The following is a 72,089-nucleotide window of genomic DNA, read 5'->3' on the forward strand; positions in this document are numbered from 1 at the left end:
AGTGAGCCGAGATTGCACCACTGCACTCCAGACTGGGCAACAAGAGCGAAACTCTGCTTAAAAGAAAAAAAAAAAACACATGCTGAAATGTGGATGAACTTTAAAAACATGCTAAGTGAAAAAAGCTGGACAAAAAAGGCTGCATGTTGTTTGATTTCCTTTGCATGGTATTTTCTGAATAGTGGAGCAAATAGTATTTTGGGAGTTATTTTGGAGGGCGATGGAAATATTTTGAATCTAGATGGGGGTGATGATTACACAACACTGTAAATGTACTAAATGTCACTGAATTTTATACTTTAAAATGGTTAAAATGGTGAGTTTAAGTTATGTACATTTTTGATGTAAATTTTCGTAAATTTTTCGTAAATTTACGTACATTTTCCTACAATAAAAAAAGGCAGAAGAGGCTGGGCACAGTGTCTCATACCTGTAATCCCAGCACTTTGGGAGCCTGAGGTGGGAAGGTCACGAGGTCAGGAGTTCGAGACGAACCTGGCCAACATGGTGAAACCCTGTCTCCACTAAAAATACAAAAATTAGCTGGGCGCAGTGGTGGGCTCCTGCAATCCTAGCTACTTGGGAGGCTGAGGGAGGAGAATTGCTGGAATCTGGGAGGCGAAGGTTGCAGTGAGCCACGATCGTGCCACTACACTCCAGCCTGGGTGATAGAGCAAGACTCAGTCTCAGAAAAAGAAAAAAAAAAGGCAGAAGAAAGGTTTTAAAGAATAACATAATAGATTCAGTATTATACAATCTTTCACATAGTAGTGTTTAATTAAGTTTAGCCAAAAACCACCTCTTTACATATTTTAAAGGTTTCTCTATACATAGTGAACTATAACCTAACTTGATGTGTAAACAGACTGTAACCTACTCTTGTGCCAGTCCCTGAGTTTTAGCCAATCAAAGACAGCCAACTGTTCAAACCATGTTCAAATAAGACAAACACCAAGCTGTAGCCAATCTGGCTGTTTCTGTACCTCACTTCCATTTCTGTACTTCACTTTCCTTTTTCTGTCCACAAATCTTCTTCCACCATAAGGCAGGCTAGATGATCCTCTCTGAACCTATTTTGGTTCAGAGGCTTCCCAATTCATGAATCATTCTTTGCTCAATTAAACTCTGCTAAATTTAATTTGTCTGAGGTTTTTCTTTTAACGGTAGGTTCAATAAATTTTGCTTAATACAGTGAGTTGCTCTCTTCATGGTAAAGTCCTGGTTATTCACAAGCTTGCATCTCTTCTCCTAAGTCCTCTAAAAAAATGAAGAGAATGGAATATTTACTACTACTGTAAATAATGATAACATTTCTGTGGCAATTTATAACATATAAAGCTTTTTAAAATCAATTATTTTATTTCATTTGTTAAACACCCCAAGTATGCAGGCAAAGGACAATTATTATCATTATATGTATATTATTATTACTTTATAAATACTAATATTATAGATACTGTATTTTATATTTTTCATATTTTTATTAAAATATCAGGTTCATATAAATTACATATCTCCCAATTTTATTTTTATTTTTATTTTTATTTTTTGAGACTGAGTTTCGCTTTTTCACCCAGGCTGGAGTGCAGTGGCTCAATCTCGGCTCACTGCAAGCTCCGCCTCCTGGGTTCACGCCATTCTCCTGCCTCAGCCTCTCCGAGTAGCTGGGACTACAGGCGCCCGCCACCACGCCCGGCTAATTTTTTGTATTTTTAGTAGAGACGGGGTTTCACCGTGGTCTCGATCTGACCTCGTGATCCGCCCGCCTCGGCCTCCCAAAGTGCTGGGATTACAAGCGTGAGCCACCGCGCCCGGCCATATATCCCAATTTTAAACGAATTATTGGTGCTACCTTTGTGAATCAATCTTCAGTGTTCTGTCTCAAATCCTTGGCTCTTAAAACAAGGGCAAGAAAAAGATGGGAGTTGAAATACAGTCCAGGAAATTGTTACTTGGAAATATTACCTGACCTTGGGTTGCTTCATATGAACTGTATTTCTTTGTAGTTTCTGTATCTGGATCAGCTATGATGGAACATGCGGAATGCCTCAACTCCACTAAAGAAGGCTGAAATTAAAATTAATCTTATCTTGTTAACTTGCAGTTTACACATAGCTAAAAAAACAAAATATTTTCATGTCATAGTTTCTGATCTCTCTACTAGGTATATAATCTTTCAACATAGTCACTTAATATATTTTGTTAGTTTTCACAGTGTACTTCCTACAGGATTCCTACACAGAAAAATGCAAGGCATTTTGATGGAAGGTTTTTCCAAGTGTTGTTTGCTAAGATAACAGTTCAGTTTCACCAACAAACAAATAAATCATTTAAATTTGGGAAAAATATAGATACAATATCCAAATGCAAAAACTCAGGGCAGTTAAATTATGTGCACTGTTGACAAAAAGAGTCAAATTCTGCACAATATTTGAAGAGATTTATTCTGAGCCAAATATGAGTGACCAATGGCCCATGACACAGCCCTCAGGAGAGCCTGAGAAGCTGTGCCCAAGGTGGTCGGGCTACAGTTTGGTTTTATACATTTTAGGGAGACATAATACATCAATCAATATATGTAAGATGTACATTGGTTCTATCAGAGGCATTTGAACCAGAGCGACTCCATCTTGAATAGAGGCTGGGTAAAATGAGGTTGAGGCCTACTGGGCCACATTCCCAGGAGGTTAGGCATTCTCAGTCACAGGATATTTACAGTTAAGGAAACAAGTTAATAATGTTGATAAAATAGACCCAAAACTTAACAGACCCAGGAAATAACAAAGGAAATGTCCTGATGTCCCGATATCTTAAGAACAAAAGCATCCTTATTTTAAGAATAAGTTTCACTTTAATGATAAAAAAATGTATTCATGCAGAAGACAGTAGTCACACAAAGATTAACAATCCTTTGTCGCAGCGCCTGTAGTAGAGCACATCTCTCCCATGATTTTTTGCTTTGTTTTCTTATAAATAAACAAGCATTGTACCTAAGGTGAGCGTGTTCCTCCTCTTGCTTTTGGGAATGCCCTGCTCTGTAGCTATTCTTCCATTCCTTTACTTTCTTAATAAACTTGTTTTCACTTTACTCTGTGGACTTGCCCCAAATTCTTTCTTGTGCAAGATCCAAGAACCACCTCTTGAAATCTGTATCAGGACCCTCTTCCTGCAACAGTTCAGTCCAGAAAGGTGGGACAACTCAGAGCAATGGGGGACTTCCAGGTCATGAGTAGGTTCAAGGATTTTCTGATTGGCAATTGGTTGAAAGAGTTAAGTTATTGTCTAAAGACCCAGAATCAATAGAAGGGGATGTCTGGGTTAAGATAATGGGTTGTGGAGACCAAGGTTCCTGTTAAGTAGGGGAAGCCTCCAGGTAGCAAGCTTCAGAGAAAATAGATTGTAAATGTTTCTTATCAGAGTTGATTCTCTCCTGGACAAGGAAAAAGTCCTGGAAAAGGAAGATGATTCTTTCATGTGCGTCCCTGTGAAGAGACCACCAAACAGGCTTTGTGTGAGCAATAAAGCTTTTAATCACCTGGGTGCAGGCGGGCTGAGTCCAAAAAGAGAGTCAGTGAAGGGAGATAGGGGTGGGGCCGTTTTACAGGATTTGGGTAGGTAAAGGAAAAAGGGGCGTTGTTCTCTGGCGGGCAGGAGTGGGGGTCACAAGGTACTCAGTGGGGGAGCTTTTGAGCCAGGATGAGCCAGGAGAAGGAATTTCACAAGACAATGTCGTCAGTTAAGGCAGGAACCAGCGATCTGAATGTGTACGTGCAGGTCACAGGGGATATGATGGCTTAGCTTGGGCTCAGAGGCCTGACATTCCTGTCTTCTTATATTAATAAGAAAAATACAACGAAATAGTGGTAAGGTGTTGGGACAGCGAAAATTTGGGGGGATGGTATGGAGCGATAATGGGCGATGTTTCTCAGGGCTGCTTCGAGTGGGATTAGGGGCAGCGTGGGAACTTAGAGTGGGAGAGATTAAGCTGAAGGAAGATTTTGTGGTAAGGGGTGATACTGTGGAGTTGTTAGAAGGAACATTTGTCATTTAGAATTATTGGTGATGGCCTGGATACAGTTTTGTATGAATTGAAAAACTAAATGGAATAAGAGGAGAAAAACAGGTATAAAAGGTCTCAGAATTGGGACGACTCAGGACATCTGATTAGAGAGTGCCTAAGGAGATTCAGCATAGTCCTGCCAGCAAAGATTATTTATTTACTTCAAGAGTCAAGAGTGGCAGTTTGGCGATAGCACCAGGAGATATCAGCTGTGATGGTTTGGAGAGACAGTGTAAACCGGCAGTGTAAACAAGAGCAGGGCATGTATGAGTAGTTGAGAATGGTGAATAGGAGTATGACTAGACAGAAGATAATAGGGAGGACAAGTTTTTTGGGGGCACAGTCTAAATTGGTCTGGTGTCTGGAATGAGACTGGGGCCTAATAAAAAGGAGCTCAAATGGGCTGTACCTTGTAGCATTCCGAGGACAGGCCTGAATTCTGAGAAGTGAAAGTGGTAAAAGTATTGTCCAGTCCTTTTCAAATTGGTAGCTGAGCTTGGTGAGGTGTGTTTTTAAAAGACCTTTAGTCCGTTCTACTTTTCCTGAAGACGGAGGACTATAAGGGATATAAAGGTTTCACTGAATACTAAGAGCCTGAAAAACTGCTTGGCTGCTTTGGCTAATAAAGGCTGGTCTGTTATCAGACTGTATAGAGGTGGGAAGGCTAAACTGAGGAATTATGTCTGACAGAAGGGAAGAAATGACTGCGGTGGCCTTCTCAGACCCTGTAGGAAAGGCCTCTACTTATTCAGTGAAAGTGTCTACTTAGACTAAGAGGTATTTTAGTTTTCTGACTCAGGGCATGTTGAGTAAAGCTAATTTGCCAGTCCTGGGCGGGGGCAAATCTTCAAGCTTGATGTGTAGGGAAGGGAGGGGGCCTGAATAATCCCTGAGGAGTAGTAGAATAGCAGATGGAACACTGAGAAGTTATTTCCTTGAGGATAGATTTCCATGATGGAAAGGAAATGAGAGGTTCTAAGAGGCGGGCTAGTGGCTTGTACTATAGCATAGCCAGCCTTTGCTGGTGTGTGGCGATTAGGCCTGGTGGAACTGCCGTCAACAAATCAAGCATGATCAGGGTGAGGAACAGGAAAGAAGGAAATATGGGGAAATGGGGGGAATGTCAGGTGGATCAGAGAGATACAGTCATGGGGGTCAGGTGTGGTATCAGGAATAATGTGGGAGGCCGGATTGAAGTCCGGGCCAGGAACAATGGTAATTGTGGGACTTAACAAAGAGTGAGTACAGCTGAAGGAGCCAGGGAGCAGAAAGTATATGCGTCAGGTATGAGGAAGAAAAGAGATTTTGGAAGTTATGAGAAATGTAGAGAGTGAGTTGAGCATAGTTTGTGATTTTTAGGGCCTCTAAAAGTATTAAAGCAGCAGCAGCCGCTGCATGCAGACATGAGGGCTAGGCTAAAACAGCAAGGTCAAGTTGTTTGCACAGAAAGGCTACAGGGTGCGGTCCTGGCTCTTGTGTAAGAATTCTGACCACACTAACCATGGCTAGGAAGGAAAGGAGTTGTTGTTTTGTAAGGGATTGAGATTTGGGAGATTAATCGGACAGGATCAGCAGGGAAAGCACGTGTGTTTTTATGAGAATTATGCTGAGATAGGTAACAGATGAGGATGAAATTTGGGCTTGACTGAAGTAATGGGGGCTGTCTGTGAAGCCTTGTGGCAGTACAGCCCAGGTAATTTGCTGAGCCTAATGGGTGTCAGGGTCAGTCCAAGTGAAAGCGAAGAGAGGCTGGGATGACGGGTGCAAAGGAATAGTAAAGAAAACATGTTTGAGATCCAGAACAGAATAATGGATTGTGGAGGGAGGTGTTGAGGATAGGAGAGTATATGGGTTTGACACCATGGGGTGGATAGGCAAAACAATTTGGTTGATAAGGCGCAGATCCTGAACTAACTTGTAAGGCTTGCTGGTTTTAGGACAGGTAAAATGAGGGAATTGTAAGGAGAGTTTATAGGCTTTAAAAGGCCATGCTGTAGCAGGCGAGTGATAACAGGCTTTAACCCTTTCAAAGCACGCTGTGGGATGGGATATTGGCATTGATTGGGGTAAGGGTGATTAGGTTTTAATGAGATGGTAAGGGATGCATGATCGGTCGCCAAGGAGGGAGTAGAGTTATCTTATTCTTGCGGGTTAAGGCGGGGGAATACAAGAGGAGGACGCAAAGGAGGCTTTGGATTGGGAAGAAGGGCAGCAATGAGATGTAGCTGTAATCCAGGAATAGTCAGGGAAGCAGATAATTTAGTTAAAGTGTCTCAGCCTAATAAAGGAACTGGGCAGGTGGGGATAACTAAAAGGAGTGCTTAAAAGAGTATTGTCTAAGTTGCCACTAGAGTTGGGGAGTTTTAAGAGGTTTAGAAGCCTGGCTGTCAACACCTACAACAGTTATGGAGGCAAGGGAAACAGGCCCTTGAAAAGAAGGTAATGTGGAGTGGGTAGCCTCCCTATTGATTAAGAAGGGGACGGGCTTGCCTTCCACTGTGAGAGTTACGCGAAGCTCGGCGTCTGTGGTGGTCTAGGGGTCTTCCGAGGCGACTGGGCAACGTCAGTCTTCAGCCGCTAAGCCAAGAAGATCTGGGAAGCAGTCAGAGAGCCTTGGGCCAGAGTTCCAGGGGCTGTGGGAGTGGCTGCCAGGTGAGTTGGACAGTCCGATTTCCAGTGGGGTCCCGCACAGATGGGACATGGCTTAGGAGGAATCCCAGGCTTCGGGCATTCCTTGGCCTGGTGGCCAGATTTCTGGCACTTGTAGCAAGCTCTTCGGGGAGGAGGTTCTGGAGGAACGCCTGGCCGCTGTGGTTCAGGCATTTGGAAGTTCTTGTGTGCTGGAGATGTGGCTGGGGTTTGTCTCACAGTGGAGGCAAGGAATTGCAACATTTTTCTATTATTGTACACCTTGAAGGCGAGGTTAATTAAATCCTGTTGTGGGGTTTGAGGGCCGGAATTTAATTTTTGGAGTTTTATTTAATGTCGGGAGCAGATTGGGTAATAAAATGTATTTTGAGAATAAGACGGACTTTTGACATTTTAGGGTCTAGGGCTTTAAAGTGTCTCAGGGTTGCTGCCAAAGGAGTCATGAACTGGGCTGGATTTTTATATTTGATGAAAAAGAGCCTAAACGCTATCTGATTTGGGATAAAGAAAAAGGAGCATTAACCTTGACTATGCATTTAGCTCCAGCCACCTTTTTAAGAGGAAATTGCTGGGCAGGTGGGGAAGGGCTAGTAAGCCGGACCAGGTGTGAGGAGGGGAGGTGATAAAAGGATTATAGGGGGGAGGAGCGGAGGCTGAGGAAGAATTGGGACCTAGCTCGGCCTGGCGAGGAGCAGCCTGGGGAGGAGGGGAGAGGTCAGATGGGTCTGTAGAAAAGGAAGATTAGAAAGACTCAGCGATGCTTGGGGTTGGGACTGAGAGGACAGGTCAGAGGGAAAGAAGGAAGATTTGGGATGAGTTGCATTGGGAACAGAGACTAGACAGGGACCGATGTGTAAAAGAATGCCTGGACGTCAGGCACCTCAGACCATTTGCCCATTTTACAACAAGAATTATTTAGATCTTGTAGGATGGAAAAATTGAAAGTGCTGTTTTCTGGCTATTTGGAACCACTGTGGAGTTTGTATTGGGGTCAAGCGGCATTGCAGAAGAAAACAAGATGCTTAGATTTTAGGTCAGGTGAGAGTTGAAGAGGTTTTAAGTTCTTAAGAACACAGGCTAAGGGAGAAGGAGGAATGGAGGGTGGAAAGTTGCCCAGAGAAAAGAGAGTAGAGACACGGAGGGAAGGGGTTCAGGGGTTCTTACCCTCCAGAAAAGCGGGAAAGGGGTCAGGGCACAGAGATATGAGGTCAGGGCATGGAAATAAGGGATTGGGGCGCAGAGATATAAGAGGTTGGGGCCCAGAAATAAGGGATCCGGTGCAGAGATACGAGGTTGGGGTACTTGTCCCTCCTCTAGAAAAGCGGGACTTGCCGCTCTGGGTGACGGAGAAGGGGTTGGGGGTTTCTTGCCCCCCAGAAAGGCGGAGAAGGGGTAGAGACACGGAGAGAAGGGGTTGGGGTACTTGGCCCTTCCCCAGAAAAGCGGGACTTGCCGCTAAGGGTGAAGGACCAAGGCAGGCATCCCTGAGTGGTCTGACACCTCTGAAACCTGGGTGAATAATCAGAGAGGCATCCCCGCAATGATTAAACACCAAGAGAAGGCTGCCTTCCCTAGTCCGTGACCAGTGCCAGAGTTTTGGGTCCACGGATAAAACGTGTCTCCTTTGTCTCTACCAGGAAATGAAAGGAATTGAAATTAAGAGAAGGGAGAGATTGAAGAGTGGAAAGGAGAAAGTGGTTGAGGGATAGTGAGAGAGGTTGGAGAAGAGAGTAAGAAGAGGCCGCTTACCCGATTTAAAATTGGTGAGACGTTCCTTGGGCTGGTCGGTCTGAGGACCTGAGGTCGTAGGTGGATCTTTCTCACGGAGCAAAGAACAGCAGGACAGGGGATTGATCTCCCAAGGGAGGTCCCCCGATCTGAGTCACGGCACCAAATTTCATGCGTGTCCCTGTGAAGAGACCACCAAACAGGCTTTGTGTGAGCAATAAAGCTTTTAATCACCTGGGTGCAGGTGGGCTGGGTCCGAAAAGAGAGTCAGTGAAGGGAGATAGGGGTGGGGCCGTTTTACAGGATTTGGGTAGGTAAAGGAAAAAGGGGGGTTCTGTGGCGGGCAGGAGTGGGGGTCACAAGGTACTCAGTGGGGGAGCTTTTGAGCCAGGATGAGCCAGGAGAAGGAATTTCACAAGACAATGTCATCAGTTAAGGCAGGAACAGGCCATTTTCACTTCTTTTGTGGTGGAATGTCATCAGTTAAGGCAGGAACCCGCAATCTGGATGTGTACCTGCAGGTCACAGGGGATATGATGGCTTAGCTTGGGCTCAGAGGCCTGACAGATTCTCTTCAGAGTGTATATTTTCCCCTCAAGAGATGGCTTTGCAGGACTATTTCAAGATATGACAAACATATTTGGGGTAAAATACTTATTTCAGGGTCTTGTATCTTTCATGTGATGCTAATCTAGAGTCAGGCTGGAATTTGGTGTCTTATTGCTATAAAGAGTCTGCTTTGTCGGTCTTAAGATCTGTTTTAATGTTAACGCTGGTCAGCTGTGCCTGAATTCAAAAAGGGAGGAGGGAATAATGAGGCATGTCCAAGCCCAGCTTCTCATCATGGCCTGATGTAGTTTTTCAGGTTAACTTTGGAATTCCCTTGGCCAAGAGAAGAGGTCAATTCAGATGGTTGAGGGGCTTAGAATTTTAGTTTTGGTTTACAGCAACCAAGTTAAAAGTGTGTGCTCCAGTGAGAAATAGGCCACAAAAATATCAGAAGTCTATCTCAACGTGTACAATTGAGGCAGGAGAATACGGTCTGGAACTTAAGGCCGATTTGTGCTAACTTCCTAAAAGAGGTAACACCAAGGTCTGGGGGCAGGAAATCTAAGGCCAATTCGCACTGACTTCCCAAAGCTGGATCAAAAGGAAAACACCTGGGTCTGGGGGCAGGAAATCTAAGGCCAATTAACACAAACTTCTTAAAGCTAAACCAAAATAGAAAAACCCAATCTCCCCATGCCTAGTAACAAAGGATCAAAGGCTACTCTCTCTAAAATCCTTCCCCTTCCATCACATCTCAGATGGAAAAGGAGAGTGCCTTAGATTGGCCATACGCCAACCAGGGACTATCCCTTTATCTGCATAGGGCACCGATTCACCTCAGCCTTTAGCCACAGACCAAATCCTTCATCCAGATAAGGGGTAGCTGATAAGAACCTCAAAGGGGGTACTTAAAGCCTGGGAAAGTTTGTAACTGGGCTCTTGAGCCACTTGCTGGGGCCCACTGCCACCCTGCGGAGTGCTTTCTCGCTTTCATAAATTCCTGCGTTCGCTGCTTCATTCCCGCGTTTCATGCCTCTGCTACTTTGTGCATTTTGTTCAATTATTTGTTTAAAATGTGAAGGACTTGGACAACTCATAGTCAAGACCCTCCACTGGCAACACAATAAATAAACTGAATATTTAGGATATTTCTATTCTTTCACAAAGGTCTTTTTTAAAAAATTATAATGAATGGTCCTGCAATAGGTGGTTAATATTCAGTAACTGAACAATGTTGGGGCCAAGGGAAAACTTCTTCACCCTCTGAAAGTTCTCTGAAAATAACTGACAAGAGGCAGATTAGTAGGAGAAAAGACATACAAATGTATTTAACATGTACATGGGAGCCTTCAAAATGAAGACCCACCCCCAATGGGATGCAGAAATTTATATACCATCTTGAGGTTACTGAAAGAATGGGGGCTTGGATTCTGGCACAGCAGGTTATGGGAGTGGGAGAAAAATTCTGTTGGTGGGGGGCAATAGATGATTACTAGGGAGAATGAATGAATTGAGGAACAGATTAACTTGTAAGTAGTTCTTTTTGGAATTTAAATTATTCTGAGAGACAGACATCTTGTGAAGGGATATTTTCAGGTGTGGTTACATTCTTGGTCTTTTTTTCTGCATTGATAATGAGATAACGGGGAAGGAAAGAAAAGACAATTGTTCACCTTAGTAGGTCCAGCCTTTAGTCAAATAAAGGAACTTCAGAGAACAACTTCATTCTAGTCTAAGGGAGAGAGGCATGGGGTTGGGGGATCGGGGGCGATCAGAAAGACCTTGAGGATTCTTTTTCAGTTCAGCATGTACAAAGTGCCATATTTTGGGGTATTGATTTCTGAGCCCCAACAACACCTTATCAATTATATAAGAATAAAAATCTGTCTTGTGTATTGTCCAGCCATTGCCAATTACTGTGTAGGTCGACAACAGGGAATATTTTGCAGTTTTGTTAGGCATAAATTTGAATTGTGTTTGTCCTTCATTGTATGCATGAGGGAGTGAGTAACTTAGTGAGTGAGCCTAGTTATTACCTACACAGAGAAATTACAGTGAGATGTTATTTTCAGTTTGCACCTTGCTCTTCATAAGTCTTTTTGTTGTTTTGAATTTGGAGATTGTCAAGAATGTCACTGGTCTGCTCTACAGTTACATACCTGTAACATGAAAACCTGCTGACTCAGTAGATACTTTTTGATCTTGGATCTTTAAGTGCATTAGAGTGAGTCATGATAATACTAGAGATGATGCAGGTAGAGTGGATACTGATCCTGTTTTGGGATGTTTGGGGGCATTGATCGATCTGTCAAAAGTTTTAATAAGTCCTCACTGTCGACAAAAAGAGTCAAACTATGTAAAATATTTGGAGAAATTTATTCTGAGCCAAATATGAGTGACCATGGCCCATGACACGGCCCTCAGATGGTCCTGAGAACATGTGCCCAAGGTGGTCAGGGTGCAGCGTGGTTTTATACATTTTAGGGAGGCATGAGACATCAATCAAATATATTTAAGAAATACATTAGTTTGGTCCAGAAAGGTGGGACAATTCGAAGCAGGAGGTGGTGTGTTGGTGGGGCGGGGGAGTGGGGGAGCTATTTACTAGGCTATAGGTAAATTTAAACTTTCTCTGGTTCACAGTTGGTTGAGTTTATCTGTAGACCTGGGATCACAGAAAGGAAATGTTCAGGTTAAGAGAAAGGATTGTGGAGACCAAGGTTCTTTTTAAGTCCTATAGTGGCTACCCTTAGAGATAATAGATGACAAATGTTTTCTATTTAGTTCTTTAAAAGGTGCTAGACTTTTAATCTCTTTGGGATTGGGAGGGTCTAGAAGAAAAAAGTGTAGCTACGTTAACAGAGATTCTTTACAGATGCAAATTTTCCTTCACAAAGGACAGCTTTGCAGGGCCATTTCAAGATATAGCAAACAAACATGTTTTGGGATAAAATATTTTAATTTTCTTCCTTGTCTCCTAATGTTATGCCAGAGTCAGGTTGGAAAGTAAGTCACGATATATAGGGTTAAATAAAACCCATCTGATGAGAATTTATGATTTGTAGGGCATGACTCCCCAGACTCCTTAGATAGGAATTTGGACAAGATAAGAATATCAGAGTTTAGTCCTCATCAGTAAAGCCTTCACTTAACCTTTCGTGCTCTTTCTCATGCAAGCAGAACATAATAGATATAAATGTGCAATTACTTGAAACATTCTGGTTACGTTAGCTTTTCAGTAGTCTTAACTTGAATAATATATGAATTAATCCCAGGAGGAAAACTTAAATGTGATTTTAGATACTCAGTGTGGACCAGTTAAAAAACAAAAACAAAAGTAGGAATTCAAAACCCATTGAAATTCTAATAACACGTTATTCCCTGTTTGATTCTCTTTACCTAAAGTGACTCACAAGGCATTTGTTTATTTCAAAAATTATTCTTGTTCTTGTTTTAGAAATTTTGGAAATATAAAAATCTATAAAGAAAAAACTACAAATTAGCTATAATCTCACTTTATTTTCCTATGTTCTTTTACAGAATTGACATTGAACTCCATATGAAATGTTGTGTCTTGTTTTTTTATATGTTAATTTTTTAAAAAATGACAGATCAAATAAATTGTTAGCATTTAGAGAATTGTTATTAAACTACATGGGATATTGCAATATAAGGGAGGGAACTCATAAAGCAAGAGCACGGATGAGGAAATAAGATGTCAGAGCTTTGGATTTAGAACTTACTTTTAGGAGTTTAGAAAACATGTAATTGTTTTATATTTCATTGTCAGAGGAGCTATAGGATTAGAAGAGAACCTGAGTTTATCTAGACCAAAGTGTCTCAACTTTTCTTATAAATAAAGACCCTTATTTTTAAATTCTATTTCATTCTATTTGATTCCATTCTATTTGTAGAGCAAAAGATTAGAATTTGCCCCTGGCTTCATAGATGACTTATAATAACTTCTCAGTTGCCTAGAAATCTACCATTTACAGGTTTATAACCAAATGTCTAGGATTTTCTCCCTGTACCAGCAAGCAGAACTTCCCTTTATCTAACCTACAAAAAAAGGCAAGTAAATAGGTATTATTAATATTATTAAGGAAAAAATTCAGGCTAAATTATCAAGTGACCTATTTTCCAGCATCATTAGATTTGTCTTTCTGATTAGACATGGATCTCACTGAACAACAAATATGAAACAAAAACTCCATGAATAAGGAGCAGTTTGTTCAGTCATCTATTTGCACATTTAGAAGACAAAGTAACCATTAGAAATGTGTTGTTATGCATTTACTATATGCTTAGAACTCTTCTAAATGCTACATGAGAAGAAAAAAAAAACAAAGATAATGTTCTTCATTTATTGACTTCCTAACTCTAAATCCCTAAATCAATTAAAGTAACATTACTCATTTTACAAAAAAGTGATAATGGTGCCTTGCATACATTTACTTTTTTTTTTTTTTTTTTGAAAATGCCAGACTGCACCTGTCCTAGGGTAAAGTAAAATGCAAAGTGTATCTAACCTAGATATGGCCAACCAGGGAAAATCTTATTCAGGGGCAGAAGGTCAGGAGGGCATTTCCTTGTAACCACCATATCCCCTAGCTGCTATATAAGGGACACTAAGAAATGGATGTCATTAAATCACAAATGCTTCCAGGGGAAGAGACACAGTTATTCCTCATATTTGTTTGTTAAGTTTTTTTTTTGTTTTTTTTTTCAACGTCGGTTTCATAAAGGGAATGAAGACTTTGATTTCCAGAGCTGGAGATATTCACCCGCTTTAGAAGTGTGCTGTTACCATTGCAGTTCTAACTAATGCTTCCTGAAACTTCCTGGAAATAGCTACAGGGACTGATCACATTTTCCAAAATTTAATTTTGTTTGTACTTTTGGCTGGTAGGTTTCAAACTGAAAGGGGAAGCCCAGTCATGAGACTAATTTTAAAAAGGCCTAATGAAATGCTAGTTTTCCAATACATCGTCTGTAAGAATATATTATTTTTTAAATTAAAATGTTAAGAGTTTTTTCTTATTCAAAGCGGTTAATTATTCCAAGGTAAAATGCATCAATTACAATATAGTGGTAGAGAAAAATAACAAAACAATCCTGAATTTATAAATTGAGTTAGGGATTAATAGATTGATTATTTCTAACACCTATTATTGAGTTTTTATATTCATTGCATGGGCCCATTGCTCATTAGGGTCTGTGAGAATGTATACTAAAAAGACAAAGAGACGGCTCCTGCATTTTATAACAGGTTTTTTTTCTCACTTGATCTCATTCTTACAATGCACATTTTCCTATGTCTAAATAAAACGCTGATTTCTATTTAAATCTGTGTTTGTACATTATCCACCTGCTATCATGCTCTTTCAAGTCATTCACCTCCTGTCTCACAGGCTCCTTAGGAACATTTTGGGAAGTGGTATTTAAACTCCCCTTTCTTGCTCTCTTTTTACTTTACTACCATTAATTCTCACAACTCACAAATTTAGTCTTCGAAGAAGATAATGTAGCCTTTGAATTTGACTCATTTGACCATCATTTCACCCCATAATCCATATTTACTCATGTAGCTTGTACTTCTTCCAACCAGGCTTTCCTGAAGGGACAGCTGGTTGGCATTCATCAGCGCTTATTGGTTACCTAATGAAAAGTTGTATTTAATTATCGATTTACCAGGTTGATGAGGGAGGGATTCTTGTCCTAGGTTTATGAGTATGTACAAATACACCGCACCTAACACTGAAAAAATGAGATTGACAGCAGTTATTAGTCACATATACTCACAGCCCAGGGAAGGAGGACACTGCATACCACAGGGCCACACAGCGGTTGTGCTCAAGAATAGAGTGAACCACCATGGGTTGTGGAAATCAGGTTTTGCAGTATTAAGAGGGAGGATCCTCCCACAGGAGGATGTTCTTGGCTTATTTGAATAACTTTGCAGGCTGACAGGGAACCGAAACACACTACTCAGGGATCAGAGGAACAGTGCCTAGTCTCCTTGATAAGGGAGAAAGGGTTGCTTGGCTAAAGGACCTTATCTGAGAAAACAGTGAAAAGAGGAACATGTGGTTAAGCATATGAGGCCCTCCCAGTTTTGCTAGATGTCAAGGCAGCACATACTGGTGAACCATAATTTTAGGTCTTATACCACAATTGACCCCTCAATGCCTTGACATCAATTTAAACCTTAGTAATGACTGGGGCCCCTAGGGAGTAGGACAAATATCTTCTGAGGAAGAAAAGTAGGCCCTTGACAAAGAGGTAGAAGTGGTAGTAAAAACCTTGAACCTTATTGGTGTATTCTTTAGTAGACAATAAAGGCAATTGAGGAAGCTGTGGCATTGGCGTAGGGAGTGCACGTTCCCATGTATTTAGGCTAATCAATGCCTGTGGCAATAGTGACACCCAGAAGTGGATACATTTGTCACTTTGTAACTTAAATAAGTGTTGTTGCAGAAGCTGATTATTCTTCAGTTAAGCTAGTTTCCTGGGGCCTATAGGGAAGGTAGATGTTCCATTGAATGTGTTTTTCTAGATCCCAGCATGTGTGTTATAAGAAGTAAAATGAGTGCCTTGGTAACTATTAACAATGCCTGGGCCGGGCGCAGTGGCTCATGCCTGTAATCCCAGCACTTTGGGAGGCCGAGACGGGTGGATCATGAGGTCAGGAGATCGAGACCATCCTGGCTAACACAGTGAAACCCCATCTCTACTAAAAACACAAAAAAATTAGCCGGGAGTGGTGGCGGGCACCTGTAGTCCCAGCTACTCGGGAGGCTGAGGCAGGAGAATGGCGTGAACCGGGGAGGCGGAGCTTACAGTGAACCCAGATCCCACCACCACACTCCAGCCTGGGTGACAGAGCAAGACTCCGTCTCAAAAAAAAAAAAAAAATGTCTGGAGCTCTGATGTATATACAGAGTTTTCTGCTAAGGCTTTGCATTGTGGCCTTAGTATATGTAGAGATATCAATTACTTTGAGTTATATTTTGGGCATCTGTGAGGCAAGAGCTTCTTTATTCCAAAGGGGAAAACTCTTAGGCAATGGCCCAAGAGTATATAAAAAATTACAGGTGGGCCCATTTGCTGAACAGAGCATCCAGTTCTAAGGTGACTGAAGTGTGGCCAATTGTGCTGATCATTGGGTTTGGTCCTTCATCTGAAATGGCCTGGTTAAGAGACGAAAAGGCAGAAACTCTCTATTAAGATTTGTCATCTATATGGTGGCAATATTGTCCATAAAGTGTATGAACTTCCATTGTTGTTCACTCAGTTGATCCCAAGGGAGTCTCCAAGCATTAAGGGGGCTTGGGAGAGAAATGACCTCTTTTAGCACCATGACATTTGGCAAAGGACTTATCAGTCCCCCTGCGGGGGAGGCCACCTTCTCCTGCAAGTGGGACATACCATAGGGCCCAGGTTTTGCTCCATTCTGTAGCAAGGAGGCCTTGGTAACCAAGTCAAGCTTTCATGATATTGCTTTTATAGCCCAAGCTATAATTGATAGCTTAGTATGAAGGGTCATAAGTTCAGGGTCTGTGAAAGTCTCTGTTTCTAAAAGAGATCAGCAGGTGGCCAGCAATTGTTTTACTAGTAATGGCTTTTCAGAGAAATAAAACCAATATATATAATCTCCTATTATGTATCAAGAAATAGATTTATTATAAGACATTGCCTCATGAAATTATAGGCTCTGAAAAGTCCCAAAATTTGCTGTCTTCAAATTGAAGGGCCAGGAAAGCCAGTGATATAGTTTGAAGCCTTAAGAGCCAGACAGACAATGGTGTAGATTCCAGTTAAGATCTGCAAACCACAGAACCAGGAGTGCCAAGGGCAGGAGAAAATCAATATTCAACTCATGCAATCAGAGAGGGGGTGAAGTTTTTTTTTTTTTTCTGTTCAGGTCCTTGACAGTTTGGATGATGTCCACCTACATTGGAGAGAGCCATCTGCTTTACTCAGTCCACTAATTCTAATACTAGTCTCTTCCCAGAAATGTCCTTACACCCAGAAATAATGGGCCAGGCACCGTGGATCACGCCTATAGGCCCAGCAATTTGCGAGGCTGAGGGGGGCGGATCACCTGAGATCGGGAGTTCAAGACCAGCCTGACCAACATGGAGAAACCCCGTCTCTATTAAAAATAAAAAATTAGCCGGGTGTGGTGGTGAATGCCTGTAATCCCAGCTACTCGGGAGGCTGAGGCAGGAGAGTTGCTTGAACCAGGAGGCGGAGGTTGCAGTGAGCTGAGATCACGCCATTGCACTCCAGCCTGGGCAACAAGACTGAAACTCCGTCTCAAAAAAAAAAAAAAACCAAAAAACAACAAAAAACTAATTATTATACTGTTCTAGTGTAGTGTGTGGTCGTGGAGGGCAATTTCTTGCATCAGAAGTCTATGGGCAACTTATGGTTATCATGGTTAGTCCAGAGACTTTAGAAGACATGAGAGGAGGCTGTTTAAGCCTCTAAAATGAGAGAATCACAGGGCCATTAATAGAAATGTCTGTTGTATGAGGAATTGGACAGATTCTAGAGCCTTTATTGGAGAGGGTATCATTCATATTGGGCTGATTGCAAGTAACAGCGTAAGTGAGATTAAATGCGATTTTTAAATGAGGAATATGTTGCCTGCAGAACTTCAAAGGCCTAAAAAATATTGGTCTTGTTTGAACATTGAAGGTATTGAAAGGGTCAATAGTTGTTTCCTGACAGTGTCAGGGATGGAGCAGCCCTTGGTTTACCAAATAATGTTTAGTTATTTAACTAAGGCAGTGTGGCCCTTGCACTATGTACAGGACAATGGCCCATCTCTTTTTTGTGGACTTATTTGTAAGCCCTGAATAAGTATGTCAAATACATTTTTTCTTCACAGGATGTTATGTATGTAATGTTATACCTGTGTCATTGGAGGAAGGTGGATGTAGTTAAGATATTTCCTGTAAAGGCAGTGGGTGGTGGTAAAGCTACTGAGGTATCCCATGGACATTTAAGTATCATTTCCCTTTGGATATGAAGGAAAATTATGAGCAAAAGACTGTTGAAAGAGGTAGTAATCAGAACATATTGGCCAAATATAATCACAAAATATATACCAGTTGATGACTGGACGGATTTAGCAATTTTGGTAATATTAAGTATTACATATGGAGGCATTAGTGAATGTGACCACAGCTTGAAGGTTTTGGTAATCCACTGTAAAGAACCACTCATTTTAAGAATAGGCAATTGGGAAGTTAAGAAGAGAAATAGTCGGGATAATCATTCCTTCACTAAATACAATAGGTCTCGTATAGTAGGTTTTGATCCTTGAAGGCCCTGTTTTTATTGGGCCATATTAACTATTGTAATTGAGGATATTGTCAATGGAGTCCCATTTTTTAAGCCAATTTGTGCCAAAGACTTAATTTAGTTTTAGTTTATTACTCATTGTGTCAGAGTATCTGTGCCCACTATGAATTTGTCGAAAAATGAGGCCAATGGGTGCTATGACGATGGGGAACTTAGGCAAATCACTAGCTTCAATGGTTAAGGAGAAGCATATCTATTTGTTTTCTGTTTTATATTCCATAATTTCCCTAAGATTATGGGTGGGGTGGCATATTCAAATTTAGTGAGATTTGTGGGTATAACTAATCTGGACCCCAGTATTGATTAAGGCCATTAAGCCTTGGCAATTGGTATACTTCAGCAGATATTACAGTTAATTCAGAACCTATGTTGCATAGGTGTAAAAGCCAATTAGCACTCTTATTTTCACTGTATAAATTTTTGTAGTAAATTTTGAGCTTCTAATTGGGTCAACTTGTGGACTTTTATTTCAGTTCTTTATTTTCTCCCCCGTATTCTGGTTTCTTTCTTTATTTCCTATTCCTTGCATCATCCCCTCACCCTCACCCCGCACCACCTATACACATTGATTATACTTCAGGAAGTGTCTCCTCTATTCTGCCTTTATAAGTTTCTTTCTCCAGAGAGCCTCAAATCAATATTGTCAGGGTTAGGGGTCTTCCCCATGTCAATAGTTGTTTTATGGGGTTCAAGAGGCCCACACTTGAGTCAGGTTTGAGTTAAACTATTCAAACCTGACTCACCTTGGGATATTTAAGCCCCATAAAGCAACTATTAACATGGGGAAGGTTTGAGCTAAGCTCTTTCCAGTGGTGCAGTGGGTATTTTCTCCTATAAACCCTGAGTATCAGGAACTTTGTTATAGAGCCATAGGTGGCAGCAGCAGAGGTATTTAAAGATCCTGGTGAGTTGTCTGCTATTAAGAGTGTGGACTTCAGCATACTAATTTACATCCTTTTCTCTCTGTAAAAATTTCCTCAGACTGTTTTGGACTTTTAGCCACATGAAGTGACAGCTTTCAGTTTCTGTATCCATCTAATCACCCATAATTCAGACTTTCTGGTTGGTTACAAGGAAAAGTTTGAGTGCAGTGGCTCACATCATAGGCTGCCTCCTCATTCTTCTTCAAGGAGTGTCTGTCAGTCTTCCCAAGGTGAGGGTCCATATCCAGTAATTTTATCTATGGCCTAGGTGGGAGTGATCAAGCCTTGTGATCACAATATTAATGCTTTAGCATGCTGGTAAGCAGCAGTGCTAAGCAAAGTCCAGCCATATTGGCTAGGAGTTTTTCATTGGGAGAGTAATTAAGTTACCTTGCTTAGTGTTTTTGAAGGCGCTGGTACCAAATACTTCTCCTTTACTTTTGTCATCAATGCCTGGGCAATGAACTGCCATGAATGTTCACCATGATATCTTTGAGGATCAGGAGAGCAGCAAGAGAAGCAGCAGCACAGGATATGGGTAAGGCTGCCTGTTTGCTTGAGCAACAAAAACTGTTGTTAGGCAACTGGGATGCCATAATTAATTGTACCCTGGGATGGTAGTCTTCTTCTTTTCCACTAACCTCACAAAGGGCCATTCTCAGGTCCATTGTAAGGATGCACAATGACCAACAATGTCTATATATTGGTGGTCATGGGGCTAGACACAGTGCTCAGAAAGCTCTAACCTGTCTATTGGTAAGCAGGACTCAAGCACTGACTGGTTGAGACATGGAGCTGTCAATGATTTTACATGCAAGGGCCTCAGAGACCACGTGTAAAACACAGGCTAAATCCCATAACACATCATGTTGGGATATAGTCAACTAATACTAATTTTTATCTTGGGGACACAAGGGCATTGTAGGGTAGAAAGAAAGAGCAACATCCAACAAATACAACAAAGTGCTGCTTAGGCAAAAGTGCAAGCCCACCAGCAGTTGGCAATTTCATCCCAGGTGGTCTTTACCATGTCATGGAGCCAGTTAGACAGACAAACTTTGGTAAAGCTGACCAGGTGTCCCTGGTCATAGTTGGGCCATTCTGTTGATGATGACAATTGTTTTGGTTGTTTTCTATTCACCCCTTTGATGACAGAGGGCTACTTGTCTTATAGTTCAGAGAATTGCCAAACACATAACAACAGAAGCAGGGCAGATGAGATTAACAGGAGTTTAATAATGACATATACGCCCTGCCCCAGGGAGGAGGGCATAGCATGCTGTGCAGGGTTACAGTGGGGGTTGTACTTAGGAAGAGTGAAAAAGCATGGGCTATGGGAGGCAGGCTTTGTAAAATAGCATCAAGATTGTGACATGATCCTTAGTACCCTCAGGAAAATGTGATTCTCATGTTTGAATAGTTACATAAGCTGTCAGTGAACTGAAACTGACTATTCAGAGATAAGTAGAAACTGTACCTGGTCCATTTGATAAGGAGGGTTGTTTAGCTTGGAGGCCTTAACTGTGGGAGAAGAGTTGGGAGAGGAAGTTGCATTTGAGTCATTTGAAGCTGTCAAGTTTCACCAGATGTCAAGGCAGCACATAATACCAGGCCTCAGTGTTAGGCCTTACACTATGTGGTGTAAGCAACCAAAGTTGGCAATGGAAAAAGAAAAGGTGAACTAAGGAACTGTGAAAGGAGACTATTGACCTGAGAATTGACTTGGTGGGCAGTTAAAGGCCTGTGCTCAACAATACTCTTGTGGGTATTAACTAAACTTCATTTGTCCTATCCAGACAGGAATTTGGGCTGGTTGTAGAGTTAGATACAACTGTCTTCCTTTCACTGGACCAACTGTGGGCATTAAATTAAGTGGGCTCAGAAATACAGCATTCAGTCATGAAATTGAAATTGATAGCCCAGCACCTAATCTAATAGGGACACTGAATTAAATGAATTGGTCTTTTAAGGAATTAAGTTTTGGTACCCACTCATTTGGGTACCACTTTTTTTTTTGCAACTTGCTCTCCCAGGCATAATGTCCATAATCTGTAACTCATATCTAAATTGAATAAGGGGTAAGTGGAGTTCATCATATCTACCAGCTTTAGACATGAGTTATCCTTTAGATATGAGTTACTCATTAGCTATGAGTTACTCTTTAGCTATGAGTTACTCTTTAGCTATGAGTTACTCTTTAGATATGAGTTACTCTGTAATATTAAAGCTGGTAGATATGATTAATTCCACTTACTCCTTATTCTATGTTACAGTCCCATGTCTTTTCTCCTCTGAGCAGTCTCTCTGGGCCTCCTGAAGTGACAATTGGCTAAATTTAGGGGCCAATTTGGGCTGATGTGTTAATAAGAAAAGGCAATAGGTCCTATCTCCCTTCCCAAAGGGCATATATGCATGTAAATGGTGCTTGGAAGAGCACTTTCTCTAACTCTGCTAATTAGATAAAAAATGAGCTCTACTACTCAGTGGTTAAATACCCAGACTACGGTCTTAAGCTATTGGATTCAGATCTGGATCTATAATTGCTCTTATGACCTTAGATGCACTACTTACTACTTTGTGTGCCCTGGTTTCCACATATGCAAAGTGAGAGTAATAATAGCTAACATTTATTAAGCACTTAGTATGTGCAGAGGCTATACATGTATAATCTCATTTAATCCTTGCAATACTTCTATGAGATAGGTATCCTTATTTTCACATATGAGAAAAGTATTATTATTTTATCTATTCTCAAGATCTTATAGTTAGAATAATTATACCTAGCATTTATTTATTTTTTCTTTTTCCCAGATCTTGGAGATTGATTGATTGATTGATTGATTGATTTACTTTTTGTTTTAGGTTCAGGGGTACATGTGAAGGTTTGTTATATAGGTAAACTCATGTCATAGGGGTTTGGTGTACAGATTATTTCATCACCCAAGTATTAAGCCTAATACCCAATAGTTATTTTTTCTAATCCTCTCCATCCTGTCACCCTCTACCCTCAAATAGACCTCAGTGTCTTTTGTTCCCTTCTTTGTGTTCATGAGTTCTCATCATTCAGTTCTCACTTATAAGCAAGAACCTGTGATATTTGATTTTCTGTTCCTGTGTTAGTTTAAGGATAATAGCCTCTAACTCCATCCATGTTCCTTCAAAATCCACTAAGTAGCATTTATTAAACACTTATTATGTTCTAATAATTATGCTAAGTGCTTTATACACATCTTCTCATTTAATCTTCATAACTGCTGAATATATTTTCTCAATTATATAACAAGTGAATTATTCTAGTCTCAGTTTCTCCATTAGCAGATCAGGGATAATAGTAATACTCACCTTATAAAGTTGGGATAGAAATTTTACAACCTCAAAAAGCTGTTGTGAAGGTAAAATGAAGTAATATGGGTAAAGTATAGCTTAAGCACATAGTATGTGCTGCATAAATAGTAGTTACTATTTTAATTTTATGTTTACTTTCTCTGGGCATCTTAGTCAGTTCAGGTTGCTGTAGCAGAATAGCATATATTGGGTGGCTTATAAACAACAAACATTTATTTTTCACAGTTCTGGAGGCTGGGAAGACCAAGATAAAGGCACCAGCAAATTTGGTGTCTGATGAGGGCCCACATCCTCATCCATTGCTATTGTCTAACTGTAACCTTACATAAGAAATAGCAAGGGAACTCTTTGGCACCTTTTTAATAGGGGCACTAAATCCCACACATGAGGGCTCCACCCTCATGGCCTAATCACTTCGCAAAGGTGCCATCTCCTAACACCATCACCTTGGGGTTTAGGATTTCAACATATGAATTTTGAGGGGACACAAACATTCAGAATGTAGCACTGGGTGCAAACTGAATGTGACAATGATTACTTACTCACCTCCACTTCTTGCACAGGACATTTTATTTTTCCACTGCCTACCTCTGTACAGACAAGCATTCCTCTGGAATGCTTATTAATCTGAAAGAGGGGCCAGACCTCACAACATCCACATGAACCCTTCACTTGTACAGTAGTTGCTGCATTTTCAGTAATAGATGTAATTTTTATTTAGTAGTAAACTTTATATAAAATGACTGAAGGTAAACATCTTCTGAGTATTCTAAGAATGAGTTATGGCCCTAGGACAATGTTGATGCAAACATTTATTTGACCTACTGTAAGATATTACTCATGGAGTCAAATATGCTTGCTGTGTGTCAGATACCACAGTAAGATGTAGGACATAATAAGATGTATTTCTCTTCTATTCCTTTCACCCATCCTTTGAACTAGGTATTCACTTTCTACTTTACAGAGCATAAAATGTAGACTTAGCTAGATTAAGTCACTTCCCTGACATCATAAAGTTTGTAAGTGGCTAGTAATTATATCAGACTCCAAAAGCTCAAGGGACCACTTTTCTTCCTGTCCTTCCAGTCTTTACGTGATTTAAATCTACTTTCCTATATATAGCACGTGCCAGTATAAACTCATAAATAAAATAAAACTTTTATCTTCTTTACAAAATAATAGTAGTAAAAAAGTTTCATTCTCAAACACTGACAGAGAATACTGTCAGGATTCATTTTCAGGACTATGAATTATGTATCACAAAATAACAGGTTTTTGTTGTTATTCTATAATATTAAGATTTAATTTACTATGTCTTAAAGAGTCTTCTAAGTGGACCCTTAGGCTTATGAAATAATCTTTGCAAAGATAGTTATATGTTTAAATATGTTTGGAAAATTCTTCATACTATATTTCTTATTGAAGTTTACTAGTCTATATTAATGTTTTAAAATATTTAAGAAATCTTTCAGTAAAAGAATGTGTTTTACTGTATGTGATTTGAAATCTACTTAGACATGGAAACATTTTTTTCACATAATACCTTTAATATCCCAAAGAATGTGTGTTATGAATAACATATTTTGGAAAGGATTTACCTAATGTCATAGAAACAGTAAGGTATTTCTTAGCAACAGTAAGGTATTTCTTGGGAAGAAAGAAGACTGATGCAGAACATAACTATAGGATGTGATTCCTATAGGGAGATTTTGATAGGAATAAGTTGAACATATACTGTTTTCCTAATGTAGCTGTGCTCTCTTTACTGGCACCAATTTCTCCTAGTATGAAGAGGAGTAATTATAAGTTATCTTCCATTGTGGCTAGAGAACATATTTTGTATAATTTTAATTCATTTAAATTCATTTTATTGTGTTTTATTGTCTCACATATGATCTATCTGGGAGAATGCTCCTTGTGTACTTGAGAAGAATGTGTATTCTGCTGTTGTTGGGTGAAATGTTCTATAGATGTCTGTTAAGTCTGATTAGTTTTAGTGTTGTTCAAATATTTTATTTCCTTGTTGATCTTCTTTCTAGTTATTCTACCCATTATTAAAAGTGAGATATTTAAATCTCCAACTAGTTTTCTCTCATTCTCCCTTCAATTATGTTAAGTTTTGCTTCATCTATTTTGGACTCTGTTGTTTGGTGCATATGTGCTTATAATTTTTATGTCTTCTTGGTGGAGTAACCCTTTCATCATGATAAAATATCCTTCTTTATGTCTATTAACAAGTTGTATCTTAAAATGGATTTTGTCTGTTATTAGTATCGCAGCTCCAACTATTTTCTGGTTACTGTTTTCCTGGTACATTGTTTTCCATCCTTTTACCTTCAAACTATTTGTCTTTGAATTTAAATTGTATGTCTTGTAGACAGCAAATAGTTAAATAATGTATTTTTTTTAAAATCCTTTCTGCCAAGCCCTACCTTTTAATTAGACTGTTTAATCCATTTTCATTTAATGCAATTACTGATAAATGAGGATTTATGTCTACCATTTGACTACTTTTAAAAATTTTATGTCTTTTCCCCCTTTCTCAATTTCTGTCTTCTTTTGTGTTAAATAGGTATTTTCTGTTGTACTGTTTTAAATTTCCTTTTCATTTCTTTTGCTATATGTAATTTTTTATTAATTTTTTTAATTTTGAAAATTTTCTTTAAAATCAGCAAATTAGCGTATTCCTACCCTGTTCCCCACTGCTACTGTGATTTGATTTTCTATTCCCTCCCATGCCTGCTACACCTATGTCACAGAGAGAAAGACAAAAATTCTTCATTCCAGGTTGGGCCACTACAAAACTTGCAACATTTCCCACAACTTGGTGTGTAGTTGGACAAGTGTTGATATTAAGTCCAATGTCTGGGCTTCCTCAATGACAGTTTCTATTGAATGCTTTTTTTCATTTTCCTGAGTCATATTTTCTTGTTTCTTTGCATGTCATTTTTTAAAATAAAAAACTAGAAATTTGAAATATTATAATGCAGCAGCTCTGGATATCAGATTTTCCACAGTTCCCAGGTTTTTTACTTTTTGCTGTTAGTCATTGTTCTTTGCTTGCTTAGATACTTTTATGAACTAATTTTCAAAAGTCTACATCTTGTTGTATGTGGCCACTAAAGTCTCTGCCCAGTTAGATTAGTGGTCAGTTATTGTACCAAGAGCTTCTTAAATGCCTGCAACATATACGTTTCTCAGTCTTTGCCAAGGAGCTCTGTATGTTTGTTGAGTTATGTCTTCAACACTCAGCTAAGCAGTTGAAAAGTCTGCTTTAATCTCCATTTCCTACTTGTACAGAGCCTCAACATCAACCAGTGGTGAGAAATAGGATCTTTTCAGATGTTTCTTGAGTATGCACACAGCCCTGAGCATGCACACAACCCTACACACATGGACTTCTAGAGCCTCAGAAATGTGTCATAACTTTTCAAAGTTCCTATGCACATCTCATTCAAAAGATTTTTCTTTAAACCTTTTTGGATAATCTATTATTTACCCCAACTGTTATCCTCTGTTCTTGACAACCCCAATGTTAAACAATTTCTGTAATTGTTTTTGACCAAGTCACCTAAGGAAATTGATTTCACATTTTGTAAGCTCCTAAAAGGAAGACATCTTGTGAGTAGGAACTTTGAAAGATTAAACAACAGGTAGAATAATAATAAGTCTCTTGGAATGGGGCTTAAAGTGATCTCCAATTCCATGTACCTCTTCCAGTGCCTGCCAAGGTGCTGGGTTTTACTATCATTGTGAGGTGGCGGTTTTCAATAGCAGTGCTGATCTGGGAAGGGGCAGATTAGACTAGAGTAAGTTAAAATACCATGAAACTTGCTGTTCTTACTGTTTTATTGAATATATGCGACAAGAATTGCTATAAGCTGTTGGTTAATTCCCAGAGTTGTGAAAAAGTTGGTTTGACAACATTTTGTCAGTGTTCTCACTTCTTTATGGAGGTGATTTCATTGGAGGTTTGTGCACTGTAATTTTCAGTAATATCACCAGACTATATGATCTTTACCTTTTAGACCTGTTAGTATATACAACTGAGACAACTGGCAATACATTGTATAAGAATGTTTTGTGGCCTTTTAAATTTGCCTAATATTCTATGACATGAGTATGAAATGTAGAATTGTCATTGGGCTGTTTGTTAACTCTAGAATAAATAATCATTTACTTTAGCTTTGCAAGTAAGTATCAAACACTGAAGGTCTTTTATAAACTAAAATTAAAGTGACAGAATTTTCATTACCATGATATCTTACCATAATGCTAGGTTCTCAAGACTAGATAGCTACATCTGCAGAATTTAGATTTCTAAGGCTTAAAACATGAAATCACAAGAACTAATTTAGAGAACATTATGCTGTAATTACCTCAAGATGATTTGTTAGGAGTTAGCAATGTCCACATATAGTATCTATAAATAAACAGATAATTGATTGGTTAAAATATGTTCTGTATTTGTAATCTATAAAAAGGAAGGAGAAGTTTTTTTTTTACATTACAATACAAAAAGATCTTGGCATCACTCCTACACTGGTAATTTTATTATAAATTCAACTATGATTTTATGAATTATTAGAAAAAATAAAATAAAATTCCATAGTTGGATGATATTATTGAAAATATTGAATTTGAATGTGAATAAGAAAGACAATTTTAGAGATGTTAATAATTGTTTGTAGGAACTAATGGATCAGATCTCTCTCGTAGAAAGTAAAACAAAAATATAGGTAGTCAGACGTCTAGAATTTACTTAGAGTAAATAATCGGACTTGACACCTCATCTTATTTGATGTGCACAGTAAAACAAAGGCATTGTTCTCCAGCGAAACCGATACTTAAGCTATATATATACAATTTTTTAAAAGATTAGACCATTATTGTTTACCAAAAGCAATGTCATTAAAAATGAATACAACCTTAAAAGAGATGTGGCCATATTTCTTACCTAGCTGAAGACTTAAAGGAAAAAAAAGCTTACCATCAATATATTTTTTCCTGTTCTAACACCACACATTGCTGTGTTACAAATAGGATTAAAGTATCCTGTATTGATTGCTTTTGTTTTCGAGACAAATGTTGAGTGAATGATATACAGGTTACCCATTCCTTCCATTATGCTCCTGGAATCAAATAAAGTGAGTATATGAGTTATGAAAGTAAAACTATGTGAATAAAAAATGATTAAATGCATGAGAGTTGTAGTAATTATCTATATGTCAAAATTGGAGTTTTAACAATATAAAGGAAAAAAATTGCCTTTATTAGAGAAGTTTGTAGAGAAACATTCACATTCATTCTTAAATAATCAGTACTGGTAAGTATTCTGCAGTCCGTAAAAGTTTTTTCCCCCCCCCTCCATGGGCCAACAGTCTCCTTTCTAGATCCCTTCATCTCCCTGTTATCTATTTCTCCAGGGTTTTCAAATGGATTCCTCATTCTTCTTGATGCAGAAAAATAAATAGATGAATATTCTTACCTCTAAGACATTGGGAAATTTTAGTTCTCCCTTCCCAGGATGCTTGCATCTTAAGCATATGGATATTTAACAGTGGGACTTCTGATATTCGTAGCCAACAAGCAGAGGAAAATGATTTTTTCAGGTGGTTTCTTTCCCAACCCCTTCAAATTTCAGTGCACAGTATCACCTCCTACCCCAATTTATAAGAATCTACAGGTTTCAAAGAGAATATCTTTTACAAAAGATATATGGATAGGGGCCCCAGGAAATTATGGAACACATGTTGAACTAAAATAGACAAATTTGTGGGAAGTCATTTCTAAAGTCTGATAATTATACAACAAAATAACAGGTGTTCTAACAACATGAGCAGAGTTTATCCCTAGAATATTCTGGAAGAGATTTCAAAAGCAATTAATAGGTTGTGACATTTGTCAAATAATTTTCCAAAACAGTAAGGAGAAAAAGAATATTAAAAATAATCACTTGCCTTTAGGACTAGTATTAAAGATTCTATAGTTTTAGCTTTTAAGCAAAGGAATAAAGATAATATTTATGATTTTACTATAAATGTGATTAACCCAAAACATTGTAATAAAAGTGTGAATACTATTTCTACTTAAACAGTTGACAGTGTCTTTTGCTTAGAAGAATGTTTTGTAAACTCTGGTCCATATACTTGAATATTTCCCAAAAAGTAGTTTTTCCAAATTCTGTCAGACAACTAATTCAAATTGCCACAATTTATACATTTTTACACTTTCTACTTTGCTAAAGTTAGATTTATTAAAGTATAATTTACTTGCAGTAAAAGTCTACCCATTTAAATGTATAATTCAATTTGTTTGAGTAACAGGTAGCCATGCTTGTTGGTCACGTAACCATGATCATCATGTAACCACCACTGAAATTAAGTTATAGAATATTTTCATCACTCTAAAAGTTTTCTTCATTCCCCTTTGTAAGTAATAACCTCACCTACTTGAGCCCCTGATCTGATTTCTGTCTCTATAATTTTACATCTTCCAGAAGGTAATATCAATGGAATGATACCTTGTGTAGATTTTTGTTTCTGGCTTCTTTCTTTTAGCATAATGCTTTTGAGATTCATCATTGTCATTGCATGAATCAGTAGTTTGTTTGATTTTTTTAAGTAGTATCCTGTTTTATTAATGCATCACAGTTTGTGCATCCATTCAACAACTGAACAACACTGGGTTATTCCCAGTTCTTAAGAGGCTATGTAGAGATTCAAACATAAGTCTTTGTGTGGGCATATGGATAAATACACAGGACAAGGATTGCTGGGCAGTATGGTGAATATGACTATGTTTTACTTTGTAAGACTATTCCAAGCTCTTTTCCAAAATATTTTTACTATAACATATTTCCACCAACAATACATGAGAGTTTCAGTTGCTTTACATTCTCACCGGCACTTGGTATTGTCAGTTTTTATAAAAATAAGCTAATATGTTCTTGAGGGTTATATTTGTACTTAACCAATGACTAATGATGGTGAACATGTTTTCATATGGATTTTGGCCATCTATATCTTTTCTTCGATGAAGTGTCTATTCAAATATTTTGCCTATTTTTATTGGGCTTTTTGAAAATCATTGAAGTGCACAAATTAGTAATCTATTTCAGATCTAAGTCCTTTATCAGAACCGTATTTCCAAGTATTTTATCCCAGTATGTGGCTTGTCATTTTGCTTTTTATTGTCATCTTTCAAAGAGTAGACGTTTAAAATTCAACAAATCACACACCGGGGCCTGTTGGGGGTGGGGGGAGGGGGGAAGGATAGCATTAGGAGATATACCTAATGTTAAATGAAGAGTTAATGGGTGCAGCACACCAACATGGGACATGTATACATATGTAACAAACCTGCACTTTGTGCACATGTACCCTAAAACTTAAAGTATAATAAAAATAAAAAAGAAAAAGAAAATCTTATGTCCATAAAAAGACTTGTCAAAAAATGACCATAGGAGGCTTATTTGTAATAACCTAATACTGTAAATATTCCAGGTGTACATCAAGAGTAGGATAGATAAACCCACCGTGTTACTCTATATAATGGGATATGATCCAACAATAAAAAAAAATAAAATTCAACAAATATTTCTTCCAGCAATTGTACTTTTTGGGACTTTTCTGAGAGATCATTACCTAACTTAAGGTCACGAATATTTTTTTCTATGTTTACACTAAAGGTTTTGTAGTTTTTGGCCTCATATTTAGGTTTATGAACCATATTGAGTTAAATTTCATAGATGGTACAAAGTAAGGAAGTAAGGGCTGAGGTTTTTTTTAATATGAACATTCAATTCTTCTAGAATAATTTGTTCATAAGCCTATCTATTCTCCATTGAATATTTTGTAAACTTTATTGATAAGCAATTGACCATATATATGTGAGTCTATTTCTGGACTTTATTCTATTCCATTGATTTATATGTCTGTCCTCATGCCAACACCACACTATCTTGATTACTATACTTTCATCGGAAGTTTTAAATCAGGTACTATGAAGCCCTCCACTTTGTTTTTCTTTATAATTTCTGTTTTGGCTATTCTAGGTTCTTTACTTTTCCATATAAATTTTAGAATCAGCTTTTTCATTTCTACCAAAAAAACCTACTGAGATTTTGTTAGGGATTACATTAGATATATACATCATTTGGGGAAGAATTGACATCTTAAACATATTGAGTTTTAAGATATACTAACATGATATATATCTCCATTTCTATAGATCTTTAATTCTCTCACCTATGTTTCCTTAGTTTTCAGCACGAAAATATTTCACATATTTCTTACACATATCTTTCCTAAAGTATAACATAAGTTTATTCCATAAAACATGACGTTTTTCATGTTTTTAGCGTTATTATAAAAGGTACTTTTTATTTCATAAATTTGTATTATGTATTTTCCATTGTTTGTGTATAGAAATACAGTACTTTTTGTGTATTGATCCTGTGTCTTGTGATCTTACTATTATATTATTTTTAGTTTCTTTAATGTATATCTTTGATCTTTTCTAATTTATGCAATTATGTCATCTTCAAATAAAGAGATTCTTATTTTTTTCTTCTCAATCTACATGTGTTTCATTTATTTTCCTTCCCTATTGCAGTGGCTAGGCCTCATAGTATAATATTGAATAAGAGTGGTGAGAGTGTACAACCTTGACTTGTTCCCACATTTATGGGGAAATCATTAAGCCTTTCACGATGAAGGATGATTTCAGCTGTTAAGTAATATCTCTTGGCAAATATGTGAAACTATCATAGCTCTCATCCAAGGTTGGCCAGAGTGTAAAATTGTGCAAACCTTTGGAAAAGCATCTGGCAGTTTCATAGAAAGCCAAACTTATAGTCCAGCAATCCTAATCCTAGATGTTTACATAAGAGAAATGAAAGAAGCATGTTCATGGAAAGACTTAGATAAGGAAACACTCCAAATGTCTGCCAATAAGTGAATGGATAAACAAACTATGGCATAGTTATATAATGGAATGCTACTCAAAAACAGAAAGAATGAACTTCTCATATAAGCAACAACATGGATGATTCCATGTACATAAAATTTGAGAACAAGCAATCTAATAGTTGTCTTTTTTGGTTTTGGGGTTAAGAACTGAGTGGTAAGGGTTATTAGGAAATGTTCCAATATGTTTTTATAGGGGTTTGAGTTATGCAACTGTATGCATTTTTCAAAACTCAGAAAATATGCATTTAATATTTGTGCATGTCATTGCTTATAAATTTTACCTTATAGGAAATAAAATACAGTTGATGCTTGTGCAACCTGCATTAGAACTGTGGACATCCACTTATACATGGATTTTTTCCCACCTCTGCCACCCCTGAGATAACAAGACCAACTTCTACTTTTCCTCCTCCTTCTCTTCCTTATGTGAAGAAGATGAGGATGAGGACCTTTATAATCATCCACTTCCACTTAAAGAATAGTAAATATATTTTCTCTCTCTTATGATTTTCTCAACAACATATTGATGTTTTAAATTTAACTTTAAATATGTAAATACATAAGATGTGTTTATGATTGATTAGAAGGATAGGTATGTAATACAACAAGCATAATTAAATGTTAATGGTAAAATCTGAGTGGATGATATACAGGTGTTCATTGTATAATTTTGTCAACCCTTTCGTATGTCGGAAAATTTACATAATAAAACATTTTACAAACCAAGAAAAATAGGTATTTAAAACAACATAGAAAATATCTTGCCAGAATTTAAACTGTGGCACATCTGCACCTGGAATCCTGTGTTATGTTCTGATTACTCCATATTCATTAGGATATTTGGAACTAGAAAAGGTCAATGAGAGTGACGCTAAAATGGTGTGAATTGATGTGGACTGCCATATGAATAAATAGCAAACCAAGACTATCCAACTTGGAGCAGCAAAAGAAGAAATGATATGTAGTTCACAGCTATAAAATAATGAACATATGGATAAAGTTAATACAGATCTTGATGTGCTAATATATTTTAACAAATAAATTTGGAAAAATATAATTAATCCACAGATAATAGGTAAATACATGTAATACACCAAGAATTAACACTGTAAGAAATAGTGTACTCAAACACAGTTCAGATAAATCTATGAATGATAGAGCTAGATAAGGCTACTTTAAAAATATGGGAGATATATATATCTACTTAAACTTGAAATTTGACATCAGGTAAGACAACCAGAATGCAAACAGTGCTGATTTATTTGGTTGGTTGGGTTTTTTTTAATCTACAGTTTTCACTGACATCTCTTCAGTGCCTTGAAAAATAATGAGCATATGGTAAATGCTAATTTTGTTGAATGAATGAATGAATATATTCTTAGTAATAGAATATTTAGAAGTATAAACCAGGGTTACGACCTAGTATAGCAAATTCTATTTCAGTATATATTTTTTTCTTTTGGGTCATCATCAGGTAAATTTCTGGGCACAGACAGAGAGAAATCATAGATAACCACTGTGGCATTATTTGAAGAGTGCCAGAAGAAACACATCTACAAAAAAGTCTCAGCTGCAGAACTTATATTAAAATTTATATCCCAACAAATCCTTTTGTTTAATATTCTGAAGGTTGTTTTAAAAATACACTCTTTGAAAAAAGTAGTTTTACATGTACTATCTCATTTAAACTTGATGACTCTACAAGCTAGATACTATTTTATAGATAATGTATATGATAGCACTTCAGATTAGTTACCAGATTGTCCTAGGGAAAGCACAATCCTCCCAAAATAAAACTGAGAAAATCAAAGAGGAGGAGATAGATAGAAGAAAAATAGCCAGTGTATTTGGAAATGCAGTGAAATAAATGCTCATTTGAAATAATTAAGTGAAAATTCCTGAATAGCTGGCTTTCAGAATGGGAGTATTTAGGTAAAAACAGGAGGAATATATTCATTAATACTTTTTAATCAGGTTGTTGTCTTCTAGCACTTTTCCTTGAACATAAAGGCAGCTCAGATAATTTCATAAGTCTTTTCATCAATTTTTTTCTAGCAAATATGCATTCATATGGCTAAAATTCACAATATTTATAGATAAGTCAGATGTGGCACCTTATTTACAATAATTGAAGATATACTATGTGTATAAACAACATTTCCCGGTAAACCTAATGATAGCTGGAAAAAAACCAAATTGTCATAAGACGGTGCGGAAAATAATTTCCTATGGTCACTAAAACTATGTGTGAGTAATTACAGAAATTTAAAAAAATTACAGAAGAAAACAAAACAAAACACCTGAATGTGCTTAACAACAACAAAAACCCCAGTACTTAAGAAGATTATTGTGTCAGAACAGTTCTCCCCACTTTAAAAAAAATATCCTCATGAAAATCATAAGAATCTTCAATCTTCCTATATGTTATTTATAATTTAAAAACGAGTTAAATGTCAAGTTAAAAAAATTGCAGACTTCCACTTATGGGAAGGTGGAGTAGACATACTGTTCCCTATTCTTCCTGCTAAGACAAATAAAAACTAAATATTATGTATAAAACAAACAAGAGGACTCTGAAAGGTGACAAGAAGGCAGTTCAGCTAAGGAATTCAGAACCCAAGGAATGACATAATGGCAAGTTCACTGGACTTTCTTATTTCTTTGTATATCTCGCACTAGGATCAGTAGAAGCTAGCAAAGAAGAAATATCAAAGGACACAGACAAAAAGAGTCGCATCAAAAGTTGACTCTCTCCACTCAAAGGATCAGGAAAGGGACAATCTAACAAGACTAAACTTTTAGGAAAAAAAAGCCACACACACACACACACACAAAACTTCTTTATTCTATCCAAATTCCACAGGAAAAACTGTAGTCCTACTCCTACCCAAACCAGCAGAGGATGAGTGGGGGCCTAAACTTCTACCCTCACAAGGCTGTAATGAGGCACCAGAACACCCCTGCTGGGGTAATTGATGTCAGAGAAGGTCAAATAGCAAGCTAGGACTTTCCTTACTTTTGGGAACTGATAGGCTTCTCTCCATGGTGTCAGTGGCAACCATGTGAGAAAGCTGACTTCTAAACCCACCAAAAGTAACTAGGTATCATAGCCTCTTTCCATTGTCATGGTATCAGTAAAGGTCTAGGACATTTACCATTGGTTAGCAGTAACGAGGTCACCTCTGCTGTTCAGTGGAGGTCATATGAGACTAGAACTCTCACCTCTGCTCAGCAGAATGAGGAGCCTTAAATGGTAATGGAAGCCAAGGAAAGAACTTGGACTTCTACCTCCAGTTGGCAGTAATGAGGTGGTGGCCTTCATGCCCCCTGATGGAGCAGTATCACAAGAAGCCAATTAAAACTAAAGGCCTAAAAAGGATATGTATCAAAATGAGATACATTAAAATAACCAAATTACAACAAAAAATTATTTGTCATATAAATAATCTGAACGATAACAATATTAATGAAAAAAGTCAATCAAGTGATATGAACATCAAGATAACAGAGATGTTAGAAATATCTGACAAAGATTTCAAGCAACAGTCATCAAAAAGCTTCAGTGAGTAATTATAAATGTTCCTGAAATCAATGGAAAAATAAAAAGCCTTATCAAAGAAATAGTCTCTGAAAAGAAAGAGAAGAAATAAAGAAGCAAATAGAGAATTTAGAACTAAAAATTCAGTAACTGAAATTAAAAGCTCAGTGGATGGATTCAATAGCAGAATAAATGGAATTGGAGAAAGAATCAGTGAAATGGGACACAGAACAGTAGAAATTACCCAATCTGAACAATAAAGAGAAACAAATTACACACATGAAGAAAACAGAACCTTAGGTACCTGAGGAACTATAACAAATGGTCTAATGTTCACATAATTTGAGTTTTGAAAGGAGATGAGGAAGAGAGTAGAGCTAAAAAAGGAATTGAAGAAATAGTGCCTGAAAATTTCTCAAATTTGACAAACGACAGAAACTTGCATATTTGAAAAGGCAAGTGAATTTCAAAGAGAATAAAACTCAGGAAATCCACCCGAAGGCACATCATAATTGAATTGAAATGAATAAAAACAGCCTGTAATGGAAATGCAATTTGAACAACGTGGAGAAACCATGGAGGCCAAAAAGAATTGCTAAAACATTTTTTCAGATGCCAAAAGAAAAGCACTGTAACTCCCGAATCTTATACCCCCCCAAATATTCTTCAAGATGAAAACATTTTCACATGTGTGTGTGTGTGTGTGTGTGTGTGTGTATAATTTAATACCTGGGGAAACCATTAAAAAGTTTTACAAAAAGACACTCAAAAACACTATAGATAAATAAAATGGAATGCTAAAAAATATTCAAGTAACTCATAAGGCAAGAACAAATAAAATAATATTGGAACAGAGAGAATGAAGAGGACACAAAAGTATAATGGCAGCTTATAATCAGGTCATGTTAAAAATATGTTTTGCCAGTCTCTGCCTTTTAATTGGTGTGTTTAGGCCACTTAATGAAGTTTACACATTAGAAAAGTGGAAAGGTCTCAAATCAGTAATCTGAGCTCCTACCTCAAGAACCCAAAAACAGCAGAGCAAACCAAACCCATGGAAAGCAGAAGGAAAGAAACAATAAAGATAAGAGCAGAAATCAATAAAACAAAACAGAAAAACAACACAGTAAATTAATAAAACAAAAGCTGTTTTTCTGGGAAAAAATCATTAAAATTGACATATTAAGTTTTTTACAAAACTAAACCTAGGATCCAGCAATCATGCTCCTTGGTATTTATCCAAAAGAGTTGAAAACTTACATTCACACAAAACACATATACACAGATGTTTATAGCAGCCTTATTCATAATAACTAAAACTTGGAAGCAACTAAGATGTGTTTAGGTAGGTGAATGGATAAACTGTGGGACATTCAGACAATGGAAAATCAGTCACTGCTAAAAGGAAATGAGCTATGGAGTCATGAGAAGACAGAGAAAACTTAAACACATATTACTAAGTGAAAGAAGCCAATCTTAAGAGGCTACATACTGTATGATTCCAACTATATAACATTCTGGATAAAGCAAAACTATGGAGACAGCAAAAAGATCAGAGGTTGCCAAGGGTTAGGGAGGAGGGAAGAATGAATTGGCCAAGTGCAGAGTATTCTTCATAGCCGTGAAACTGCTGTGTGATACTACAATGGTGGATACAGGTCATTATACATTTGTCCAAACCAATGAAATGTACAACATCAAGGGTGAACTCTAATGTAAACTACTGATGTTGTGTGATAATGTGACAATGTGAGTCCATGGACTGTAACAAACATACCACTCTGCTGCACTATGTTGATAGTGGGGAGGCTATGCATGTGGTGGGAACAGATAACATATGGGTAATCTCTGTACTTTCAACTCAATATTGCTGTGAATCTACAACTTCTGTAAAAATAAAGTATATTAAAAACATTATCACAACAATCTGACCCTTTTTCTTTGAGATTTGGAATATTTGCAGTGAATAACTTTCTCCTTTTAAGAATGTTTACTTAATGCAGAGTTCTGATCTAAAATCTTACCTTAATAAGATTATTTCTAACTTTATCTTATTTTGCTGCTAGAGGTATATAAGCACAGAGCTACAACATAACTAATAATCAATGACAAAATCCTTCACTCATGCAAATTATTTCACTGGTAACTGAAAATGGGCCTTGGCCCTCTCCTTCTAGTCTTCTTTCAGCCATTGCTTACAATTTCTCTGCTGCCTACTACATTTCTGGGCATTAGCTCTCTTGCCCTATCTAAACAATGCCTCAACTGCTGAAAATGCAGCGTTACAGGATACTGTTTTACATTTGGACTTAATGAGGCCTTTATTTGCCTAATACTTATATACTCGGTCCCAGACTCAGAGTAGTTATAACATTAGTTATAAATTGTACCATGACCAGTCTTTTTATTTCTTCCATTTTTTCTATAATTTTTGTTATTAGTTATAAAGACCACTAAAATAACTATATTGTTTATATTTTAAATCTATTTTTATCACCCATGAAGAGAATATTGTATTCTCCATGTGATTGTCACCTTAAAAATAATGAATGCTCTTTCTTTAATTCTGTGTAGATTTTAGAGTTTTTAATAAGGAGGTATCAGTATCTCTTACTGAATATACCTATGCTCCCTGTTTTTATTGGCTATATAATTTGGATCCAAGTAAAAGTGACCTCCTTGCCCTAGTGGTCAGAAAATCTGTGCAATAACGGAAAAGTTATTATATTTCTTCTATGATTTGCAATTATTCGAGAATAGCACCCATCATTTTCTTTTTGAGGAATGGTTTTACTACCTCCTATGTAATGTTAATATTTTAGGCAACTGTATCAAAGCAGACATTTTGAGAACATTAAAAAATGAAAACAAATTATTTATGTTCTCAAGAAAATCTAAGTTAAATTTAAAGACTTCAAAAGATTCTCTGGAATTAATAAATACTAGATAACATGAGGCAAAATTTCATTCTTAAGCAAGCACATATTAATTAAGGAACATATTTTTAAAGAAGATACTAAATCCAGTGCAGGAAAATAGAGGCCATTCTGCAAAACTGAAACAAAAATAGGAATAATTTATTTTCTAAACAGACTTACAAAGTAAGTCCTTATCAAATAAAGCAGGGGGAAAAGGCACCATGATTTAAAAGAGAATACGTTTTTTAAAAAGTACAACAATATTCTGATTTTATCTAATTTTACAGCAATTTTATGGGAAACAATTGTCAGATGTTTAATTGAAACAGAATGATAAAGGAACCCAAGTAATTCATTTGTTCATTTTTATTGTAACGTATAACTTTAGTATAACAGAACAAAACCCACCTGTCAGATGAATGCAGACAATAGTGATATACAATTACACTCAAATATTTGCTAATAAAATCTAGTATCCAGAATATATAAGAAACTCTAACAACTCAACAATAAAAAGACAGACAAAAACCTAGTTAAAAACAGTCAAGAAGTTTGATTGGATGTTTCTGTAAAGAAAACAAATATATGGCCAACACGCACATATAAAGAAGCCCATAGGAATGAGTCATTAAGGACATGCAAATTAAATCACTGGATACTCCTTTATACCCAATAGATGGCTACAGTAATAATAATTAAAACAAAAGAGCAAATATTGCCAAGGATGTGGAGTAATTGGAACGTTCGTACATTGCTGGTGGAAATGTAAAATGGTGCAACCACTGTGGAAAACGGCATGAGGGTTCCTCATTAAGTTAATTACCATATGACACAGCAATTTCACTGTTAGGTATGCACTCAAGAGATTTCAAAACATATATCCCCACAAAAACCCATATACATGCATGTTCTTAGCAGCATTATTCATAACAGCCAAAAAGTGAAAACAATACAAATGTTCATCAACTGATGAATGGACAAATATAATGTGGTATATCCATACAACTCATTAGAAAAAAGAATAAAATACTGGTATATGCTGCAACATGAATGAAACTTGAAAAGAGTATGCTAAGTGAACAAAGCCAAACATAAAGGGTCACGTATTGTATGCTTCAATTTATAGGAAATATCCAGAATAGGTAAATCTATGGAGACAGAAAGTAAATTAGTGTTTGCAGAGGGCTGGGGGTAGGAATGAATGGAGAGTGACTCCTTAATGGATATAGGGTTTCTTTTTTGAGTAATGAAAACATGTTGGAACTAAGAGGTGGTTGCTGCACAACATTGAGAATGTACTAAATGCCACCGAATTGTACAGTTTAAAATGGTTAATGGTTAATTTTATGTTATGTGAATTGTACCTCAATAAAAACAATGAAAAATAAAAGTTTATAGGAAGTTCTTAAATCAGGAAGAAATGTAGTTTAGATTCACATTTTAGATAAATTTAATAACCCACACTGATTAGATACAAACAAAATAATGTTCTTCCCTTATAGCAGGTTGATTAAGTGTAAGGAGCTTGAGCTCTGGATCTGTCATTATTGAGCTGTGTGATTTAAGATAAGTCAGTCATGTTCTTTCTGCTTTGATCATTCTACCTGTTAGCCCTGCAGAATTGAAGGGAGCAATTTATTCTCACATGAGTGATTTTATGTATGTAGGGGAGGGTGGCATTGTGGTTACACTGGAAAGGAGAGTAATGTGAAGGGCGTCGGAAGATAGTCTTACGAAATCAACTCAAAATTTGGAAGATATAGAAGGCAGTTTCTTCATGCATTATGAAAGGACAAGGACAAAACACCGTATGTCAACCTGTGTTTCTTTACACAGACAATTGGTGTGTTTGTTATTTGCTGCATATGGGATAAGAGAATATCAAAACTGGAAGAATCCTACAGTTTAGAGGATGGTAGAGAACTGATGCAAAGGAATACCCTAATTATTCTAATTATTCAGATCACCTAAGACTATATTTTGAGGCCTTGTTGAGGGTTCCCTCAGAGATTACTTCTCCTGAATTCTTACTCTCACCACAAATTACTTTGAGAGTCAAATGTTAGAATATCCTTTCTCCCTTCTCTTTTCAATGGGGGTTTTAATCAATTTTCTTATTATTCTTTACTTTGACCTGGCTTACCCTGGAAGGTAAGAATTAAATCACCCCATAAATAATTTATTTACATATAAACTCAGCTATAAAGTGGATCACTTATTTTCACCCAATCCCCTCCCCCTCCCTTTTGTGGAATAGTGATTGAAATTTTTAATAAGTGTATATAAGCCCAGAGGCCATTTAGAGCACTGGGTGCATTTATGAATCAAAGTATAGCTAAATAAACACCTCCTCCCTACTATTTTGAATAGCTGCCATCTCATTTCCTATTCTAAACTTGTGGAGTGCTGTGTTGTGCTTTCAAATAGCTTCTGGGTCCACACTCAGAGGTGACTACATTTCAGTGGAGAGTGACATGATTAAAGTGTATATTCAGGAGATGTGATCCAGTAATCATTTTTTTTTTACACAGAATTCCCAATGAATTTAATGGGAAATGTGTGCATGAACTGATTGCAGATTTTGTCTCATTACATAGTCTGTAAAGTTATTTAGGATCTTTTGAGATGAAAAGTAGAATATAAATATAGCTACAATATTTTTGGTTATGTTCTCTTTTAAACAAATTGCAACATTGAACACTATGCAAAGGTGGGCAATAAAATTTTGGTTAAATAATAAAAGTAGGAGTGAAAGATGAAAGATAATAAGAAAAACATAGAAAGGACAGGTTTGAGCTGCATTGTAAAAGAGGTGGAGATAGGTAGGGATATAATTGCACATGGTTGCTTACATTATCAGTGATACATTAGTTCTATTAGTTCTATAGGAATTTATTCTGATATAATTTCTAATGCCACATATTTATATTATTCAGATATATTGTATGAAAGGAGAAAAAATATGCAATTTAATATAAATAGTGCCTTGAGCTACCTAGGCTAGTTGAAAAAAATTTTTTTTTCTGCCTATATAGACTATGGAGAAAAACAAATACTCAAGTTTTGTTAAAAAAGCTTCCACATCTATATCAGATTGAATTGCACTTTCAAAGAAAACTGTAGATATGCAGGGGCATTTTCAAAGGATAAAATTCATTTAGACAAACCTGAAAACATATCATAAACTCTATGCCAGGTTGCTTTTGGGTTCTAAGGAAAACAAATTTATAATGGAGCAAATAAATCCTGTGATTGGAGCAGAATATAAACAAAGATACAAAACAAATGTGTAACAATAACTTTTTCAGAAGTAAAAACAAGACAAACAATACTTTAAAACAAAACCAACATGAAAGGAAAAAACTTTTTTTTCCAAGAAAGCATTTTACAATTTTTAAAAAGTAATGTTTTTCCATTGTGTATATATGTTAAGTGAAATAAACCAGGCACAGGAAAACAAACATCACATGTTCTCACTTATTTGTGGGATCTAAAAATCAGAACAATTGAACTCATGGACATAGAGAGTAGAAGAATAGTTACCAGAGGCTGGGAAGGATGGTGGGGCAATTGAAGGAAGATGGGGATGGTGAATGGGTTAAAAAGAAAAAAAATGCATAGGAAGAATGAATAAGACCTATTATTTGGGCTTACGCCTGTAATTCCAGCACTTTGGGAAGCAGAGGTGGGAGGATCTTTCGAACTCAGGAGTTTGAGATCTTCCCAAGCAACATAGTAAGACCTTGTCTCTACACACAAAAATAATTCAAAAGACTTACTATTTGATAGCATCACAGGGTGATTATAGTAAATAATAACTTAATTTTACATTTTAAAACCATTTAAACAGTGTAATTGGATTGCTTATAACTCAAAGGATAAATGCTTGAGGGGGTGGATATCCCATTCTTCATGATGTTTTTATTTCATATTGCATGACTGTATCAAAATGTCTCTGCTACTCCATAAATATATACACCTACTATGTACCAACAAAATTTAAAAGTATAAAATTTTTAAAAATGTTTTTCATTTCTCTAAATTGTGAACTGTATCCATCCAATTTTCCTCCAGCTAAAGAAATACAAACTATGAAAGTCACTGGTAAATTAACATAAACTATTCAAATAACACACTTCTTTCCTTCTGAAATATTTACCTTTTCACTCACTATTATGAACTAATTTCATATACATTTTGGTTGCATGAATTATTATATACAGGAAAAAGATATAGTTTATATTTGTTATTAACCCAGTAGTATTTGAAACATTTAATTTTAGAAAGATGTTATTGTGAGATGATGTTAAATTTTCTTATTGCAAACGATTTCACTATTGGAAAAGCAAGGAAATATTGAGTAATTACAGCTCTGTTGCAACTTACATTCCTTATCAAGGCAGTGGCTTTTGTTCAAATACAAACTCATTGGGACTGGATTTGTTAGTGACCACGTAACAGGTTCAAATAACATCTTTCTTTTTCCAAAGCTATAGAATATTTGCACTTCCACTTACAGCCTGATTTTCCACCTCTGTAAAATGGAGGTTGTATCAATATTTCCAACACTCATTTTAGACCTGGACCTATTCTGAAGAGAGGCCCTCTTAAATGTGCTGGTAAAAATGTAGTCTTATGGCAAATTACCATAAGGTAAAATCTTGCTGTGTTCTGACTACATGTATACTATAACCTTCATCAAATCAAGCGTGGGGAGAAAAAGAAACAAAAAATTAACTCAAAAAAGTGGTGAGCAGTGAAGCACAGGTCTTTAACAGCCACTGTCAATGGATGGAGAATTCACTATGGATGGAGCAGTGAAAATTTCAGACTACTTAGAGTTCAGTAGAAGTACACAGACGGAGAAAGATAATATTTACTCTTACTTCATTTTGATACATGTCATTTCCTCTTGGTGACTTGATACCCAATAAATATCATATGATGATGTGGATGAAAGATAACAGAAATATTGCATTAGCTGATTAAATTACCTGAGGTGAAACATACAGCACACAGCCCGCTTAAGCTCTTTGGCAGTCTCTGTGCTATTTTATCAGGGTTTTGATGATTACTTGTGCTTGGAGCAAAAGACAGAAGCTCTGTTCCGGAATGGAAGTGTCACAAGAAAATCCAATTGAGGGCTAAAGAGGTAACACAGTCTGTTACAGCTATGGCCAACACTAGTGCTGCCTTCTCAACTTTCCAGGTACTTACAAAAGTAGCTTCGTCTAGGTAATAAGCACTCAACCCCAATATACTTCTGCTTTGTTAAGCCTTTAATCAGCAACTCTTGCTTTAGAACATTTGCTTTGAAACACAAGCATCTGTCTACTTTGTTGGAACAGGTCTATTTATAATTACAGAATCATGGCCTTTGCTGGATGAAATATTCATGTACATTCCACTGCCAAACTGCACTTATGGCATAGTAAACTGCAAACATTATCATATTAAAAGCAGTTTAGAAACATAGTTCATGCCAACTTAATAAAAATGTCATTTTAAATATTGTTTAAGAGCATTAGTTTAACAACTTTTACAACACTGGACTACCACACTATATTTCTTATTTACATTATCTTTGGAGAATCTAAAGTGGAAATGAAAACAAAATGGTTGAACTCAGTCATATAGTTCCTAAGTAATGACAAAACATTAATAAAGGGTCTTCATTCATTTCTGAACAATCTTGGAACATGGGAATGATCTGAACCATTTGAATCAGCTCCCAAGCCCCAGGCTGGTTATTGCCTGGCTCATACGTACACTGTAGTGCCTTGCTGTCTTGTAAACTACACTAAGACAATAATGAACAATTTGGCCTTTTTGAGGGTACCGTACTTACTAAAGGATTAATACCAAGATGTGCTATTCTCCATATAAACTCCCTTAGTTTATTTCTGTTAATTGTTTGAAAGGGTCAAATCAAATGTGTATGTGTTTAAGAATATACTATGTATAACCCAGACGTAGGTGTAGAATTTTGGATTATACAATGCACTTGTTAGTGATACTCTACCACTCTCTTCTTAGTGTATTGTTATCTCTCCCTCTGCTTTTCTCTTTTTCCTCTCCTTTTATTTCCTTCCCTGGGAGGCATTCAAGTCTATAGAGTATAGAAACATTTACTGGGTAATAGAAATTTATAAAGAAAAAATAAGCTTCAGGCTGCAGTTCAGTTTTTAAATGTGGATAGTATATTGTCCCATCAGTTTTTTTTTTTCACTAGAACGTCTTGAAAGGTACTATTTGTCATTCAAATATTATAGCTTGAAAGGTTATCTTAGTCAGATTGTTTCATTTATGGAAACTATGACTAACAAGTATTTGCTGACTTAGTTACTTCAAGATGCTCTAGAATGAAAATAAGATGACTAGCAAACTCACTTTTTGGAGAAAAAAGTTAAAAAATTATCTTCAGAAAATCCAAATAAAATGTTATAGAATGTGGTACCAGATGGTCTTTAATATATGGCAGATTGTTATAGAATCATTTTGGGCCAACTGCAACTATGAGAATTATTGTGTTTCAGTATTGACTCAAAAACTTAGGAGATACTTAGAGAAATGGCACTATTTAATCAATATAGTGAAATATTCCACTACACAATTCAAATATTGTCTTTCAATAAGAATGATATGTAACTCAGCCTTAAATCACTAAAAGCAAAAGTGGATTGACATCCACCACTTTGGCACTAGTGTAGAAAGACAATGTGATAGGAAAAGAGATGTCACGACGTTGTAAATGTAACAGCACACCATTTCTAGTAATATAAAAAGAAAATCCCAAAATATAGTAGGCAGCTGTAATTCTAACCTGTAGAATTAAACATTTAGTTATTGTCTGAATAAATTATCATTTGAATGTGCTATGCATTTCTTTTAGAAGAGCAGTACAATTATTAGGAGTAAGGATAGAATGGTGAAAAGTATTAGGTATCCAAGTATCCTAACACTTGGTTTGCCACTAACAAGCTATGTTACCTTAGTCACTTAACTTCTCTAGGTGTCAAATTTTTCATTTCTGGAAATAATTATTTAGATTTAAATGTCTCAAAGGTCCTTTCTTTTTATATTAAATTTATGATTCTATTCAAATCATATTAATAGTGACAATAAGTATCTGAACACTTAGCATGTACTGTTTTAGATACACAACTTTTAAAATTACTGTGAATTGATGCCTATGAACAGAAGTAAAAGCTGTTTTTCTTTCTTTACATAAATTCATTTGTAAAGAAAAACTTATTTTCTATTTTTCTAAGTATATTATAAGATTGCTTTGAGGAAAATAAATATTGAAATTATCACTAGCTGGTATTCATACCTGAATTGTCAAAGGGGTATGAACATTTCAAAATATACCAAATTTTTAGATTTATTCAGAGAAAAATTAATTTGGGGTACTTGTTCATGTTCTTAGAAAATGCATTAGTTTTCCAGGCTGCACAACAAATTACCACAAAAGTAAAGGTTTAAGGCTGGGTGCGGTGGCTCACGCTTGTAATCCCAGCACTTTGGGAGGCCGAGGTGGGTGGATCACGAGGTCAGGAGATCGAGACCAAGGTGAAACCCCGTCTCTACTAAAAATACAAAAAAATTAGCCGGGTGTGGTGGCGGGTGCCTGTAGTCCCGGCTACTCGGAGAGGCTGAGGCAGGAGAATGGCGTGAACCCGGGAGGCGGAGCTTGCAGTGAGCTGAGATTGCGCCACTGCACTCCAGCCTGGGCGACAGAACGAGACTCCATCTCAAAAAAAAAAAAAAGTAAAGGTTTAAAAAACACATATTTATTGTCTCATATATTGCTGTTAGTGAGGAATCTAGGAACGGCTTATGAGTCCTCTGCAAGGCTGTAATTGAGGTATTAGTCAGGACTGGATTTTCATCTGGAGGTTCGACTGAGGAAGTCTCTACTTCCAAGCTTCCTCAGGTTGTTCGTAAAATTTATTTCCCTTTGGCTGCAAGATTCATGGTAAGTCGTTTCTAGAACAAGATTCTAAAGTGACTCTGCTAGCGGGACAAAATTCTACAGAATATAACACAATGATGGGGGTAACATCCTATCATCTTTGTTATATTCTGTTTGTTAGACGAATGTCACTAGTTCCACCCATGCTTCAAAAGGAGGGGATTATACGAGGGCATGAACACTGCAAGGCAAGTATCATGAAGGCCACCCAAAAGTCTGTTAACAGAAGAAATATGAGAGTGCAAACTGTGTTCCACTATAATTTCTTCTCCTCTTTCCTCATCTTCCCTTCCCTTTTCCCCCTTCTCCTTCTGTCTCTGGCTGCTACGTTTTTCTTATTCTATCTTCTTTTCCTCCTCTTCCTTTTCCTCTCCTCCTCCTTTTCCCCTTCCTCTTCCTCCTCCTTCTCTTTTTCCTTGTCATCTTTTTTTTCATTTTACCACAACTTATTGTAACTGAAATGTGCAGATGCTCTGTCCCCATGTGAAAATGCAACAGCTGTATTAGTGATGGTACACAACCTCAATTACAGGTAAATATCCTAAGGACAAAAAACTGGCTCTTCTTCTTTATAAGAACACTAGCTACTAAAGAATTATGTGATAATTTGTCAAGTGCTTGTACTCTTGGCTATGTAATTCTGTGGAAATCCCCTGCTGAAAACCTGAAACCTGTCCCTGAACTTTATATATGTATTTTGGAGATGGAGTTTTGCTCTGTCACCCAGGCTGGAGTGCTGTGGTGTGATCTCAGCTCACTGCAACCTCTGCCTCCTGGGTTCAAGAGATTCTCCTGCCTAAGCCTCCGAAGCAGCTAGGATTACAGGCATGTGCCACCACACTCAGCTAATTTTTGTTTTTTTGGTATTTTTAGTAGAGACAGGGTTTCACTGTGTTAGCCAGGATGGTCTCGATCTCCTGACCTCGTGATCTGCCAGCCTTAGCCTCCCAAAGTGCTGGGATTACAGGCATGAGCCACTGTGCCAGGCATGAACTTTAACTACGTCAAGGTTCAAGTGAAGATTCATTTATCTTGGCAGCTAATGTAGGAGCTGTCTGTTATCCACCTGTGGATATTTCTTCTCATTTCACGGTCCAATACTAGTGTCAGGAATTTAAAACCAATATTTTCAAATACTTTAAAATCAATTTCTAAAAGAAAAATGTTTGCTTGGAATTTAGCAAATAGAGGAAGAAACATATTAAAATAAAAGTTGAAGTATAATCATTAATATAAAATGAAAGAAGAAATGTGTCCCTAGGTACCATTTACTCTCAAATGTCCATAAATTTATCTGGATGCTCTTTTCTAATATCCTTCTGGCCTATTGCTGTTTCATTTCTCCTCACTACCTTCACCTTTGGGTGAGCGTGCACAAGCAAGTAAATTCAAATTCAAACTACTTTTTGGCCACTCTGATATGGAAGAAAATTGCTAGAGATTCCTCAAGTTAATTTTTGATTTTTTTCCTTCTGATGATTTTCTCACATATAAATGAGAAGCTTTTTCTTCCATTTGCAGATGAATGGTTCTGTGTGGGAGTGATTTAGGGTGGAGTTATTCATATTCTTTCTTGATCCAATGTTGAAGATTCTGATAATTTCTTGTCTATATGTTGCTTTTCTTTTTTTAACTTTTATTTGATGTTCCAGGGTACGTGTGAAGGTTTGTTACATAGGTAAACTCATGTCACAGGGGCTTGCTGTACAGATTATTTTATCACTCAGGAATTAAGCCCAGTATCCAATAGTTATCTTTTCTGCTCCTTTTCCTCAGCACACCCTCGACCATCAAGTAGACTCCAGTGTCTGTTGTTCCCTTCTTTGTGTTCATGAGTTCTCATCATTTAGCTCCCACTTATAAGTGAGAATATGTGGTGTTTGGTTTTCTCTTTATGTGTTAGTTTGCTAAGGATAATGGCCTCCAGCTCCATCTTGTTCCCATAAAAGACAATCTCAATCTCTCTTTTTTTGTTTAATGGCTATGAAGTGGCTACACTGTCTGGGGCATATACCCTAGGATTCGTTGTCATGCACCAGGAAAATTTAGGACACATTCACACACAAGGAGTTTAGGAGCAGGGGTTTAATAGGCAGAAGAGTAAAGAAAGAGAAACAGCTCTATCTATAGAGAGACGGGTCTCTGAGTGGAAAGGATGGGCTGGCGGCAGATGGATGGGATTTTATAGTCAGGTTTGAGGAGGTGGTGTCTGATTTATGTATGGCTTAGAGATTGGTTCGATCAGGTATGATGTTTACATAGCGCACAGGGAAGGCTGGTTGTCCCACCCTAATTTCATTATGCAAATGGGCTTTCCAGTTGATTGGCTCCATCTTGTCTGCTTCTTACTATACATATGGCTGAGGGGATATGTATAGAGAGGGGAAGATGGAGCCACCATCTTGAACATGTCTACTCCTTAGTTCCTGCCAGCATTCACCCGTGGAAGCTCTCAGCTTGCATGTCTATCTCCACAGCTCAACTTTACAGGCTCCTCTTTGTTAGAAAAATGATTTGGGTCTGCCTTTCATTAAAAAGAAAATCCTTACTGAGGACTTCCATACCCTTACTATCTGCCTAAGTGACTTCTTCTTAACTTCTATATCATTCCCCACTCTGGAGTGGTAACCATAACTGCTATTAGGGGATGTTCGAGCTATGACTCTTTCTGGCTACTTCCTGCTGAAAAGGGGCATCATGTGGGGAACAGCAGCTAGGGCTCCCCCTGGGGTTGATCTAAGGGTCCATGGAAGAAAGGCATGTCCATGCGTGGTTCTGTCTGTACTACCATTTGGAGTTTGATTGCTTCTAGGTAAGAAGAGATAAATTTCAGTATGAATATGAGTATTAACATTGCCACTGTTAGGGGGGGTACTATAAGCCACAATCAAAACAGTACAGTTTGATAGCTGTCAGCCATTTTGACTGATTGAAATGTTGGTTTGCCTCCTCCAGATGTTGCTGTACTTTGCCAGAACTGTTGATATAAAAGCAACATTTTTTTTTCTTTGAGAAAAACATATATTCTCCTCCTGATTTGCCATTAGGGGATAATTTCAGGTCTAGGTCATCTTTTATAACTTGCAATATGATTGGGAGAAATAAGTTATTGGGTGGCTAGTGTAATTTTAGTGTTAACCTTTCCTAAATTTTTTCTGCAATTAATTCCTTCACGGCTTCCTCATACCATCTATGACATGCTTAAACTTTCTGACTTGTCCTAAACACCCTTCTTTTTAAACAACCAACCATTCTTTCTAGGATAATTATTAACCATCCGCATAATCTTTTCACAACTTCCACGAACCATCTATGAAATGCTTAAACCTTCTGACTTGTCCTAAACATCTTTTTTAAATGACCAACTATTTTCTTTAGAATAAGTATTTACCATACAAGATTCTTTCTTATATAAAATCTCTTTCATTTATAACCTTCTTTGCATAGCCAGAGTGTGACATAGTATGAAACCCAATAAAAAGTCCTAGCAGCCTCAGTGATAGTAAAGCTTTCATGCTTCCTTTTTGTTGGCAACTATTATCCCTGCTATAAGGATATTAATTAAGAAAAATACTATAGAAATGGAAACTCTCTGTCTGATATTCCAGTTAGATGGTGTTACAGTATATTGTCTCACTGCAAATAGAGTAAGTATAGCAATTCCCACAAGTGTGGTGTAGTAGATAATTCTCATCTAAAATTTTACTCACCAAGACATAACATTTCCCTTCTTGGGGTCTATGAAATTGTGAATGCAATCCCATGAATAATTAAATTATCCCTGCAAGTATGTGTCAAAAAGAAGTTCTAATATCTGGTGGCACATCTCAAGAGGATAAACATAAATAACTGAAGGTAAAAGTTGGACTGAGTAGGATGAGTAGACCTTGCTCATTTACTCATCCTTTATGATTTTCAGCTTAAGATCATCGATTTCTTCACATTGGTATTCAGGACGTTCCTCTGGGCTGTCAGGGCTTGCTCTCTCAGCTTTCCAGGCTTTGACTTGAGTATGATGTATCCAGAAGTTGATACCTGTAACTTTTACCACTGAGGGGGTTGAAAGAAGAACAATGTAGGGCCCTTCCTAGCTTGGGGTTAAGGGAGGAGAGAGAGAAGGGAGAGCTTTTACTGATACCAAATATCCTGGGTTAAATAAAGGTAGTCCTACTTCTTGGGGTTGAGCTTCTGCTAGTTGAATTAATTCCTGTTAAAAGTGAGCCAAAGAGGTTACACGCTTCTTTTGTTACCTCAGAGGCCTTTTCTTTATGGCATGGAAATGCTTCTATGCAGTTAGTGAAAGTATCTACCCACACCAGGAATTATTGGATGCCCTGCATCTTTGTCATGTGGGTGAAGTCTATTTGCCAGTCCTCCTGTGGACAGATTCCACCCTTTGGGTTTGAGAAGGAAGGAACCGTCTGTTCAGAGTATTATTTTTAAGACAGACTTCACAAGCATTAACAACCTGTTTTACTGTTCTTAGTAAGTTCTCTCCTGAAAACAATTTCTGGGCACACTGATTAAGTTTTATCCTTTTCCAAGTGAAAAGCTTGGTGAATAATTTTAAGGACTTTCCACTGGCTGGAGGCTGGCAAGTGGAGCTTGCCATCCTCTAACTGTAACCATCTTGAGGGCTGGAAGTTGTACCTTCAAGAGGTGGTCCATTCTATTTCTGCACGGGAGAACTGAGGCTTGATTTCTCTTATGAATTTTTCTAAATTAGAGGGGCTTCAAGTGTGTTGATGTCACAAGGCTTCCTTGCTGCTGACTTGGCTGCCTGATCAGCTAGCTTGCTTCTTTTGGCTATTTCATCTATTCCTTTCTGATGTCCCTTACAATACATCATTGCCACCTCTCATGGGAGGAAAAATGAGGATAATAACCTGTTAATTTCTTGATGGTATTTTATAGGAGATTCATTGGTGGTAAGAAAGTGCCTTTCCTTCCAAATAGAAGCATGAGCATGGAAAACTAGGAAAGCATACTTGGAGTCAGTGTAAATGTTAGCTTAGCAACCTTTCCCTTGCTTAACTCAAGTGCACTTATAAGGGCTATCAGTTTGGCTAGTTGAGTGCTTGTGCCTGGGGAGATGCACATTCAGTAACATCATTCAGAGTGACTACTGCATATCCTGCCTTATGAACTCTTTGATCTAAAAAAGAGCTTCCATCTGTGAAGAGGGTCCAAACTGGATTCTTTTCTTTTTCTTTTTTTTGAGATGGAGTCTCACTCTGTCACCCAGGCTGGAGTGCAGTGGCGTGATCTCAACTCACTGCAAGCTACGCCTCCTGGGTTCATGCCATTTTCCTGTCTCAGCCTCCTGAGTAGCTGGGACTACAGGCGCCTGCCACCACACCTGGCTAATTTTTTGTATTTTTAGTAGAGACAGGGTTTCACCATGTTATGCAGGATGGTCTGGATCTCCTGACCTTGTGATACACCTGCCTTGACCTCCCAAAGTGCTGGGACTACAGGTGTGAGCCACCACGCCCAGCCCCAATCTGGATTTTCTAGGGGAGTTTTCCTGAGATCTTCTCTGGCTGCATGGGTCTGTATCACAACATGTTCACAGTCATGTTCAGGTTCCCCAGCTCCCTCAGGGAGGAAAGTGGCTGCATATAAGTGAGAGCAAGTTTTAACTGGGTAGTGGAATCCTTTAACAGTAGACCTTGATACTTAAGGAGCCTTTTGTCTGTTAACCAAAGGCTTCCCCTAGAGGACAGTAATCCTGCCACATTATGTGGGGTACAAAGAGTTAAGCCATTTCCCAGGGTTAATTTGGAGGCTTCTGGGACCAGTAGGGCCACCACAGCAATGACTCAGAAGCATGCTAGTCATCCTTTAGCCACCAAATCTAGTTCCATACTCAGATAACCCACTGGCTGTTGAGCTGGACCTTGGGCCTGCATTAAGACTCCCAGAGCCATTCCCTTCCTTTCTGATACATACAGACTGAAGGTCCTTCCTATGGGAAGGCTAAGAGTTGGTGCCTTAAGTAGGGCCTGCTTTAGCTGATTAAAGGCCTTTTGAACTTCAGGTTCCCAGGTTAGGAGATGAGTTTTAGCTGCTTGAATTTCCCTTATGAGTTGATACAGAAGATTAGCAATCTCGTCGTACCCAGGTATACATAGCCTGCAAAATCCTGTAATGCCCCAAAATCATTTTAGTTGCTTGAGAGTGTGGGGGAGGGGGAAAGAAAAAATAGGCTTAATCCTTTTTTCCCCTAATGCTCTGGTCCCTTCAGACAGCATTAAACCCAGGTATTTCACTGAGGTTTTGCAAAGCTAAGCCATAGATTTGGAAACCTTCTCTCTTCTGTCAGCTAAGAAATTAAGAACAGCTTCAGTGCCTTCCTGAGATGCTTCCTCAGCTGGGGCACAGACAGAGCAGTAGTATATCATCCCCATATTGCAAGACCTTGACCCGAGGATGAGAAAACTCAGAGAGGTCTTTTGACAATGCCTGTTCAAACAAATGAGGGCTATCTCAAAATCCCTGAGGCAGCACCATCCATGTTAACTGGGTGATCTGGCCAGAGGAATCTTTGAAGGCAAACAGGTATTGAGAATCAGGATGTAAAAATATATAGAAGAAGGCATTCTTTAAATCTAGGACTGTCCCTCAGGTATTTGGGTCAGCAAGGTATAGGGATTAGGTACTACTGGATGAATTGGGGCTAAGACCTCATTAATGAGGCAGAGTTTCTTAACTAGTCTCCATTCCCCACTGGGTTTTTGCACTCCTAATATTGGGGTGTTGCAGGGGCTGGTTACACGGTTTGAGGAGGCTCTGCATCTGGATCTAGCCCTTTCCTAGCCTCTGGCTTTAGGGGATATTGTTTCTGGTTAGGAAGAGAAGTGGGATCCTTAAGATGGATCTGGATTGGCTTAGCAATTACAGCTTGACCTATTCTTCCTTGAGTTGCCCACACTTCTGGATTGATATTAGCTTCCACCAGGGGGAGACAAAGAATTTGTCCTGAGGCTATAAGGATGCTGGCCTGCGGGCTAAAATATCTCTACCTAGTAAAGGAGTGGGGCTTTCTGGTATGATTAAAAAATCATGTGTAAATGATAGGTTTACCCATCTGCAACTAAGGGGTTGATAAAAGTAACGGATTAGAGTTTTTCCTGAGATGCTACTCCCGGTCATGCTACAGGGAAAGGGGAAGCCTGGATTAGAGAGGAGAAGAGAGATACTGGCTCTAGTGTTCACAAGGACATCCACCTTCCTTTCTTCAATTTCCAGAATCACCTAGAGCTCCGGCACTTTAATGGCAGTTTAAGCCACAGGAGCCGGGAGTTTGAGCCCCAGGACCCATCGGTCCTGTTAGACCATCTGTGAGACTGGCTCTGAACCCAGTGACCTTCATTTCCAGGGGCAGTCTGATTTCCAGTGCCTCCCACCACAGGCTGGACAAGGTTGAGGTGGCTTCTTTTTGCCACCTGGGCACTCCTTAAAGTGCCCTGACTTGCCACACCAATGGCAACTAGTGGCATGTCGTGATCCTGGACTTTGTAAGTCTGCAAAGCAGCTATTAGGGCCTCTGTCCTCCTCTGTTTCTCCTGGACCTCCTTTTGGCTGCTATTATAAAAACTGAGGTGGCCACCCTCAGGAGGTTCTCCAAGGTGCTATCTGGTCATATAACATGCTTCTGTAGTTTCCTTCTAATATCAGGAGCTGCCTGTGTAATAAACTTGTCCTTTAGGATGAGCTGTCCCTCAACTGATTCAGGATCTAAGGAGGTATGTTTTATTGGTGTCTCTCAGTCTTTCCATAAAGGCTGTGAGATTCTCATCTGGCTTTTGATATATCATAGACGGTTTAGAGTAATTAATAGATTTTGCCATAGTTCTTCATAGGTCCTCCAATATGTACATTAAAATGTGTTTCCTTTTCCATTAATCTATGGCATCACTGGGGTTCCAATTAGGGTTGTTAAGAGGAACTGCTTTTCTTCCTATTAGAAATGATATTTCCATTATTTCTTCATCTTCCCTATCTCCTTTTTTCCTTTTTGGTTTACCATAGGAGACATGTTGTTCATCTCCAAAATTTTCTGCTCCCTGCAGAGGTGCCTGCTTTTCAGCTGCAGTTAGGGTTTGGCTTAGGAGCAGCATAAACATCCCTCCATGTGAGGTGAAACATGTGAGTTAAGTTTTAGAAAGCTTCTATTAGGGTCATCAGAAAATTGACCTAAGTCTCCCTTTATTTGCCTAAGATCTTGCAATGAGACAGGAACTTGAGGTGATGCCAAATAAGGGGTATTCTCAGTAGGTTCCTCCGGAAGTTGGTTTTCAAATTTTGGGAAATTATTATCTCTAGGCCTGCCAGATATGACTTCTAAAAGACCTGAGTTGATTATGTAATACCTGCAAAGGTCTAATAAGAAGGCCATGTCCTTGTGGAAAAGAAAATGAGTTGCTTTTTTCTCAAAGTCTTGAGGTCAAAGGTTTCCCTGTGCTTCAGAATGCACTCCAGAGGATCTGAAGATGATAAGGGAAGTGAGAAAAAGGCGTCCCTTTAGTCTCCTTCCTTTTGATGTGACCCAAGATGGAGAGGAAGACAGTGGGGGCATCCCCCCTGCTGTTTTCCCTCTGTGGTTCCTGGGGTCCTGGCACCTTTTTAAATGTGACTCCCATGGTTACGGATGTGACTTCCCGAGCCACGGAACCAGAGGAAATAAGTGATGGGTTTTAGTCACCCTCACCCATGCAACTCTGGTCCTCTGCCTGTGATTTCCCTTTGACTTCTGAGACTTGTGTGGCCTGTGTGGCTTCCAAAAAAATGGACACTGGGAGAGACTTTGTAACAGTTGCATTTGGGCAACTGTTCCACTTCCCTCCTTAATGAAGAAAGTGTGCTGGTTTGAGCTTTATATCCTGCTATTATGGTCTATGCTAAAGCATTTACCCTTAGAAAACGGTTCCAGTTAATTTCCAGACTTAAAATCCCCTTACTAATTAAGTACCATTCTAATTGGAGGCAGAATCGGTGCCTTAAAAGAATATAGGGACTGAAAGGCCATTTTCCTCCTGTTAGGACAGTATAGAGACTAAAATTTGGTTCTCGAAGACATTTTACTCCTAATTGTTGAAGGCAGAGTTCTTCCACTCACAAAACTGGCATACAGCCTGGTTTCTAGTAGAGAGGCACCAAAAGGGGAGAGAATTGGGAAGCTATGGTGTTACAGTATAGGACCGACAATGTGCCTAATGGAGAGGATCCTTATTCCTCTAGGTAGTGGTGTTTACCTTGAGATGATGTGTGCTCTCCAGACCAAGGACAGAGTGACCTTGACATGCCATATGCTCTCCAGACCAAGAGTGGAGATAGAACTGAAAGTGCCCTGTGCCTCCAGACCAAGGGCAGAGAGTGACGCCCACTTTGTGGTGGGGGTGGGAGGAGATGCTCCATTCCTAGAAAATCACAAAGATGCCTTCTTTGAGCTATATTTCTGGTTACTATGACATTCCCTGGATCTTGCCAAACAAAATTATTTGCCTGAACTGTAAAACTTCCCACACATTGCATACACAGAGAAGATAAGAGATATGATGGTTGTAGACAGGAAAGGAGGAAACTATGATACGAAAATTGGAGATCCTGTTGCTGACAGGGGTGGTTGGAAGCTGGGGTCAGTTCAGAAGCCTTTGGATAACACTGGGTGGTAGCCCCCACCAGAAATCCTCAATTTCTCCAGGACTTCTTCCAGCCCCATGTGATGGCTAAGTCCTCCAGGAAAGGAAGCTGATTCAAACATGTCCAATATGACCAGCAACTCATGGGTACTGGGGGATTATCCATATTCTCCCCAGCAAGCCTACCCCCAAGTCTTGTAAGGCTGGCAGCCACACTAATCATTATTAAATGGCTGAAGGGGGCCCAGTATTTGGTTTAATTTGGTTCTAAAATGGAGGCCAAGAGCCTTGGAATGAAAGAACAGAGTTGAAGTTCACTCCTCTAGTCACCATTTTGATGAGTGTTGTACCTTGGTATCTTGGATGAGGTCCCCAGTATGAAACAGCTACATTGTCTGGGGTATATACCCTGGGGTTTGTCGTTGCATGTCAGGAAAATTTAGGACACGAACACAGATGAGGAGTTTAGGAGAGGAGGTTTAATAGGCAGAAGAAAAGAGAAAGAGAAACGACTCTCTCTAAAGACAGAGAGGGGTCTCCAAGTGGAAACGATCAGCTGGTGGCAGATGCACTGGATTTTATAGCCAGGTTTGAGGAGGTAGTATCTGATTTATGTAAGGCTCAGAGATTGGTTTGATCAGGTACGACGTTTACATACTGCATGGGAAAAGCTGATCGTCCCACCTAAATCTTATTATGCAAATGGGCTTTCCATTTGATTGGCACCATCTTATCTGCTTCTTATTGTACATGTAGCTGACAAAGAGAAGAGAAGATGGAGCCACCATCCTGAACATGTCCAGTCCTTATTTCCTGCTGGCATTCACCTGTGCAACCAGCTTGCTTTTCTATGTCTGCAGCTCAACGTTACATGTGGCTCTTTGTTAGAAAATGATTTGGAGCTGTTTTTAATTAAAAAGAAAAGCCTTACTGAGGCCTCCCAGACCCTTACTATTTGCCTAAGTAATTTCTTCTTAACTTCTGTATCAGCTGCATGGTATTCTATGGTGTATATGTACCACATTTTCTTTATCCAATCTGTTAGTGATGGACATTTAGGTTGATTCCATGTCTTTCCTCTTGTGAATAGTGCTGCAATGAACATACACATGCATGTATCTTTATAATAGAATAATTAATATTCCTCTGGGCATGTACCCAGTAATAGGATTGCAGAGTCAAATGTTCATTCTGTTTTAGTTCTTTGAGAAATCACCACACTGCTTTCCACAATGGTTGAACTAATTTACACTCCCACCAACAGTATATAAATGTTCCCTTTTCTCCACAACCTCACCAGCATCTGTTATTTTAAGAATTTTTAATAATAGCAATTGTGACTGGTGTGAGATGGTAACTCATTGTGGTTTTGCTTTGCATTTCTCTAATGAGCAATGATAATGAGCACTTTGTCATATGCTGGTCGGCCACATGTATGTCTTCTTTTGAAAACTGTTCATGTCCTTTGCTCACTTTTTAATAAGGTTGTTTGTTTTTCTCTTGTAAATTTGTCTAAGTTCCTTATAGATGCTAGATATTAGACCTTTGTCAGATGCATAGTTTGCAAAAATTTTCTCCCATTCTCTAGGTTGTCTGTTTACTCTGTTGATAGTTTCTTTTGCTGTGTAGAAGCTCTTTAGTTTAATGAGATCCCATTTGTCAACTTTTGCTTTTGTTACAATTGCTTTTGGTGTTTTCACCATGAAATCTTTGTTTGTGCCTATGTCTGGAATGGTATTGCCTAGATTGTCTTCCAGGGTATTCCAGTTTTAGGTTTTGCATTTAAGTCTTTAATCTATCTAGAGTTGATTTTTGTATATGATTTAAGGAAGGGGTTCAGATTCAATCTTCGGCATATGGCTAACCATTTATCCCAGCACTATCTATTGAATAGGGCGTATTTTCCCCATGGCTTATTTTCTTGGCTTTGTTGGAGGTCAGGTGGTCATAGGTGAGCAGCTTTATTTCTGGCTCCCTATTATGTTCCATTGGTCTAAGTGTCTGTTTTGGTACCAGTACCATGCTATTTTGGTCTCTGTAGCCTTGTATGTAGTATAGTTTGAAGTCAGGTAACATGACACCTCCAACTTTGTTGTTTTTACCTTGGCTATTCAGGCTCTTTTTTGGTTCCATATAAATTTTAAAATAGTTTTTTCTAGTTCTGGAGGAAAAATTATATTTCTTTGAAAAGAAATATATAATTTATTTTTTAGGAACTTATCCATCCTATTAAAAATATTTACTAAGAGAATATTATATGAAGACTGCAGTACCAGAATAGTGCCAGCACTCTATCTTTTTGCCCATGCAATTGCATTTAATCCCAGCAGTCATTTCTTTGTCAAGCAGTAATAATTATTTATGTGTTGATAGTAGTAAAATATTTTTCAGGTAGTTAAATAGCTGAGTGGAAAGATAGAAGTAGGTTAAGGGCACAAAATAATTGAATGAAAACATCTCAGCAAAATAATCTTTAAAAAATGTTGCAAGGAATAAGCTCTCTTAAGTCTAGTAACTATAGTGTATAGTTTTAAGAAATTAGCTAAAGGAAAAAGATTTTTGAGTATTATGAGTCTGAACTTTGAATAATTTCCAAGAGGGAATGAGAATTCTACAACTATCATATCAGAAATAATAAAAGTATTTTCTAGTCCACAGGGGCATGATATATTTACAAATGTGGAAGGACCAGGTCATTCAGACACCAGCAAAAAGGGATTGTCTGATACTGATTATCAGACAATATATAGTATACATGCACAAATTTATACTCAGCAAAATGTATATATTCATTGTTGGTTCAGATTTTGTTTTCTTTCTTTTTTTTTTTATAAAGTTGAGAAATAAAAATGTAGGTGTATGTTTTAAGAAAACATTTACATTGGAGAGACCCAGTTCCCAGTTTAGTGAAGGTCCTGGTGATTTTAAAACTAAGTCTTAGGCCAGGCACGGTGGCTCACACCTGTAATCACAGCACTTTGGGAGGCCAAAGTGGGTGGATCACCTGAGGTCAGGAGTTTGAAACCAGCCTGTCCAACATGGTGAAACCCCGTCTTTACTAAAAATACAAAAAATAGCTGTGTGTGGTTGAGTGCACCTGTAGCCCCCAGCTACCCAGGAGGCTGAGGCAGGAGAATCCCTTGAACCCGGGAGGCAGAGGACGCAGTAGGCCTAGATCACACCACTGCACTCCAGTCTGGGCAACAAGAGCAAAACACCATCTCAAAAATAAATAAATAAATAAAACAAATAAAAATAACTCTTAATTGGAACTCGTTCCTATTTGTGTGAACTGCTCTCAAAAAGCTTTTTATAAATGAATGATTCATGTAACAACTACTTAAATATTTTAAGTACCCTGGTGTCCTCATATGGAAAATGGGATGATTAATATTGGCTTATTTTTAACACATCCTTTCTATAAAGAATAACAAAAAAAATTACTGTAAATAACTTGATAAAGTACTAAGTATTGTACAAAGGTTTGCTCAACAGGAAGAACGGCAACACTTTACATCCTATCAATGCCCCCACTTTAAATCAAGTAAGTTCTCACCTCCAATTCTTTGTGTAATTTATTGTCAAGCACAAAAAGTATTTCAATTTACCTGTGCTCACTGCTGCTGACACATAACTCATTACCTTCTAAGTGTTTTGAAAGCACTTTGAGAACTAAACAAACTAAATGTGAAATCCAATTCTTTTATATTATCCCGTGCCCACTACTCTCTCTCTTACTTTTAATAAACAAACATTAATATTTCTGTTAAATCTTCAGAAGTATTAAAGATAGAGAAAAATAAATCTCTTGAACTCTAAATTCCTGTAGCATTTCCACCTCAATCTCACTTTCATTCTGATCTTAGATAAAACAAGAGGTTTAATTTGGAAAGAAATTATAAAAGCTGAAATTTATTTTGCATTTCTTCAGAGCCTTTATCGTGACTGATAAAATAATGTACATTGTTTGGATTTTAGAAAAAAAGACCTTTACTAGGTAAAACAGTAGAGCAGACAGGCAGAATAATTTAAGAGATGCGCAAGGTGCTTCAGTATTTGAACTGTATATCCCCTCAGGATTTACAATCTCTTAACCCAAATAATCTGCCTACAACCTTCTCTTACATTTTCTTCTTAAAAACCTGTGTGCTCTCTATAAATTCAGTTTGTTCCATGGAGTTAGGACCAGAGTCACCTCCTTATCTAGAATTCATTGTGTAAATGCTCAGAACTGTAATATACTAAGCTGTGGAGGAGAGGTTTATATTTTGTCTCTGCTGTTTTTCATTAATATGTTTTTATAATTAGAAAATATCTCCAGTTGTTATCATTGCCTTCCTTTCTGTATTCTTCTACATATGTGTGATTATGATTATTTTTATCTTCCTTTTCTTCCTCTTCTTTCTGTGGATTTTATATTGGTGATATCTTTTCCAACTTAGTACTAGAGCCTACAATGGATTAGAAATATTACATGTTGGCCAACATGGTGGTCTAGAAACAGTTGCAGTTGAAGGCTCCCACTGAGAAGAGCTAAAGTGATGAGTGAATCCTGCACCAGCAACTGAGGTTTCCAGGCTCTCTCACTGGGATGGACTAGGTGGTTGGTGCAATCCACAGAAAGCAAGGAAAAGCATGGTGGAGCGATGGCCCACCTGGAAGCTGCACGGGGCAAGGGGAGCTCCCACCTCCAGCCAAGGTAGATGGTGATTGATTGTGCTACCCCACCCAGGAAATCACACTTTTTCCATTGATTGGTGCAACCTGCAGATCAGTAGCCCATGCCACCAGGGCCTTGGGTCGCAAGCACGGAGATGTGCATATTCTCATCAGCCACTTGGCTGGAGACTGCCTAACTACTGAGTTCCTGGGGGGAAGGGTGGCTGTCATCACTGAGGCTGCCTGCTGCCTACGATGACTGAGTTCCCTGGAGGAGGGGAGCAGCCATCACTGCAGTTCCAGTTTGCTGTTTCCTCCGGCTGTTGCCAAGGAGAGTGGATGATTTGGACCCAGAAAGAATTTCACACAGCACAGCACAGTGAGTGTGGCAAATCATGGCCAGACTGCCTCATTCCTCCTCATTGTGCTGGGCCTCCATGAGTTAGTTTCAGCAATCCACCCAGGGGTTTAGGGACAGCATTCTGATCTCCCTGGACTGAGCCACTGTGGGGAGGGGTGGCTACTGTCTCCATGAATCAGCAGACTTAGTCTTTCACCCTGCTGGCTCTGATAAATCCAGGCAGTTTGGATGTGTGGAATTCCCCCCAGCTCAGTGCACCCCCTCTGCCAAGGGGCAGCCAGAGTGCTTCATTAAGTGGGTCCATGATTCCATGCCTTCTGATTAGGTGAGAACCCCCAAAGGTGGTCAAAAGACACCTTATACAGGAGCGTTCCCACAGCCATCAGGTTGGTACCTCTCTGGCACAGAATCCTCAGAGGAAGGAGCAGGCAGCCATATATTTGCTTTTCTGCAGCCTCCACTAACACCTCCAGGTGTGGGAGGGACCCAGGAAAATAGGGTCTGGAGTGGATCCCCAGCAAACCACAGCAGCCCTACAGAAGACGGGCCTGACCATTAAAAGAAAAACAGACAGAAAGCAACAACAACAGCATCAACAAAAGTCTCTACAAAAGCCCCAACCAAAGGTCAGCAGCCTCAAAGATTGAAGCTAGATAAACTCACAAAGATGAGAAAGATCAATGAAAAAATGCTGAAAACTCAAAAACCCAGAGTGCTTCTTCTCCTCCACATGTCACAACACCTCTCCAGCAAGGGCACAGAACTGGGCTGAGGCTGAGATGGATGAACTGACAAAAGTAGCTTCAGGAGGTGGGTAATAACAAACTGCTGAGCTAAAGGAGCATGTTCTGACCCAATGCAAAGAAGCTAAGTACCATGATAAAACATTACAGGAGCTGTTAACCAGAAAAACCAGTTTGGAGAGGAACATAAATGATGTGATGGAGCTGAAAAAACACAACAGAAGAACTTCACAATGCAACCACATGTATCAATAGCCAAATAGACCAAGTGTAGAAAAGAATTTCAGCACTTGATGACTATCTTGCTGAAATAAGGCAGGCAGGCAAGATTAGAGAAAAATGAACGAAGAAGAATGAACAAAACCTCCAGGAACTACAGGATTATGTAAAAAGACTGAACCAATGACCAATTGGGGTACCTGAAATAAATGGGGAGAATGGAATCAAGTTGGAAAACATACTTCAAGATATCATCCAGGAGATCATCCCCATCCCCAACCTAGCATGACAAGCCAACATTCAAATTCAGGAAATCCAGAAAACCCCAGTAAGATACTCCATGAGAAGATCAACCCCAAGACACATATTGATCAGACTCTCCAAGGTCAAAATGAAGGAAAAATGTTAAGGACAACCAGAAAGAAAGGCCAGGTTACCTACAGAGGGACTAACAGCAGATCTCTCAGCAGAAACCCTACAAGCCAGAAGAGATTGGGGGACAATATTCAACATTCTTAAAGAAAAGAATTTTCCAGCCAGAATTTCAAATCTAGCCAAACAAAGCTTCATACGTGAAGGAGAAATAACATCCTTTGCAGACAAGCAAATGCTGAGGGAATTCATAGCCACCAGGCCTGCCTTGCAAGAACTCCACAAAGAAGCACAAATATGGAAAAGAAAAACCATTACCAACCACTACAAAAACACACTGAAGTACAAAGACCAATGACACTGTGAAGCAACTACATCAACAAGTCTGCAAAATAATCAGCCAGCGGCAGGATGATAGGATCAAACTCACACAAAATGATATTAACCTTAAATGTAAATTGTCTAAATGCCCCAATTAGTAGACGCAGAATGGCAAGCTGGATAAATAATCAAGACCCATTGTTGTGCTGTATTCAAGAGTCCCATCCCATGTGCAAAGACACACATAGGCTCAAATAAATGGATGGGGGAAAATTTACCAAGCAAGTGGAAAGCAGAAAAAAGCAGGGTTTTGTAATCCTAGTTTCTGACAAAACTGACTTTAAACTAACAAAGATCAAAAAAGACAAAAAAGGGCATTACATAATGGTAAAGGGCTCAATTCAACAAGATCAAAATATACTAAATACATATGCACCCAATACAGGAACACCCAGATTCATAAAACAATTTCTTAGAAACCTACAAAGAGACATAGATTCCCACATAAAAATAGTGGGAGACTTTAACACCCCACCATCAATATTAGACAGATCATTGAAACAGAAAGTTAACAAAGATATTCAGAACTTGAACTCAGCTCTGGATCAAGTGGAACTGATAGGTATCTACAGAACTCTCCACCACAAAACAACACAATATACATTATTCTCTTTGCCACATGGCAGTTCCTCCAAAATTGATCACATAATGGGAGAAAATTACTCCTCATCAAATGCAAAAGAACTGAAATTATAACAGTCTCTCAGGCCACAGCACAATCAAATAAGAATTCAAAATTAAGAAACTCACTCAAAACCACACAACTCCATGGACATTGAACAACATGTTCCTGAATGACTCTTGGGTAAATAATGAAATTAAGGCAGAAATCAAGAAGTTCTTTGAAACCAATGAGAAGAACAAAGAGACAACATACCAAAATCTCTGGGATGCAGCTAAAGCAGTGTTAAGAGGTAAATTTATGGCACCAAATGCTCACTTCAAAAAGCTAGAAAGCTCTCAGATAGACTTCCTAACATCACAACTAAAAGAACTAGACAGCCAAGAGAAAACAAACCCCAAAGCTAGCAGAAAACAAGAAATAACCAAGATCAGAGCACAACTGAAGGAGATAAGACATGAAAATCCCTTCAAAAACTAACTAACCCAGGAGGCATTTGTTTGGAAAAAAGTAGTAGAATAGATAGACAGCTAGCTATACTAATAAAGAAGAAAAGAGAGAAGAATCAAATAGACATAATAAAGGGGATATCACTATTGACCCCACAGAAATACAACCATCAGAGAATACTATAAACACCTATATGCAAATAAACTGGAAAATCTAGAAGAAATGGATAAATTCCTGGACACATACACCCTCCCAAGTCTGAACCAGGAAGAAGTTGAATCCCTGAATAGATGAATAACAAGTTCTGAAACTGAGGATGTAATAAATAGCCTACCAATCATAAAAAGCCCAGAACCAGACAGATTTACAACTGTACTCTACCAGAGATATGAAGAGGGGCTGATAACATTTCTTCTGAAACAATTTCAAACAATTGAAAACAAGGAACTCATTCCTAACTCATTTTATGAGGCCAGCATCATCCTGACACTAAAACCTGGCAGAGATACAACAAAAAAAGAAATCTTCAGACCAATGTCCCTGATGAACATCAATGCGAACATTCTCAATAACATAGTGGCAAATCAAATCCAGTAGCACATCAGTTTATCCACCACATTCATGTCAGCTTCATCCCTGGGATGCAAGGCTGCTTCAACATACAGAAATCAATAAACATAACTTGTCACATAAACAAAACTAAAGACAAAAACCAGTTTCATCCCTGGAATGCAAGACTAGATCAACATACACAAATCAATAAACATAATTTGTCACATAAAACTAAATACAAAAACCACATGATTATTGCAATAGACACAGAAAAGGCCTTTGATAAAATTCAACATTCCTTCATGTTAAAATCTCTCAATAAACTAGGTACTGATGGAAGATACCTCAAAACAGTAGGAACCATTTATGACAAAACCACAGCTAATATCATACTGAATGGGCAAAAGATGGAAGCATTCCTCTTGAAAACCAGCACAGGATGAGGATGCCCCCTCTCACCACTACATGGGATTGGAAGTTCTGGCCAGGGCAATTAGGCAAGAGAAAGAAATAAAGCATATTCAAATAGGATGAGAGGAAGTCTAACTGTCTCTGTTTGCAGATGACATGGTCCTATAACTAGAAAACACATAGTCTCAGACGAAAAGTTTCTTAAGCTGAGAAGCAAATTCAGCAAAGTCTCAGGATGCAAAACCAATGTGGAAAAACTACAAGCATTCCTATACACCAATAATAGACAAGCAGAGAGCCCAATCATGAATGAACTTCCACTAACAATTGCTACAAAGAGAATAAAATACCTAGGAATAGAGCTAACAAGGGAAGTGAAGAACCTCTTCAAGGAGAACTACAAAGCACCGTACAAGGAAATCAGAGAGGACGCAAACAAATGGAAAAACATTCCATGCTCATGGATTGGAAGAATCAATATAGTGAAAATGGCCATACTGCCAAAAGTAATGTATAGATTCAATGCTATTCTCATTAAACTATCATAGACACTCTTCACAGAATTAGAAAAAAAACTACTTTAAATGTAAATGAAACCAAGATAGAGCATGTATAGCCAAGACAATCCTAAACAAAAAGAAAAAAACCTGGAGGCATCATGCTACCTGACTTCAAACTATACTACAAGGCTACAGTAACTGAAACAGCGTGGTACTGGTACAAAAACAGACACATAGACAAATGGAACAGTATAGAGAACTCAGAAATAAGACTGCACATCTACAAGCATCTGATCTTCCAGAAACCTGACAAAAACAAGCGATGGAGAAAGGGTCTTCTATTTAATAAATTGTTCTGGGTGAACTGGCTAGCCATATGCAGAAAATTGAAACTGGACAACTTCCTTACACCTTATACAAAAATTAACTCGAGATGGATTAAAAACTTAAATGTAAAACCCACAACTATAAAAACCTTAGAAGGAAATCTAGGCAATATCATTCAGTACATAAGAAAGGGCCAAAATATTATGACAAAAACATGAAAATTAATGACAACTAAAGCAAAAATTGACACATTAGATCTAATTAAACTAAACAGCTTCTGCACAGCAAAAGAAACTATCATCAGTGTGAACAGACAACCTAGAGAACGGGAGAAAATTTTTGCAATCAGTCCATCTGACAAAGGTCTAACATCCAAAACCTACAAAGAAGTTAAACAAATTTACAAGAACAAAACAACCCCATTAAAAAGTGGGCAAAGGACATGAACAGACAGTTCTCTAAAGAGGACATTTATGTGGCCAACAAACATGTCAAAGCTCAACATCACTGATCATTAGAGAAATACAAATCAAAACCACAATGAAATACCATCTCATGCCAGTCAGAATGGTGATTATTACAAAGTCAAGAAACAACAGATGCTGGTGAGGCTGTGGAGAAATAGGAATGCTTTTACACTATCGGTGGGAATGTAAATTACTTCAACCATTGTGAAACACAGTGTGGTGATTCTTCAAAACTCTAGAACCAGAAATACCATTTGACTTAGCAATCCCATTACTGGGTATATAACCAAATGAATATAAATCATTCTATTATAAAGACACATACACACGTATGTTCATTGTAGTACTATTCACAATAGCAAAGACGTGGAATCAACCCAAATGCCCATCAATGATAGACTGGATAAAGAAAATGTGGTACATATGCATCATGGAATACTATGCAGCCATAAAAAGGAGCAGAATCATGTCCTTTGCAAGGGCATGGATGGAGGTGGAAGCCATTATCCACAGCAAACTAATGCAGGGACAGAAAACCAAGCACCATATGCTCTCACTTATAAGTGGGAGCTGAACAATAAGAACGCTTGGACACAGGGAAGGGACCAACACACACTAGGGCCTGTTGGGTGGGTGGGGGGCAGAGGGAGGGAGAGCATCAGGATATATAGATAATGCATTCTCGGCTTAATACCTAGGTGATGGGCTGACAGGTGCAGCAAACTACCATGGCACACGTTTACCTATTTAACAAACCTGCACATCCTGCATGTGTATCCTGGAACTTAAAATGTAAAAAAAAGAATTATTACATGTTGTCAATAGGTGAAATATTAGCTTCTCTTCTTTTGCAAAAGGTGGGGAAAGTTCTTCAGCTTTCCTTCCTTTCTACTGTTACTTGGATCTTTCATTGTTGTGCAGGAAATATGGTCTTTTTTTACTGATTATATACAATATAATCAGTATATTACATATAAACCCAAGTGGTCTCATAATGAGGTCTCTGGCATTTATTATATATGATAAGTATATATATAATATATAATATATAATAAAGAGACTCAATGATTATTTTGTTCAATGTGCTTCAATGACTGGCCCTTATGTAATTAATATAATGCTCCCTTCCAGAAAAGAAATGCACACACAAAAAAGAAGAAGGGATGTAACTATTACTGAGCTACCAGATGATTACTGTGTCTACTATTATTACTTCTAATAAAATTGAGAGCAGCAGCAGTATGAATAGTAGCAGTATTATCCATTGAGCTCACACCATGAGCCATGCTCTATCCTAATATCTTCACATATTTAAAAGTCTTACAAATGCAGGTTGATTTAAGTGATTGGCAATGCTATTTAAATTAAACTTACTTTTCATGAAAACATCAAATTTGAGGATTCATATTAATATATTGTTATTTTTAACCAAATTCTTAATATTCATCTTGGTGTGGTTTTGATCAGTTTAAATAAACACACTGGCATTTTTTTCTATAGCTTTGCTGTCTTTCTTGAGGCTATTGAAACACAAGTGATCTCAGAATTAGGTCTCTGATATTTCAGGGAGTATTTTAACAGAGATAGGAGAAGTTTCTCCGGAGTAAATTTTATTATGGTGATGATTTACCGTATCAACAAATAAAGGGAACCATGTAAGCTTCTCAATGTTATTTCCATCTAAAAAATAAGATAGGAAATCTTCCTCTACCTTGAAAGTAAAAGAATCAAGGAGTAAAAATGTACATGAGAGCTCCCAGCATATTTAAAAGTGAGGTAGGAAAAGGCAGGGACAGTATTTTATAACATTGCCCAACTGTCACCTTGTCAGTTAAATTTACCTTTTTCCAAGCCTGTTCGTGGTTCGTTTTGAATAAATACAATTGCTAAAGAGAAGGACAAGGGTCCAGGTTTCTGATTTGCCAGCTTCAAAAATAATGATGGCAATCAAAATGGATGTGAGAGTGCATTTTAAGTAACATGCTTGGGAGAGAGATTATCTGCATTTTTTCAGGTGTGTTTACAGGTAGGTAAAATTATGGATTTGTGATATTTAAAAGTATTTTTTGTTTGGTTCCTAAACTCATAGCAATGGTTATGATTGTAGCAATACTAAAACACAGCAAATGCTTTCAAATTTGATTGCTCTTCTACTGGGGATTAGAAATAATCACAGTGCTTAAAGGAGGAAAAGGGTAGGAGGAAGCTACCTATTTCGTACAAACAATGCTTCTCCCTTGGAAAAACTTTATAGTCACCAGTAATCCAGGTAAAACCATATTAAAAGACTAATTTTCAAAAACTGATTTCAAAATATACAAAAACTCATAACACTAGACCTGATGAGGAGAGAGAATAACCTTCTTGTATAGATGATCCAAAATCCATTGAAACATGAAAGTATATTTACTTTGTCAAGTGATCTTCATTATTCACCAACTAATTCAAATACTTTCTCCTTTTCCATGGATTCACATACCTGATTTACATATTTAGGACTGAGTTATTTATCCGCGTAAGCTATCTATTGTTGCATAACAAATTCATCCTAAACTTGGTGGCTTAAAACAACAAATATTTGTTACCTCACAGTTGCTTTTCGAGTCATAAATTTGCAAAAAGCTTAGCTGAGTAGGACTAGCTTGGTGTTTTCTCTGAGGGTACACAGCCAAGATGTCAGCCGGGGCTGTATTCATCTGAAGGCTTTTTTGGGAGGCTGGAGGATTCGCTTTCAAGCTCACTCACATAATTGATGGTAGGAGTCTTTGATTTCCTCACTGGCTTTTGGCTAAAGATGTCAATTTCTCAACACACAGGCCTCTGGTGAGTGTCTTCATGAATTAACATTTGGCTTCTTCCAGAGTGAATAATCCAAGAAAGAGAGGGTTGGGTGAGGGAGAAAGGAAGCAGAAGTTGAGGGGCTTTTTATGGCCTAGTCTCAGAAATCACATAATGTTTTATTCTACTCATTACAAGCACATCCCTAAATGTAGTTCACACTCAAGAGGAGGGAAATTAGCCTTGACTTCTTGAAATGAGAAATATCATAAAAAAATTTGTGGACACATATTAAAACCACCACATTGGTACTTTTATACAATGAAGTACTATTCAACCATAAAATAATGAGATCCTGTCATTTGCAGCAGCATGGATAAAACTAGAGATCATTATGTTAAGTGAAATAAGCCAGGCACAGAAAGACAAACATCACATGTTCACACTTATTTGTGGGATCTAAAAATCAAATCAATTGAACTCATGGAGATAGAGAGTAGAAGGATGGTTATCAGAGGCTGGGAAGGGTAGTGGGGGTGGGGCGAGGGGAAGGTTAATGGTTACAAAAAGTAGAATTCATAAGATTTGGTATCTGATAGCACAACATGATGACTATAGTCAATAACAATTTAATTGTATATGTTAAAATAACTGCAAGAGTATAATTGGATTGTTTGTAACAAAAAAGATAAATGCTTGAGATCATGGATACCCCATTTACCCTGATTTGATTATTACACATTGTATGCCTGTATGAAAAAATCTCAAGTACCCCTTAAATATATGCCTACTATGTATCCACAAAAATAAAACATATAAATTAAAAAAACACCACATTATTGGTCACATATCCCTCTTAGTCATTCCTCACAAGTCAGTAAGAAAGCCACCTGAATGAATTAGTTTATTTATCTCTAGCTTTTATGGCAGCTGTGGTGTTACGTATCTGTAGATTTTTTTTTCCTACAGTCTCAGTGATATCTTTTTTGTGTATATTTTGTTATATTGTTCTTTTTTCTACTTTGAACCCTGAGAAGTTAACATTGGTATCTTAATATTATTCTATACTTTATTATAAAAGTACTTTCAAATAAACTTTTGATGTTCTTTTCAGGATTTTTACAGTCACATTCAAAGCAGTCATCTGTATCAATTTTGCAGGAAATGTTTTACCTGTTCTGTGTTTGGCTCCTAATATGATTGTTGAATATAACATTTCATCAGTTATACCAGTGGTTTTGTGTTTCACCAGTATCTTTTATGATACCATATGGATTAGGCGTTGGTATTAAGCAGGAGTTTATTTTATTATAGATGGCAAAAATGATTAGTAGAGCACTGAACTTGTAGTAATTTGCTCTGTAAATAAATGTTTAATAAAGTTAATAGTAATTATCATTTTATGACAACATAAAAATGTACTGTGAATAGTTGTTTGGCTTATACAACCCAGAAAAGCTAAAAAATCATATGGATTTTGTCCAGAAAACAACATGAGGAACGTGTAGTTTAACCATTTTAATTTTCAGATGAGGAAACCAAGTAACTTATTTCCTGAGATAAAGAGCTTTTTAGATTACAGCAGAGTATTTTGTGCACATAAGAAGGCAATAAATAATTTTTAACTGGCTATTGATACCTAACATCATACTGTCCCCAAGACTTAGAATAAAACCACTAAACCTCAGTGTCTTTTAAAAAATTGCTATTATTATTTTCAATGTGATTAGGGGATATAATTCTTCTATTACTAACATAATATCACACAAACCATCGATTTTATTCTCCTTGAAAGATTACAATATTATGATTGTTTTGCATTTATGAGTTAGTCTGCTGTTTAAAGTGTTTTCATACATATTATCTGATTTTCTCTTCACAAAAATCTTGAGAGGAGGAAGTGTAACATATCTTTTTTAGATTAGAAAAAAAGAAGCCCAGTTAAGTGGCCTTAGTACCTGTTCTTTCCACTAGTGGAAACTTGCCCCTTTTGTCCATAATTTACATATAGTATATTTACTGATATATGCCCTATCTTGTTCCCAAAAAGATTTAAGATGGTTTACAGAATTCATGTGACACGAAAGCATTGAAACAAAAAGTGAGACAGATCAATCACGACAAAATAAAAATAAACATAGAAAAACAAAGTAAAGCCAGAGATGGTATAAATACACAGAATTAGCACTATAACGTCAGTACACTTGCTAGAAGTAGACCAAATGTTTACCTCTGAGCTTCCTATCATTTAATACAAAGATGGGCACATAATTCACAGTAAATAGAAGATAAAAATAAGTCATTTACATAGAAGAAATACGATTATACATGGTACAGAGATGTGAGAGAAAATTTCCCAATGCATTGCTATAAAAAGTATGTTATATAATATGATAAACAATTTCCTCAACAAAAGCTTTACAGTAAATACAATGAAGTATTTCATACGATTGTTGCTTATGGGCTTCTTCAAGATAAGACAATGACATCCAAAAAAAATTCCATGAGTCCTAAATAATATAATGGAAGTACATCACTCTCTGCTGGTCTAACTTAATCCAAGGATACATTTTCTGGTAAATAGGGAGATACAGGGTTTGTATAACTTTTAAGACAACCTTCTATAAAGTCCATTTCTCTCAATCATTTTTAGATAAATACTGATTTAGAATAGGTCTGAGGTATATATTTAACACAAAGTGTGGTGATGACTAGGTATAAACCCATATGCTTTAGCCATTAATGAGGCATAGAAATTACTTTTTATCAAATGAAGAAGCCTAGTGAGGGTGCATATTTGAAAAGAAGACCCTATCACCTCTGTATAGGTGAGTCGAAGATTGGTAAGTTCAATATGGCTTTTTTTTTTGAGACCGGGTCTTGCTGTATTGCCCACATAGAGTGCAGTGGCGTGAACATGGCTCACTGCAGCCTCGACCTCCTTTGCTCAAGTGACCCTCCTGTCTCAGCCTCCCGAGTAGCTGGGACGACAGGTGTACACCACCATCTTGGCTAAATTTTTCATATTTTGTAGAGACGGGGTCTCACCAAGTTGCCCAGGCTGGTTTTGAACTCCTGGGCTCAAGCATTCCTCCCCTTTAGGCCTCCCAAAGTGCTTGTATTATAGGCCTGAGCCAGCGTGCCTGTTAGTTCAGTATGTTTTGATTTGGATTTTTCTTTGCCACACAGATAAACAGATAACTGAGGTCTCAAAGTTCTACACCACATGCAATAAGTCTCATCTGGAAGAAGGAAAGCTCAGTAAATGACCCATAATATATCGAAAATGAAACAATGTAACTCTCCAAGTAAGCATCTAGTAAAAGCTAGTTGCAAACTATACCTCAAAGGATCAAAATAAGTTGACTCATGAGAGTTTTATTTGTTATGAGTCAGTTAAATGTTAAGAAACATTTACCAAAAATTAGAGCTATTTTTGGAGTGCTGGAAGCCATTCTTTCTGACAATCATTAGCTAGCAGCAGCTTGTCTATTAAGCCCATAGGACATAGGCCTTTAGTCTTCTCTCTTCCTTCTAACACATCAGCTTACATCTCTTCCTATATGGCCCATTC

This window comes from Hylobates moloch, unplaced genomic scaffold (assembly GCF_009828535.3).
Source record: "Hylobates moloch isolate HMO894 unplaced genomic scaffold, HMol_V3 SCAFFOLD_7, whole genome shotgun sequence".
Lineage (NCBI taxonomy): Eukaryota > Metazoa > Chordata > Mammalia > Primates > Hylobatidae > Hylobates > Hylobates moloch.